Below are 69,213 nucleotides of genomic sequence, written 5' to 3'. Positions count from 1 at the left end.
TTAGGATGTGTCCTCCCTACAGTCCTGGAGCAGAGTATACAACGACATGCAATGAACATGTCTCCCCTTTCTTGCTGGGAATGGTGTCTTTGGTGACACAGGAACATGGCCTTTTAACTGTAATTTCAAAAAATTGTTGTGGAACATTTTAATACAAAGAGTGAGAACTTATAGACTCTAGATTTTGTATGTATATAAAGGATACCTTCTCTTATCGTCTTTAAATTCAGCTTAAAATTAGTGAGACCTGAAACCAAAGGGATAAAAAGGAGATAAAATCAATATAAATGATTCTGACACTGAGAAGCAAATTGTGACAAAAAACTTTCAGATTGCATAAAAAGCACTAATTAACTTAGGGGGAGGGATAAAGTTTGAATAGAAGCTATGAATAGGTGGGGGGATTGTTTGATAATCCAGTTAATGAGTCGTATGAACACACTGCCAGAGGATGTAACTTCCTTGCTAATTTTGACAAGAAACGGAGACATTGACAAAGAAAGATAAAACTCCTACGCACTCCTTCAAGGAGGCTGTCCCTAACACCTTGATTAGTGAGTCATTAATTTAAAGGGCTTCAAGATTAGCCCAGAGCAAAAAATAACTTGAAATGCACTGCAACCTTCGAACTCATACATGAAACCTGATAGAGATTTCCTCAAATGTGGAAAAAAAAAAAATCCTTAACATTTATGATAATAATCCCCAGCAATGCTTTGTAAAGACGTCTTGCTCCGGGTCCAGCCAGGAGATGGAAACCACCTAGCCATTTGAACAAGGAAGGTTTCACATAAGGAATTAATTTGAACAGGGCATAGGAGTAATAAGGGATGGGCTAGGAAGAAGTAAAGAGGATTCTTCAAGAACACGGGCTCAGAAGACCCTGCCAGCGGCCATCGCGGTTGGGGGGGGGGGGGCGGAGCATCCATGAAGAGGTCCCTCTACAGGGCTGAGATCTAGACCTGATCCGAGAGAGCGTGGCTCAGTGCATGGCAGAGAAGTCCCCAAGGTGCCAGGTCGGCCGCACTTGCTGGAAACCTGCGGCCTGGGGTGCCAGAGGACCATCCATAGGGAGGCGTCATGCTTCAGAACTTGCCCTAACGCTCTCTCGCTGGACCAGGTGCTGGAGGATCTTGCCAGAAGCAACGCGCCCCCAAACCGGGACACGGAAGCCTCCTCGTCCGGCAGCCCTCCAGCGCCCTCTGCTGGCAGCGCTGCGCACAGCGGGCGGCCGGCCGGCAGTCGGCATTTCCAGGTCCGCACGACCCCGACCCCCGACAGCGGGCAGCCGGGGGAAATGAGGAGCTGGGCCGCAGTCCCTTGGTAAGTGGCACCGAAGCTGCTGGAAACTGTTCTAAATTAATAAATCGCTAAATTTGTATCGACCGTGCTAGAGGAAAGACTATCTTCCCAATTTCTCTGATCAGATTTTGTCAGGGAACAGCTAGTCAAACGACTTACAGCCAAAAACTGTAAGAAAAAATCTCAAAGCAGAGACTTAATGAGGATATTTGATTTTTGATTTTTCGGGATTTTATGTTTTGCAGTATGTTTCAACTCTGAAAAGTCGGTAACATTATTTTTCTCGTTCTAAGCCGATATTTACTTTCAGCCCTAATATCGTATTTGTAATCATTGTATTCTTTTTCATAAAGGGACTTCCCAGATTCTATTAGTTTCAGGGTCCCCCAAAATGGATCTGCCCTTGCCCATGGGAGAGCTTCCCTTCAAGCTTCTTCTTCTTTTTAAAATTTTACTTATTTATTTGACAGACAGAGATCACAAGTAGGCAGAGAGGCAGGCAGAGAGAGAAGGGGAAGCAGGCTCCCTGCTGAGCAGAGAGCCCCCAGGACCCTGAGATCATGACCTGAGCTGAAAGCAGAGGCTTTAACCCACTGAGCCACCCAGGCGCCCTCCCACCTTCAAGCTTCTTATAAATGCTGGCCCTCCAGAAGCTCTCCGGTCTCAGCTTCTGTGTGAAACTTCTTTGAATACTTCAGGCCAGGCAAATACGTGGCCTCTTCGTAGGCTGGCTGTGGGCCAAAAGGGGAGACTACTCCACACGTGGCCCTTCTGAAGCCAGGTGTGTGGGTTTTCCTCACCAAGCAATTCTCCAGTTCTCTGTGATCCCCGCTGGGCGTCCTGCAATTCAATCCAGTCCTGGATGGAGCATCTCGACCCACCGGTGAAGGGCTGGGTCCCGCACCACTGCTCCCATCACGTTGTAGACGCTGATCACAAGTGCACGCTGTCATCTGTGCTCCTGACCCACTCGCTTTCCATCAGAGGCTCCCATCATCCCTTCCTCGGGTTGCCTAATTTGGTGGAACGAGTCAGAGAACTTGGGGAAAGAGAATATTTACTAGATTACCAGTTTATGGGATGCCTGAGTGGCTTGGTCACTTGGGCACCTGCCTTTGGCTCAGATCATGGTCCCAGAGTCCTAGGATCGAGCCTCACATCGGGCTACCCGCCCCCTCGCTCTTTCTCTCTCTCAAATAAATAAATAAATAAAATCTTTAAAAAAATTAACAGTTGGCTCAAAAGGGATACAAGTCAGAACAGCCAGATTAACAAGATGGGTGGGGCCAGCCTTAGGGAAAGGGTGCTGAGCTTCCACGCCCTCCCCACCCCCACCCACCCCCACCCAGACATCCCCACAGGGTCAGGAACCTAGAGGCTCTCTGAACCCCTTCAATTAGGGCTTGCTTATTTTTTCTTAAGATTTTATTTATTTATTAGAGAGACAGCGAGCACAAGTAGGCAGAGCAGCAGGCAGAGGGAGAGGGAGAAGCTGACTCCCCGCTGAGCGAAGAGCCCGACGTGGGACTTGATCCCAGGACCTTGAGATCATGACCTGAGCCGACACTTAATGGACTGAGCCACCCAGGCACCCTGCTGACTTTTTTTTTTAATGGAAGCCTCATGTCCTAGGCTCAATGAATGAAATTATTGGCCACTAATGATTAACCCAACTTCCAACCCTTCTCTCCTCCATCTTGGAGGGTGGCATTGGGAAGTTGGTTCCCCTGACAACCAGCCTCCATCAGGAGGTTTATCCTGGAGCCCCCAGCCATCTCCTTCACATCTACAAAGACACTTGTCACTGCAGAGATTCCAAGGTTTTGGAAGTCACATACCAGGAAGGGGGGCAGAGACCAAATATATATTGCTTATTATGTCAAAGGCATTTTTTTTTTAATCCCTGTGTTCATTGGGCACCTAGCCTATGCCACTGTCTATTTTTGTTTAACTAAAATTTCTTCCTAGCTTCACACAAATGTGTCTTCTTTTCCTGGAATTTGCAGAGAATTCTCTACCTCCTTCACAGCAATGGTCACCTCCTACTTTGGACCATTGTTTGGATTGTAAACTTCTAGAGGAAAGAGGTCGTGTTACTTAGGTAGTTGCACTTGAACACCTAGCAGCATTCAATAAATGTCAATTGCATGAATTAAGATAGATCTCCTGTCTCCTCTACTAGATTATAAGATCCTTGAGGGCAGAGCTAGGGTTAAAGTTGAGGGAGCTCAGGGAAGTCATCTAATCTGACCCCTGGGAACAGAGGGGATACGAGGCCTGTAATGGGGCATGTCCTCAAGAGCCTAAGGGGCCACACAGGTGTCACCTTCAAGTTCAGTGCTCTTTCTCCCTTTCATGTGTCCGTGTGTGTGATGGAGTAGGAGGACAGAAATGGAGTGAGAAGCAGAGCCTGAGCCCTGGGCACCGGTGGCTGAGACAGGCATCTGATCTTCTCCCCGTTCTTGGCACAGGTAAGCGTGGCGGGAACAGAACTCCAAGAGCCTGTTCTTTAAAAATGGGAGTGGGGGACTCTGGCGGGCTCAGTTGATGGTGCATGGGACACTTCATCTCAGGGTTGGGAGTTTGAGCCTCATGTTGGGTATAGATATTACTTTAAAAAAATAGAATTTTTTCCAAAATGAAAATGAAAAATAAAGATGAGAGTGTTGGGGCCATGTGATCAAAGTCTTCCACAATTCCTGACAATCTCAGCAGGCTGAGGCCTAGGTCCTAGTGATAGTCTAAAAGGGGGAATTAATGGGTCAAGAAGTATAAACTTAAAAAAAACTTCAGAGTCTTCATTTTCCCTCAAACTGTTGTCCCAGCGTATAGTCTCATTAACAAAGTAGGACAATGTGTATTTCTCTGATGCCCCTACCTACATTGTCAACCTTGGATATTTTCTTTCTTTCTTTCTTTCTTTCTTTCTTTTTTAAGATTTTATTTCTTTATTTGACAGAGAGAGAGATCACAAGTAGGCAGAGAGGCAGGCGATGGGGCAGTGGGGAGCAGGTTCCCTGCTGAGCAGAGAGCCCAATGCGGGGGCAGGATCCTGAGATCATGACCTGAGCCGAAGGCAGAGGCTTAACCCACTGAGCCACCCAGGCGCCCCAACCTTGGATATTTTCAAACCTATGCCAGTATAATAGCGACCAAATTATTTCTCCTTGTGGTTAATTTGTGTTTCTCTAACTACTGGAGGGGTTGAACATCTTAAATGTTTATGGATCAAGAAGACATACATATGGTCAACAGACACATGGAAAAATGCTGAACATCACTTGGCACCAAGGAAATACAAATTGAAAAAACTACAATGAGGGACACCTGGGTGGCTCAGTGGGTTAAAGCCTCTGCCTTCCGCTCAGGTCATGATCCCAGGGTCCTGGGATCAAGCCCCACATCGGGCTCTCTGCTCAGCAGGAAAATCTGCTTCCCTTCTTCTCTCTCTCTCTGCCTGCCTCTCTGCCTACTTGTGATGTCTGTCTGTCAAATAAATAAATAAAATCTTTAAAAAAAAAACCACTACAATGAGATACCACCTCACACCAGTCAGAATGGCTAAAATTAACAAGTCAGGAAATGACAGATGTTGGCGAGGATGTGAAGAGAAGGGAACCCTCCTACACTGTTGGTGGGAATGCAAGCTGGTGCAGCCACTCTGGAAAACAGTGTGGGGGTTCCTCAAAAAGTTGAAAATAGAGCTACCTCACGACCCAGCAATTGCACTACTGGGTATTTATCCCAAAGATATAAATGTAGTGATCTGAAGGGACACCTGCACCCCAATATTTGTAGCAGCGATGTCCACAATAGCCAAACTATGGAAGGAACCTAGATGTCCATTGGCAGATGAATGGATAAAGAAGATGTGGTACGTGTGTGACGGAATAGTACGCAGCCGTCAAAATGAATGAAATCTTGCCAATGGCGTGGGTGGAACTAGAAGGTATTACACTAAGTGAACTAAGTCAGAGAAAGCCAGTTATCAAATGATTTCACTCATATGTGGAATTTAAGAAACAAAACAGAGGATTATGGGGAAGGAGGGAAAAATAGAATAAGACGAACTCAGAGAGAGAAACAAACAGTAAAAGACTCTTAACTAGGGTGCCCCAGTGCCTCAGTCTGTTAAGCGTCAGCCTTCAGCCAAGGTCATGATCCCAGGGTCCTGGGTTCGAATCCCACGTCAGGCTGCCTGCTCAGCAGCGGGTCTGCTTCGCCCTCTTCCTCTGCCCCTCCCCGATGTTTGTGCACGGGCTCTCTCTCTCATGCTCTCTTTCAAATAAAGAAACTCTTTAAAAAATAAAAGGAGACTCTTTAAAAATTATGTATTTATTTATTTATTTGCCAGAGAAAGAGTACAAGCAAGGGGAGCGGCAGGCACCCAAAAGAAGACTCTTAACTCTATGGGACAAACCGAGGGCTGTTGGAGAGGAGGTGGATGGGGGAATGGGGTAACTGGGTGATGGGCATTAAGGAGGGCACATGATGGAATGAGCACTGGGTGTTATGTAAGACTGATGAGGGGCGCCTGGGGAGCTCCTGGGTTAAGCCTCTGCCTTCGGCTCAGGTCATGATCTCAGGGTCCTGGGATCAAGCCCGGCATCGGGCTCTCTGCTCTGCAGGGAGCCTGCTTCCCCCTCTCTCTCTGCCTGCCTCTCTGCCTACTTGTGCTCTTTCTCTGTCAAATACAGAAATAAATAAATAAATCTAAAAAATAAAAAAGACTGATGAATCACTGAACTCTACCTCTGAAACTAATAATATGCTAATTAATCAAATTTAAATAAAATTGAATTAAATTTTAAAAATAAATAAATGTGGGTTATTTTAATTTGGGGGGTAAAATCCTATGGTTGTTTGTTATTGCTAATGTTTTTGTTTGTTGGTTGGTTGGGTTTTTTTAAGATTTTATTTATTTATTTGACAGAGAGAGACACACAGAGAGGGAACACAAGCAGGGGGACTGGGGGAGGGAGAAGCAGGCTTCCCACTGAGCAGGGAGCCGGATGCGGGGCTGGATCCCAGGACCCTGAGACCATGACCTGAGCCAAAGGCAGATGCTTAACCGACTGAGCCATCCAGGCACCCCATTGCTGATGTTTAATAACAAAAATTCAATGGACTAAATTTTAAAGACCTAGTTGGTTTTATTAAGCAATTCACCAACTGGGCAGCATCCTGTCCAGCAAGTAAACAAGAGTACCAAAGGACTACATAAAAAGGCAGGTCTTCAAAGGCAGAGAGGGAGTAGAGAAAATAAAATTGTTGGCAAAGGATCCATTGTTTTAGGCAAGGTGGAGGGAGGGGGGTCTATCCTAGTGCTGACCAGGAAATTCCCATGTTGACTGGTTAAAGGTCACATTTCTGGAGGTTGAAAGTACAGCTGGGTTAGGTTTTAAGTCTTGGTTTACCACCTTGGGGCCTTAACCTACGTGACCTCATTTTGGGCCTATGGTTCTCTTCTTCTTTTTCCTTTTTAATTTATTTATTTTTAGAAGATTTCATTTATTTATTTGACAGAGAGAGAGAGCACAAGCAGGGGGAGAGGGAGAAGCAGGCTCCCTGGGAGCCTGATGTGGGACTTGATCCCAGGACCCTGGGATCATGACCTGAACTGAAGGCAGACAATTAACCGACTGAGCCACCCAGGTGCCCCTTCTTATCTTTTTAACACAGGATTCTTTTTCTGTTTAAGAGGTTTAAGAGTTTCTTCTTAAAAAATAAAAAAAGGAATTTCTTCTTCTTTTTTTAAAGATTTCTTTATTTTTATTTTAGAAGGTGGGGGGAGGCGCAAAAAGAGAGGCAGAAAGGGTCTTAAGCTGACTCTGCACTGAGGGCAGAGCCCATCTCAGGGCTCCATCTCACAACTCTGAGATCCTGACCTGAGCCGAGTCAAGAGTCGGCTGCCCGACAGACTGAGCCACCCAGGCGCCCCTCTTTAAACCTTTCCAAAGAGAGAAATAGAGGGCAGATTTTACTAGTGGATGGCAGCCTACCACTAGATCATGGAGTATCCTGCTTGCACGTAGTAGGTACTCAATAAATGTGTCAGATCAATGAACGATCATCAGGGATCGTGTGTGGTGAGGAGTGCAGGGACAATTCTGTCCTGCTCTTTCCCTCCCTGCTTTTGTGGGGAAGGGAGTCCAGGGGAAATAGGACACTATGGGTCAATACGAACAGGGGTCCTAATCCTATTCAGCTCAAGTTTTGTAGAGATGGTTCTAGAAAATACACCAGAAGGGGGTTGCTTGTAGAACCCTGCACTCTTAGATCCTTCTAGATAACTTGTCTTGAGGAAAGCAAAAAAGAGCTACTTCTCTTGAGCTCTGAGCCAATACAAATTCTGAATCTCCTCACGAGAGGGAGCCCTAAGCTAAAAATGATTCTGAAGTTCAGTCATGTGACATCTTCACCATTTCCCCTACAAATTTATAGTTTGCCACCTAAAATCTTTCCTCGCAGGTTTAAATGGCTACAAGAGATGCAACTCCCCATCTGGTGTCATTATATTTTTTAAAACAAAACTATTATGTGACTCTCGGCTCTTCATTCAGTCATATCCCAAATACCATACAATTCGATACCCACCATTTAAAGATCCATGAAGTTCTCTTTTAACGTCCTTTTTCCTCATAAACTTATCTTTCCATTCACTTCCCTCATCTAACTGTATCCTAGTTGAATACATATTATTTTTGGAAGTCTTTTAGGGATTGTCCCTATCACACTTCTCAGCAAAAAAATATGAATTAAAATTTGAGGAAATGTTGTATCCTCTGATCATGAGTCTCCAAGTACCGAAAAGTTTCTTCTGGTTAGGGTTGTCATTGCCATGATTAGTAAACATATATCTCATTAAATCAACAGAAATATGTTGCAAATTTTGGTAACTATTAAACATAAAAAGGCAATTTTCATTGAAAATGCCTCCCTTAATGAGGTGAATGAAGTTTTTTTTATTTTCCTAATCTTCTGGAGTAAGACACATTTCTGACCAAACACACTTCTGTGTCCACTGCTCAGAATGGATTTGGGGCTCTACTGCTAAGAACACCTGCATGAGAGTGATCAACGTAGAGATGCTGATTAAAGCCCAGGGGCGTCTGGGTGGCTCAGTGGGTTAAAGCCTCTGCCTTCAGCTCGGGTCATGATCCCGGGGTCCTGGGATCAAGCCCCGCATTGGGCTCTCTGCTCAGCGGGGAGCCTGCTTCCCCCCTCCACCTCTGCCTGCCTCTCTGCCTTCTTGTGATCTCTATCTGTCAAATAAATAAATAAAATCTTAAAAAAAGAAAAGAAAAAAAAAGCCCAGATAAAAGCCTCTAAGCTATGTCCCCTGAAGGCATGAATTTGATTATTGTCTATGCCTAAAAGCACATGACACCAAAATTTCCAGGTAGGTGAAACTGGCCCTGCTCCTTCCTCCCGCATCTAGGTAGTCATCAGCCACTGTAAATTACTTTCCCTTAAAAGCATTTGCATCCATTTCTTTCTCTTCATTAGCTACCATTTTTTGTTTTTTGTTTTTTTAAGAGAGAGCACGCATGCACAAGCCAAGGATGGGGGTAGGAGGTTAGAGAGGAGGGGCAGAGAGAATCTTCAAGCAGACTCCCTGTTGAGCGGGGAGCGCCATGCCGGGCTCCATCTCTCCACCCTGAGATCATGACCTGAGCCGAAAAATCAAGAGCGGGCCATGTAACTGACTGAGCCACCCAGGGGCCCCTCCGTTACCCACTTCAGCAGGGTCTGTATCTCTTTCTACCTGAACCATCGCCGTGATGTCTAGACCCCGCTACAGTTCTTCCTGCACGTGGTTATCAGGTTCTCTACCCTGATATTCTTTTGCAAACAAAACAAACTTTCTAATCTCCTAGAATCTGAAGTCGAGTCTTCTATGGCCACTACTCAGTGTTCCCTGGGATGTCCCTCCCTGTCCTCTTGAGCAGCGCTGGACCTATTCTCACCCAGCATCCTCTGGCAGTCCGGTGGGCCTCTCCCGCCTTGCTTACCTCCTGTGTTGCAGTTTCTTTGAACCAATGGGCCGTCCCTTTTGGTGAGGTCCTCTCCAGGAGAGATGGTCTCTTCTGGTCTGCCACTGTCTTCATATCATGGGAAGGGCACATGTGGTTTCTAGCAGAGACAGTACATACTTCTGCACTCACGTGATAGCCAGAAATAGATTCATCTTGAAGTTTATGGAGCAATCAGAGGATAGAAATTTCAAGTAAGCGTTCCTAGGGAATTGTTCTGTATTAATAATGTGAACTAAGCATCTGCTGTGTTCATCACCGAGCGAGGCAGTGGCAGAAGAAATAGAAATTTAAGACACTATCTTCCCTCATAGAGCTGATAATTTTCTTGGGGAGACAAGAATTCTACACATTAAGAGAGCAAATAAAATTATATAGAATCAAGGGATTCGTGGGTGTCTCAGTTGGTTGAGCATCCAACTCTTTTATTTATTTATTTGACAGAGAGAGATCACAAGTAGGCAGAGAGGCAGACAGAGAGAGAGGAAGGGAAGCAGGCCCCCGCTGAGCAGAGAGCCCGATGTGGGACTCGATCCCAGGACCCTGAGATCATGACCTGAGCCGAAGGCAGTGGCTCAACCCACTGAGCCACCCAGGCGCCCCCACAGTATTTTTAATAGAACTATCATAGGCACACCGTTCTACAACTTGCTTCTTACGATTTTGTACCTTCCCCTGTCCCACATGCATGAAAATCTACTCTGTCCTTTCCGACGGCTGCTATCGTGTTCCAAAGTAAGAACATCGTCTCATTTATTGCACCTAGCCCTCTAATGATGAACTGTTGGTTTAGTTTTAATTTTTCCTTATTAGAGTTACGCTCTACCCAAAATGGTGCAAACTCATCCATGTATTCTGCAAACAATAAAAACAAACATAGGAACAATGAAGCAATAAAAACAATGAGTAAGCATTAGTCATTAAGAATGTAAGGTCTTGGGGTGCCTGGGTGGCTCAGTGGGTTAAAGCCTCAGCCTTCGGCTCAGGTCATGAACCCAGGGTCCTGGGATTGAGTCCTGCATCCGGCTCCCTGCTCTGTAGGGAGCCTGCTTCTCCCTCTCCCACTCCCCCTGCTTGTGTTCCCTCTCTCTCTGTGTCTCTTTCTGTCAAATAAATAAATAAAATCTTTTTAAAAAGTAGTATTCCTAATTATTCAGCAAATCTTATCTCGGGATTGGTTGCCTCTTGTGCAGGTGATGTAGGCATCAACCATCAGAGTAGGGATGAAGGGGAAGTGCTCCCTTCTCCTGGCCTGGCTCCCCCCACAGGCTCCCTTGCAAGACTATCCCGGATTACAGCAATTCCATTACCAACCTGCTTTTCTTTATTAAGTTCTGTAGCTGCTACTTAATCCCCATTTGGGGTAACACACTAAGTAGCGCTAGGATGACTCCCTCAGTAGGCTGGCACAGTTAGGTCATTAGTACTTATGAGAAGTGGGCACGGGTGGGGGTGTCGGGGCTGGAGGGTGAAGAAAAGCGAAGTTGGGACCGAGAAGGAGGTATCATCCACCCGAAGCTTCGCCTAAACAACTTCTTGTGGAGCCAGCTGCTGCTGCTGGCCACTCAACGTGCGCTCCTTTCTTCCTTCCTAATAGATTACCAGTTCTTTTTTAAGGGGTAAGCGATGATTGTCCAAGGTGACACACAAATAGTGCTGGCTGTTTTTTTTTTTTTTTTTTTTTTCAATTTGTTGACTTTCTAGTGACATTTTTTTCTCCTCAGGTTGGAAGTTTAAGGGATAGGGCTTCTGGGTAAGCTCTTGTTTTCTTTTTCTTTTCTTTTCTTTAAGATTTTATTTATTTATTTGAGAGAGAGAGAGAGAGCATGAGAAGAGGGAGGGTCAGAGGGAGAAGCAGACTCCCCACTGAGCAGGGAGCCCAGTGTGGGACTCGATCCCAGGACTCCAGGATCCTAACCTGAGCTGAAAGCAGTTGCTTAACCAACTGAGCCCCCCAGGCGCCCTAAGCTCTTGTTTTCCTAATAGAAATGGACAGACTTAGCTGACCTGTGCTTTTCATTCTTTGCCCTACCCTCTTCTTCAAAGTCTTAGAACAAAAGTAAAATCATGACTCCTATTCAGATATAAAAATGGACATGTGTAGGGGTACCTGGGTGGCTCTGCTGGCTCAGGTCATGATCTCAGGGTCCTGGGTTCTATCCCTGAGTCAGGCTTTCTGCTCAGTGGGGAGCCTGCTTCTCCCGCTTCCCCTGCTTGTGTTCCCTCTCTCGCTGTCTCTCACGCTCTCTGTCAAATAAATAAATAAAATCTAAAAAAAAAAAAAAGAATGTGCGTCAAAAATTTTATTTGAACTAATGAGGGAACAAAGCATCTGTGATAACCAGCTGAAAGAGGAAAGAAGGGGCGCCTGGGTGGCTCAGTCAGTTAAGCGACCAACTCTTGATTTTGGCCCAGGTCATGATCTCAGGGTCATGGGATTGAGCCGGGATCCATGCCTGGCTCGGGGCTCAGTGGAGACTTTGCTTCAGGATTCTTTCTCTTCCCCTGCCCTCCCTGCCTCTGTGTGCTTGCTCTCTCTCAAAATAAATAAGTCTTTTTTTTTTTTTTTTAAGAAAATACAACTGTTGAATTAGACATTCTGTGAAGTTTTAGGCAATAGTTTTGTTGTTGTTGTTGTTGTTGTTGTTTTTAGAAAGCAGAGATGGGGGGCACCTGGGTGGCTCAGTGGGTTAAGCCTCTGCCTTCGGCTAAGGTCATGGTCTCAGGGTCCTGGGATGGAGCCCTCTCGAGCACTGGCTCTCTGCTCAGCCGTGAGACTGCTTCCCCCTCTCTTTCTGGCTGCTGCTCTGCCAACTTGTGATCTCTGTCAAATAAATAAATAAAATCTTTAAAAAAAAAAAAAAGCAGAGATGGTGGAAATTTCAGATTTTCCCGTTTTTTTTTTTTTTTTTTCTAAGTTTTATTTTAGAGAGGGTCAGAGTGCATAAGCAGGGGGAGGGGCAGAGGGAAAGAAAGAATCTCAAAAAGACTCTCCAATGAGTGCGGAGCCCAACGTAGAGCTCCATCTCCCCACCCTGAGATCATGACCTGAGCTGACGATTTTATGCTTTTAACTGTCATGCATACTATGTGACTTGTCATTGTTTTCTGGAATCAAGAAAAGAAACAAGGTAAAGTAGTTTAGCATTCCACAGATGGTTCTGGAACCATAAGCCTATGGCAATGCCTAGCTACTTTCTTGCCACAGTATCCACCTTAGTTTTCATTCACTCTTGGACTTAAAATCACAAAACTAATATTGTACATCAAATTCTTTTTTTAAAAGATTTTATTTATTTATATGACAGAGAGAGACACAGTGAGAGAGGGAACACTAGCAGGGGGAGTGGGAGAGGGAGAAGCAGGCTCCCCACAGAGCAGGGAGCCTGATGCAGGACTCGATCCCAGGACCCTGGGTTCATGACCTGAGCTAAAGGCAGATGTTTAACAACTGAGTTAGCAGGTGCCCCCAAATTATTTTTAACATTAAAAATAGGTGAAATGGGGTGCCTGGTGGCTCAGTGGGTTAAAGCCTTTGCCTTCAGCTCAGGTCATGATCCCAGGGTCCTGGGATCCATCCCCTCATCAGGCTCTCTGCTCAGTGGAGAACCTGCTTCCCTTCCTCTCTCTCTGCCTGCCTCTCTGCCTACTTGTGATCTCTGTCTGTCAAATAAATATATAAAATATTTTAAAAAAATAGGTCAAATGATAAAACACAGATTATTCTGAACTTAGTTTCATAGTATGGATACCATGGTTTGATTTACTTTACTACCTCTACCCTTATTTCTTTTCTTTTTAGCGTAGGAACATCACCAACACACCTCTTGGGAGACAGATGAACAGAGGTACTTGGGTTAAACATCTGGGAGCAGAACACGCTGCAGATTTGAAACCAGGACGCAAAACTTGAGGACCGCGTGCTTTCACAGGGATTCTACCTGAGTCAGGTGAGCAGCTGAGCCCTAGGGGCAGAAGGAGAGAGAAAATGCTGAAGCTTATTCCCCACTGAGCTCAAAGCCCAACTTGAATGCAGGGCTCAACCCCACAACCCAATCTCCCAGCCCATGTTTCCTGGGAATCAGAGAAACTCTCATATCTGATATTTTCAAACTTTCTTTCAACTTTCATCTTCCAGGGGGAATGAGATTAAGTATTCCCAGTCGGGGGCAACAAATCTTCCTCATCACCTGCTTGGTTACTCTGTCCTTCCATGTTTTTCTAAACCAGCAAAGATGCTAAATAAAATGACCACGTCTCCAAATAAGGTTATCAGTGATTGAAAACCTACCAGACTGAAAGTGTGAGTCATGATTCAAATTCTCTGAAAACTCCAGTTTGTGACCACTTCCCCCAAATTTCCATTTATAAATAGAAAAATCAAGAATGAGCTGGTTTTCTTTTTAAATCCACTTCCTCGTCTCTAAAAAATTAGCTTACTGCACAACTTCACCCAACACATGTTTATTGTTCTGATCGAAGCAATTCTAAATAAAGCTGAATTGCTGAAACTTCCTGTTACTTTTCCAGCAAGAGCTGATAACATTCAGCATGAAATTTCACTTTCACGTAAAGGATGTTTAAGGATTTTCTAATTCGACTCCAGCAGAAGTTGCTTGATTCCTTGTTACTATGAAACCCATAGCAACAAAAACAAAAAGACAAATCAGGAAGAATTCTTCATCTTAAGAAATTGCAGTCAAACCACTAAATGTCAGTGTTAGTGATAACAGAAAGGAGGCAGGTTAATAAAATACAGCAAGAATGATAAAAGTTGCATTACTGGGGCAAGGACAATATGCATTTTGATTTTGATAGTTACTTCCATATTGCCCTTATAGGAGACGTGCCAATTTCACCTTCCTGGATTAACTCAGGAGGGCATCTATATCCATACAGCCTTGCCTTCACTGGCTGTCACACTTTTTTCCAATCTTTTTTCCAATAGATACCACAAGGTGGTATCTCTTTGTAGTTTGTTTTTGTTTTTAGGCAGGGCGAGAGAGAGAGAGAGACAGACAGACAGACAGAGTGAAAGATTCTTAAGCAGGCTCCATGCCCAGCACGGAACCTGATGGGGGGCTCGATCTCACAACCCTGAGATCATGACTTGAGCCAAAATCGAGTGAGATGCTTAACTGTCTGAGCCACCCAGGGGCCCCATCTACAGTTTTAATTTATATGTATCCGATTTGGAGTGAGGTTAAGTAATCTGTCATATGTTTATAAACCATTTGTATTTCCTCTTCAGGGAACCATTATTTTCAGAGCCTTTGCCCAGTTTTCTATTTTGGTCCTTTTCCTATTGAATTGTAAGAGCTCTTTATATACCAAAGAGATTTGTCTTTGATGTGATTTGCCAGTATTTCCCACCCCGCCATGTTGCCATTTGTCTTTTGACTAAGCAGTTGTTTTGGCTCAACGTAAAGAACTTTACTTCTTTATTTATTTTTATAATTTGATTAAAAAACTTTTTTTAAAGATTTTATTTATCTGTTTGACAGAGATCACAAGTAGGCAGAGAGGCAGGAAGAGAGAGAGAGGAGGAAGTAGGCTCCCTGCCGAGCAGACAGCGGATGCGGATGTGGGGAGCTGAAGGCAGAGGCTTTAGCCCACTGAGCCACTCAGGTGCCCCTAAAAATTTTTTTTAAGGTTTTATTTATTTATTTGACAGAGGGGCAGAGGGTTAAAGCCTCTGCCTTCGGCTCAGGTCATGATCCCAGAGTCCTGGGATTGAGACCCTCATCAGGTTCTCTGCTCCGAGGGGAGCCTGCTTTCTCCTCTCTCTATGCCTGCCTCTCTGTCTACTTGTGATCTCTGTCTGTCAAATAAATAAATAAAATCTTTAAAAAGAGAGAGAGAGAGAGAGAGAGAGATCACAAGTAGACAGAAGCAGGCGGAGGTGGGGGCGGAAGCAGGCTCCCTGCTGAGCAGAGAGCCCAATGCCTGGTTTGATCCCAAGACCCTGAGATGATGACCTGAGACGAAGGTGGTGACTTAGGCCTCTGCATTTGGGTACTTTAATCCCAAAGATTTTCTAAGTATTTATGTGCCCCAAGGAGGCTATTGAGATAGAAGACTCCTATTTGGACAGACACAGAAAGCTGCCAGTTTGGTGTGCACTGGTGGGCCTATGGTCAATGATTCCCAGCCAAGTGATGAGAAAAAGGGGACTAAAACTGCTCTGTAGGGGTGTCTGGGTGGCTCAGTGGGTTAAAGCCTCTGCCTTCAGCTCAGGTCATGGTCTCAGGGTTCTGGGATCGAGCCCCACATCGGGCTCTCTGCTCAGCCAGGAGCCTGCTTCCTCCTCTCTCTCTCTCTGCCTGCCTCTCTGCCTCCTTGTGATCTCTCTGTCAAATAAATAAATAAAATATTAAAAATAAATAAATAAAAATAAAACTGCTCTGTATGTGCGGTGTCCTCTCCATGATGGGCAGGAACACGGGCAGACACAGCACCCTTGGGAACACATTTCTCCTCACAAATCCATCCTCAAGATGGATTTAGGCACACATTCCACCTAAGGCTTCCCATCAGAGAATGGAAGGGCTCTAGGAGGAGGAGTCCTGCCTCCCCTCTCCTGATAGGGGGTGTCCAAGGGTGTGCAGAGTCCCCTTCACATGGTCTGTGCCAGGGCCCCCTGGTGTTATTCTAGCTCCGGTACATCATTTTTGGAAATGCACAGCTGGGGCTAACCGAGTCCTGAGGGTTGGGTCAAGAAAGAATTCTTGAGATGTCTTAGGTGCATTATGTCTCTGGGACAAGACCCAAGGACAGAAAGACCTGCTGCCCCAGGATTACGAGCAAGAGATTTGATACCTTGGGGTTGGGAGAAGTAAATTTAAGGGAAGATCTTAAAGGACTTTTCGTATGTTAAAGAAGACTGTCAGGATGCTGGAGGTCTGCCTATCTCAAGTATTTGCCGATGGGCTGCAGGTTATATGGAGATTGATTCTATTCACATTCCCTCTGCCTTTGTTTCCCACATCCTGGTGAGAGGGGCAGACAGATCCTCGCACAAGATTTATTTTAGCCACGGAGGCCAGGTGGCCAGTGTTGTCATTATCCTGCGCTGATACAGAGCTTTGTAGCTGGCTCAGGCACCCCCAGGCGCTTGTTGGAGGGGGCTGTGTGCTCGCGGGACCTAAGGAAGCTTAGAAGCCTCGCCCACCCCAGTGCTAGAGCAGGTCCCAGGAGCAACGTTGCGGGATTCGGGAAGGAAGGGCCAACAGCCTCATCCGAGCCGACTTGCTGAGGTCTGGCATGGACGTCTTCCAGCTCCCATCTGCCCGTCCGCCTCATCTATCACCTCTCAGAGCTCTCCGGGCTCTGCCCAGGCTCCCAGAGCGTTGCACAAGTCGCCCGGAATTTTTGCGCGCACGCGCGTCACTTTCTCACGCAGACACACAGCCCGGGCGGAGCGCTCGGGAGCAGCAGGCTCTGCACAGACCGTGCGGCCGGCGGGGCCAGCGGGGCCGGGCGGGGAGCCGAGCCGGGCCGTTCAGGGGAAGGAACCTAATTTCACCGTGAGCGGGGGGCCCGATGGAGAGCGGGAGGAAGACCCGGGCATTCAGGGGACGACCCGCCCTGCGGGGGAAAGGGTTCTTCCTAGAACGTCCGCGGGCTTTTCTCAAAGCTTTCGGAGAAATGAAGCCGGGGAAAATTTCCTCGGAAGTCGAGCACACTGGGCCGGGTCTCAGGTTCCGCCCCGTCCCGCCCCGTCCCGCCCCGCAGGGGCGGCCGGGGAATCTCCCCCGCCGCGGCGGAATCCGGGGCTGGAGGCTTCCCGTAGGCCCTGCCACTCGCCCTCCACTTGGCTCCTCCCCTCCCCGTCATCAACCCCCGCCCCATGTTAGCCCCGCCCACAACATGTTCCTCCGACCCGCCCTCTAACCCCGCCCACTAACTGGCCGCGCGAGGGAGGTGCGGCGGCCGCAGCGGCGGGGGCGGGGCCAGCCTCACCCGGAATGAAAATAACCGGCGGCCGCTGCCGCATCCGGGCACTCGGCGGGTCGCGGCGGGCGCGGTGGTGGCGCAGGTAAGGAGGCGGCGGCGGAGCGTCCGGTCCCCGGCCCGGGCCTCACCGGCGCTGTGTGGCGCCCCCGTTCCCGGCACGACCCCGACGCCTCCCCTTCCCGGGGCGGGGCGCGGCCACGGCGGCGGGCGGTGGGCGGCGAGCGCGGAGGCTGCCTGGGGCTTGGGGACGCGCCGACGGTTCGCGCGGCCCTAGGTCTGCGCCGGGCTGGGCCCGGGGTGGGGGGCTCTGTGGAGTTGTCCTGGGGGAGGCCGAGGGACGGACGCACGCACTAAGTAAACCTCGTGAGCGAGACAAAAAGCTTGAGTGCTGACACTGCTCTTCCACATATGTCATTTGGGATTCACATTTGCAGTCAGAGCTAGATTTTCTTTGCTATTTAATGAGAGGATGTGGTTGATTCTGCGTTTCTCTGATGGTCTGGTTCCCCATTTGTCCTCTCCTTCCCTTACTCTTATTTTTTAATACGAGAATCTTTTACTTCTCCGCTTAAGAGAAATGTGTTTTGAATATGCGTGTGTATATATGTATATTTGAAAAGCTCTGGGTAAGGGTCCCCATAGATCGATTCATTACAGAAGTGAAAGCGAAAATTTTAAAGGAGTAGTTGATAACGTTTTACTTTCAGTTTGGAGCAGTAACATTAATGAATTTCCGGGCTTCCTCCCGCCTCCGGTTCCCCACCCCACCCCCGTTTTATTGAGAAATAATTGACATACATCTCTGCTTTTTTGGCTGTAATATGAAACATTGTATGGCATGCATAATGAAACTTTCAGTTCTCCAGTTAAAACTGGAAACTGGTTTATTAAACTTTCTGCTTTTGATTTGATTTCAAGTATGTATCCTCTTTTTATTTTGCTTATAACCGACATTTTTGTAAATTTCAAAACAGCAGATTAATCTTTTTATTTTTTTTAATTTTTTTAAATTTATTTGACAGACAGAGATCACAAGTAGGCAGAGAGGCAGGCAGAGAGAGAGAGAGAGAGAGAGAGAGGAGGAAGCAGGCTCCCTGCTGAGCAGAGAGCCCGATGTGGGGCTCCATCCCAGGACCCTGAGATCATGACCTGAGCCGAAGGCAGAGGCTTTAACCCACTGAACCACCCAGGCATCCCAGATTAATCTTTTTTAAACATTAAGTCTCCTGCCTTTGGACCTGCATCTGTTCAGTTGATTTGGTCAGTGGGTAGAGTGTGGGGTGCACACTGCGCTTGTGAAACCCTTTGGGCCTTTAGACTTTACAAAGAGCTTGAGTCCATGCATAAGAAGCCCATGAAATGATCATCGCTCCCCATCAGTATTTTATCCAGAATTCATGAAGATTTGTGAGTAGGGAACTATGTATAGTGGTTGTGTGAGTTATTTGTGTTTCCTGCTTTTCTACGTGAGCAGCAGTTTGTTAGTGGTTGAAGATCTAGGGTGTTTTCTCATGGCTCACCTGGGTGCACAGCAGCCTCCTCTTGACGTGTTTGTTTCTTACACCCTTTCCTCCTCCCTGCACTAATAACCCTCTTTCTCCCCCCAGACCAATATGAAATAGATTCGAACTTTCTTTCTTTTTTTTTTTTTTTAAAGATTTTATCTATTTGACAGACAGAGATCACAAGTAGGCAGAGAGGCAAGCAGAGAGAGAGAGGAGGAAGCAGGCTCCCTGCGGAGCAGAGAGCCCATGCGGGACTCCATCCCAGAACCCTGAACTTTCTTTTGAAATAGTCATTTATGGGGGTGCATGGGTGACTCAGTGGGTTAAGCTTCTGCCTTCGGCTCGGGCCATGATCTCAGGGTTCTGGGATTGAGTCCTGCATCGGGATCTCTGCTCGGCAGGAAGCCTGCTTCCTCCTCTCTCTGTCTGCTTGCCTCTCTGCCTACTTGTGATCTCTGTCTGTCAAATAAATAAAATCGCTTAAATAAAATAAAATACTCACTTATGGAATACACTGAAGTTAACAAATTTGATTTTGAAATTAGGTGAACTGGGTTTTGGGGGTGTGGAATACTGCAGGCTCTATATAGAAAAAGAGAAAGTTACTTATAAGGTTATGTTAACCCTTAGATCTATTTTTTACTCTGTAGAACTTGTCTTCATCATTTAGAAGCTAATTACCCTTTTACTTTTCTAACTCCTCTGATTTGGCTGTTTGACATCTCCAGCAGCCTTCCCTACCTCTTTGAATTGCAATGCTAGTGAGAGATGAGTAGACAACTCCTTTGCTGCCAGGGGATTCTTTGGGAGAGACTAGTTACATACACAGGGCAGACAAGCAGCAAAGGATTGTGGGACAAAATGCAAAGTCCTGTGTTGTAGGCGGGAATCCCCGCGCTAGGTATGGCACTGCCTAACTTTGTGACTTTGGCTGAGTCATTTTACAGCTCGGGGGCCTGGGTGTTTTCAGCTGTAAAGTGATGATCCAACTAGTGTTGGATTTGAATAGTACATAGATCTGCTGTTGTGTGCTTATTGCAAAATATATAAAACTTTTCTAGCAAAACCTTTTAATTTTAAAAATTCAGATGTAGAGAATATTGATAATTCATGGTTCCAGCCAGCTTTTATGTTTACTCTACCAAAGTGGTTGATCTTTGTGCTAAACTCACCAAAATACAAATATAAGAGAGTTTATGTATGTATGTTGAATTGTTTATGAAAGTAACAGCTTTAAGGACTCATCTTTCTCTCATTTGATCTTTTCTCTTAGGGCAGAGAATAATAGTTTAAGAAACAGAAAAGTATAATAAACCTTGCTACATTTTAGCAACTTTAAAAGACATATTTTATGTAACATGTAATGTGTAACTATATATAGTGTATTTTAGCATATGTATAGAATGTGTATATTTTAGAGACATTTAGAGCTAGTTAAAACCCTAATCTAAAAGTAATTCAGAGGGGTGTCTGGGTAGCTCAGTCAGTTAAGCGTCTCCCTTCAACTCAGGTCATGATTCTAGGGTCTTGGGGTCAAGCCCCACGTTGAGCTCCCTGCTCAGCAGGGATCCTGCTTCTCCCTCTCCCTCTGCCTGCTGTTCCCTTGCTTGTGCACTCTCTCTCTGTCAAATAAATAAAATATTTAAAAAGAAAAAGTGATTTAGATTAAACAGGAGAGGGAGGTGTGGAGGGGAGCTCTTCTTAACCACACTGAATGCATCAGCATGTTTGGTAAGTTATGAAATGCTTTGAAATGTAGTGTGGAGTTTTGCTTATGTACTGTTTTGCTTTCAAGAATGGCGCAAAAGAAATATCTCCAAGCAAAATTGACCCAGTTCTTAAGGGAAGACAGAATTCAACTTTGGAAACCTCCATATACAGATGAAAATAAAGAAGGCAGTTTGGCATTGAAGGTATTTTCTTTCAAGACATAAATAAATAGCAGTGTTGTAAATCTCCTTGGTAAATAAGATTCTGAAGTCCCCGGAAATTTCCAGGTTTAACTGTGTAAATTTTTGGCATAACCAAAAGTATGAGTGATAACCAGGTACCCACTTTACAATTGACAGACTTAATTTTTTGTTTAGTAAGATTCTATTCATATGAGAATGGTCTCTAATTCTATTCATATGAGAATGGTCTCTAATGGCACATACTATTTTTAATACCTTCACAGTGTTACATGAAATTAATAACTTGGGAACTGATTTTACCCTACTGGTGCACAGTACTAATGGACTAAGGGCATGTATTTTGTGTTCATGGGGAAGAGCTGGCTGGTTCTCTGTTCTCCTTGCTATTGTGGTTTGCTCTAAAACAATGGCTCCCATCCCCCAGCTTTTTTAATACTATGGCTATCTGTTCATTTGTCCAAAATACACTTTTCTAATACTTCCATCTCAATTTTTTTTTAAAGATTTTATTTATTTATTTGAGAGAGAGAGAATGAGAGAGAGAGAGCATGAGAGGAGAGAGGTCAGCGAGAGAAGCAGACACCCCATGGAGCTGGAAGCCTGATGTGGGACTCGATCCCAGGACTCCAGGATCATGACCTGAGCCGAAGACAGTTGCTTAAACAACTGAGCCACCCACGCGCCCTTCCATCTCAATTTTTTATGGCAACATCAGAAATGGCGTTGTTTTACATGGAGTGAGGTTTCTAGAAATTGAAGTTTGCCTGCTTTTTCAGGCAAAAACGTTAATCATTTTTTTTTTTTAAGATTTTTTTTTTAAATTTATTTATTGACAGAGAGAAATCACAAGTAGATGGAGAGGCAGGCAGAGAGAGAGAGAGGGAAGCAGGCTCCCTGCTGAGCAGAGTGCCCGATGCGGGACTCGATCCCAGGACCCCGAGATCATGACCTGAGCCGAAGGCAGCGGCTTAACCCACTGAGCCACCCAGGCGCCCAAAAAAACGTTAATCATTTTTGACAGAAATCTTTTATATTGGAGTATAGCATGTACTTCTTTGCTTTCTCTGTCCAAGTATCCTGAGATAAATGATGGATTGTTTATCAGGAACTAAAGATTGTCACAAGGGCATCACATTATCCAGTGCAGTGACACAGTGATGTGCTTGGGAGGGAAGAGGTTTCCTTCCTGTCTTTCCCATTCCTGACAGGCCTCACTTTTTATTTTTTGCAACCCATCTTGTGACCTTTTTTCTGAATTTACTTGTAGTAGTCCCTTGGCTCCGAAGCTACCTATGGCACAATAAGAGAGTTATTTGGTCTTCGTCCCCAGTACCTGACATGGAGCTCCTAAAACCCTTGGAATATTCCCAGTGGTAAAGGGGATAGGAGCATCTTTTGTTCTAATGAGGCAACTCTTGGTAGTGCCTTCAGGATGGGGCTGGTGGCCAAAGAGACCAAACTTCAATTAGAAGATGAGAATTTTAGGGGGCCTGGGTGGCTCAATTGGTTAAGCGTCCGCCTTCAGCTCAGGTCATGACCTTAGGGTCCTAGGATGGAGCCTTGCCTTGAGCTCCCTGCTCAGTGCAGAGTCTGCCTCTCCCTCTGCCCCTCCTCCATTCATGCTCTGCACACTCTCTCTCAAATAAGTAAATAGAATCTTGGAAAAAAGGGAGAAAAAAGATTAGATTCTCAGCCTACTTTTCAACCTTGGGGAGAGGAGAGGCTAGCAATTGAGTTAATCACCGGAGGCCATTGATGTAATCAATCATGCCCACTGTAATGGAGCTCTTAAAAGCCCTTAAATTATGGGTTTCAGGGAGCTTCCAGACTGGCAGACAAACCCATGTGCTGAGAGGGTGGCACGCCCTGACCCTCAGGAATAGAAGCTCCTGCACTCAGGACCCTCCCAGACCCACCTGTGTGCCTCTTCACCTAGATTTTCATCTGTGTCCTGGGATCATCGGGCTGCCTGCTCAGCAGGAAGCCTGCTTCTTCCTCTCCCACTCGCCCTGCTTATGTTCACTCTCTTGCTGTGTCTTTCCCTGTCAAAGAAAGAAAGAAAGTTATTTAAGTCTAATTTGACTTGTTCTCACAAGTTAGAAAAATGAGAATGTCTTCTTTGTGTTGTTTTTTTTCCTTTTGGTCTCCTCCCATGGAGTTGATCACTCCATGGTTCCTTAAAGTAATTTATAATGCATTACAGTGACATAAGTCATGGCCCACTTTTCCTTTACCCCTAGAACAATCCTAGGGGTATTTTCACATCTTCTGTTTTGTCTGTTTTCCTATTCTTTGTTTTTATTTTTCCCTGGATCCTTTCTAGCCTCTGTATCTCTCTAGATGCCAAGCCCATCTGGATTTCCCTCCGATGGGCTGACCACCAGTCAGCAGTTTCTTTTCTTTTCTTTTTGAAGATTTTATTTATTTATTTAACAGAGAGAGAGATCACAAGTAGGCAGAGAGGCAGACAGAGAGGGGGAAGCATGCTCCCCGCTGAGCAGGGAGCCCGATGTGGGGCTCGATCCCAGGACCCTGAGATCATGACCTGAGCCGAAGGCAGAGTCTTTAACCCACTGAGCCACCCAGGCACCCCATTTCCTTAGAGTCCTTCGTAAGCTGTTCTGTACTGTGCCCCTTTTTTGAGTTGGCACTACATTGATCTCAGAATTCTGATTTTGCTTCACAGGACCTTGCTAAGAAGTACTCTGACAGGCTAGAATGTTGTGAAAATGAAGTAGAAAAGATAATCGAAGAAATACGTTGCAAAGCAATCGATCGTGGCACAGGAAATGAAAATTATAAAACAACAGGAATTGCTACAATTGAAGTCTTTTTACCTCCACGGCTAAGAAAAGTGAGTGTTTTTCCAAAGGAGTACATGTAGCAATGCTTTGTTGACTTAGTGATAAATTATGATTTTTTTTTTAAAGCTACAGTCCAAAGTGAAAAGTTCTTTTAAGTAACTTCGCATGCTGAATGTTTATCAGCTTCCGAGTTAATTTTGGGATTTTTAAACTGGAACATTTACAGGGTAGTTTTGTCCCTCTTAGGCCTCCCAAACTTCACAAAGCTACACATCAAATGCTTACCTTTTCTAGAGTTTGAATGAGCGTTTAGAATATTGGGAATAAAGAGTACTTCGGGTTTTCCCAGACCGTGCACAGTAGGACACATCAGCAAGGATGTCTCCCTTTTTTCTCTGCTGGTGGAGGCTACAGGGTAGTCAGCTGAGTGCTCAAGCAGGGGCACCTCCTGTCAGGGCCATGTCCTCAGTAGTTCAAGTCCAGAAGTGGCATTGGGGCAGGGTACCCAAAGATTGCTGGCCTCTGAGCACTATTCAGTGTTAATCATTTTCAGAAGATGTGAAAATATATAAATATGTGTGTCAGAGCTCCCACAGGACCCAGCAGTTTCACTCTAAGAGAAATGAAAACTGTGTCTGTGCAGATGCTTTGCTCATGAATTCTTAGAGCAGCTCTGTTCACAAAAGAGCTCTGTCTAGCTCTTCCTAATCAGAAGGTGGACACAGCTCAAGTGTCCGTCAGTGGTTGAGCAGATAAATGCACTGTGGCCACACGCTGGAACATCCTTCAGCCATGAAGAGGAGTGGAGTGCAGACGCAGCGTCGATGTGGCGGAACCGCAGAAACGTTATGAAGGAAGCCAGACACCAGCGCCACGTGCTGTATAGTTCCATTCATACGAAACGTCTAGAATGAGTAAATCCATGGAGACCGAGATGAGATTAATGGTTGCCTGGGGCTTGGGGGATAAAGGGAGAGACTAGGGGGCATAAAATATGGTATTTCTTGGAGAGTTGTTTCAAGTTCAGAACTTGAAAAAATTCTGAAATTTGATCATGGTTGTGTAACTTTATAATAATGGAAACCACTGACTCATATTTTAAACAGGTGAGCTTTATGAAATGTAAATTTTATCTCCTTAAAACTTGAAACGATGTCTAAGAAAAATATAGACCTGTATGAGAAAGAGAAAATTACATATGTGTCTACCTCAGGATGCCCATTCATGAATTCAAAGGGTAATATACAAATAAAGGCCTCTTTGCTGGTATGCAGCACCTGGGAAGCCAGACCACCAGTCAGAAAGCTGGCTGGCGAGTGTGGAATCTGAGCAGGTTTGCATGGTCTCCTGGGCTTTCGTAGTGGTGCCGCTTTTTCCTCCCGAGCACAGCCAGCGGGGAATGAAGAGGTTCCAAGGTGGCGTCTCTGTCCACTCCCTGCTCAGTGGGCACGGCTGGGTTCCCTGAGGGTGGCTGTGGTGCCGAGGTGGTGGGCTGGGCCCTTGTGTCATGTAGGCCAGCTGTCCGTGAGTGAAGGCACATCACAAACCCCTCTGAGCATCTTGCTTCCCCCCAGAGGCTGATGCCCTTCCTGGGGTGCACACTTCTACCCCCCTGAGGGCTGCTAGGTCACAGGGTCAGCACGTGCCAGGTCGTGTGCGGTAGCTTTTCCGCCCCACGTGCCTCATTTCAGTCCCTAACATTGATACCAACTTTCCTGATTTTCTAAATGGAGTAATAGCACCACAAAGTGTCATGCCGAAGTACATTTTCTTTCTTCTTAAAAAATATTTAATTTAAATTCAGTTTAGTTAACATATAGTGTATTATTAGTTTCAGGGGTAGAATTTCGTGGTTCATCACTTGCATGTAACACCCCGTGCTCATCACATCACGTGCCCCCTTCGTGCCCATCCCCCAGTAGTTACCCCATCCCCCGACCCACCTCCCCTCCAGCAGCCCTGTTTTTTCCTGGAGTTAAGAGTCTCTTAGGGTTCGCCCCCCTCTCTGTTTTTATCATGTTATATTTTCCCTTCCCTTCCCCTAAGATCTTCTGTTTTGTTTCTTAAATTCCACATATGAGCAAAATCATCCTGTATTTGTCTTTCCCTGACTGGCGTAGTTTGCACAGGAAACAGTTTCTTCCATAGAGTTCCTTCTGTACAGTTTCTTTTATTTGCCTTTTTAAAAATAGGATAGGAAAAACCTGCTGGAGACCCGGCTGCACATCACTGGCAGAGAACTGAGGTCGAAGTAAGTATCTGGCTGCCCGGAGCCGAGAGCAGCTGCGGCTGCTCGTGGGGTCCTTTGACAGTCCTGTTAGACAGCTGGGCGGGGACCATTCTCCTCACTTAGTGGAAAGGAAAATTGAGGCGTGGCCACTGCAGAACGCGATCAGGCTCACACTGGCAGTTTAGGCCAGAGCAGGAACTCCAGACTGGCACCATTTGCCTTCCTTTCCTGACATAACTTGAGACCGGCGGGAGCTCTGCCTCCCACCTAACAGGTACAGATAATGTGCTTGAATAGTGAGTGAATGATAGAAATAGAGATAATCATCAGATCATTAGTTTTGATTTCATTTCTTAGCGCGTTCATCACTTGCTGTGACATTCAGCAAAGTGTTTTAGCCACATTCAGGCTGTTGGCCCATCTGTAAAAGAAAACATACCTGTCACATACTGGTGACAGTCTTACTCTTGAGACCCGTTTGGTTATGTCATCCACGTCTGTATTTTTAAACGGCAAGTGTTTTGAGTACCTCCAGTGCCAGCCGGCTCTGGTTCTGAAGCTCTGGTTCTGAAGCTGATTTTCTTGTTTTCTTTGGTCTACCTGAGGGTTGTTAAGGGACAGATTCAGGAATCCTCATTCATTCAGCGCACAGGAGCAGATTGTCTGGAACAAGTCTCTGTTACGGGCTTCTCCTAGGAGGCTGCAGGAGCCTAGAGAATGGATTTTCTCCGGACACGCGGCGAGGGCCGTCCTCTTGAGATGCACATTCCCCGCGCGTGATTTCCACTTGATGAGGAAACAAGTAGTAAAGCAGATAGTTGAAGAAAGAACATTGTTTCTTACACAGTTTCAAGTAACAGTCTAGAAAGCTGGCTTTATCGTGAAGTGGTGTTTGGGAGACGGTACATCGAAATACTGGGCGTTCCTAAGGGAAATGTATAAAATAGTGGTCATGATTAAACTCCATTTCTCAGATAATAATAAATTGATTACCTGTAGCCTGTACTGGTTTATTTTACAGAATTGCTGAAACCTTTGGATTTCAAGAAAATTACATCAAAATTGTCATAAACAAGAAACAGCTTCAACTCGGTATGTCATGGCAAAGTGCAGATTGTCTGTCGTGTTAGTACAATGACTGCATCTTTTTTCTCACTGTTTATCTATTCACAAATTTCTGGTGGCTTTACTGCATGTATACTCTAAAACAGGTTACTGTAGAGCTGATTAAAATAGAAACATAAAGCTGAAAACAACCCTTCTAATCGGTATTTACCGTGTGTTCTGTGCTAGTGGAGAAAAGATGCTCGTTGCATTTCTGAGGAAATTTACAGAACGGGAGTGTACGTGTGCTCAGAGTGAAATGGGGGTTCCAGTAAGTTCTCTCCAAGGCAGACGGGCTGAAGCTGAGTGAAGGCAGTGGGGCGTGTTCCGATTGAGAGAGCCTCATATCTGGGGCCCCCTGATGTGAATTTGAGCAGTTGAAAAAGATTTGGTAAGGCTGAGTGTAGGAAGTTGGGGGGAGGGCGTACTCTTTCAGGATGGAGGGCCACACACAGGCCACAGTGAAAAAGTTACGGCAGTGGTTCTCAACCAGGGGCAGTTTTGCCACCGGGGACCTTTGGAAAGATGTGGAGACCTTTTCGGTTATCATGACTGGGCTGTGGGGTGGGGATGGAGGCTTATGCTCTTGTCACTCAGGGAGGCAAGACCAGGGATGCTGCTGGACCATCACACAGCACAGGACAGCTCCCACGACAGAGACTTACTTGGCCCACGATGGCCGTAGTGCTGTTGTGTAGAAAACCTGGGCTCTGTGAACTCGTGCAGTATTAGAAGGTTCCTCCCAAGAGAGGCTGGAAGCCACAGATGCTGGGGGGGTGATCTGAAACATTTTGGTTTTAAACATTCCTGTGGGTGCAGGAGGGGAATGGACTTGCAGGAGGCATGAACGGACTTGGGAGACCAGCTAGCTGTTGCAGCCACTCAGGCAGGCATTACAGCCGGTTTCCAGGAGGCTCGTAGGGCTTAGAGAGTCAGGCTCACATCCTAGCTTGGTGGAACGCAGCCTGCACACGGCCCTAGCCTGCCTTCTCTGCCAGCCATTCCCCATTGTCTGTTTCCAACGTCATGGATAGCTTTTCACTGTCCACTCATCTCTGTGACACTTCTGTTCCTGGTATTTCTTCACTGGGTGGAAACCCTTGATTTCATTTTTATCAGAGCTGTCAATTTCCACCTTATATCGTTTGTGTTTAAGTAAGGGCTTTCCCCAAGCCCAGGGCCTCACGGTCTTCTACGTTTTCGTGTATTAATTAGCCTAACCTGCCTGAGGTCTGCAGTCTGTCCACAGCCCCCTTTATATAGGAGTAAAGGTGAAGGATGCAGCTTCTCTAACATCCCCTGCTAGACTTGCCTTTGCCACACTGACCTGTGGTGCCTCCTTTGTTAGAAGTCTTTTTCTGCACTTCCCATCCTTTCCATTTACCTGTAGGTTTATTCCTAGACCAGAACCCTAAAGGGTTTTTTTATTGGGGTATCATGGACAGATAACATTATATTAATTTGAGATGCACAACATAATGATTCAGTGTTTGTATATATTGTGGAGGGCGCACAATAATGTCAGCTCATATAGTGAAACATTTTTTTTCTTGTGATGAGAACTTTTAAGATTTTACTTCCTAGCTATGTTAAAATATACAATACAGTATTATTAACTGCAGTCACGTGCTGTGTGTTACATTCCAGGACGGACTTACTTTGTAACTGGAAGTTTCTGTTTTTTGACCACCTTTACCTACAGAGTTTTTTTTTATGATTGTGGTTTTGTTGTAGTTTTAAAATCTAGTAAGATAAGTCCTGTTCTTGGCCCTTCTTTATTGAGGTGACTTGGCCATTGGTGTATCTTTATTTTTCTTCATAAATGTTAGAATGTTTGTCAAGTTTCTCAAGGAAAAAAAATTTAATGAAGTTTTCCAGAAAAATATTCCAATTTATATACTTATAGTTTATAGTATCTCATTTTTAAAAAAGATATTTATTTATTTATTTGACAGACAGAGATCGCAAGTAGGCAGAGAGGCAGGCAGAGAGAGAGGGAGAAGCAGGCTCCCCACTGAGCAGAGAGCCCGATGTGGGACTCGATCCCAGGACCCTGAGGCCATGACCTGAGCCAAAGGCAGAGGCTTAACCCACTGAGCCCCCCAAGCACCCCTATTTCATTATTTTAAAATCTATATGCATCTGTGTTTATTCTTCATTTTAGTGGTTTATTTGCATCTTTGACTTAATTTTTGTTGGGTTTGTGTATTCTATTAATTTTTCACAGAACCAACTTTTGATTTGGTGAATATACTTTCATTCTGTTTCATCACTGTCTGACACAGTCTTTATTCCCATTTTATGTGTAAGGCCCTGGGTGTTAAGTGCTTTACCCAGGACCACAACGTTCAGAAGAACCAAAGAGGTTTGCTTTTAGCTACCACAGTGCGCTCCCCCTCACAGTTCCCCACTGCACTGTGCCTTCTCCCCTGTTGCTGGGAACGGGGGGTATTATTTCTCCAGTTGGAGGATATGGATATTAGCCTCCGCTTACCAGTGACAGAATTCTGCAGCCAGACATTGGTGTGTGCTCACCGAGCCTGGGGCGTGGTGGCTCGCGAGTACTCGCGCGGCTTTAAGAGTTCCATTGAACAGAACGGACCGTCACCAGTACACAGTGTATTTTTGGCTCTTTTCGTGAGAGGCATTTCTGACTTTTACAGGGAAAACCCTTGAGGAACAAGGCGTGACGCACAACGTGAAAGCCATGGTGCTTGAACTCAAACAGTCTGAAGAGGATGTGAGGAAACACTTCCAGGTTGAGGAGGAAGAGCAAAATGAAGCCGAGCTCAAGGAAAAAAGGATCCAGAGGACCAAGAGAGGCCTGGAGATACTGGCGGAGAGAGGTGCGCAGAGCGCTGGCTGCCCTCTTTCCCTCTGGGCTGGAAGGGGCTGGGGGGCGGGGAGGCGGGGGGGCGCCGTGGTCACAGGTCGCAGGGACTTTCCTTCCCCGCAGTCTCATACTCGTCATGTCCCGTCACTGCGTTCTGGTGTGGGGTTAACAGACTCCCTTTCGGTTCGGTTGCAGCTGAGACGGTGGTGGATCCCGAAACCACACCGTACTTAGACATAGCCAACCAGACAGGCAGATCGATCAGAATTCCTCCGTCAGAAAGAAAGGTAAGTACTTCAGAAGTTTACGGCTGAAGCTTTGATTTGCTGTCAGAACAGAAGTGGTTTTCTAGCTGTTTTGTCTTGGACTGTCATAAAGGACTAGAAACCGTTTTCTACGGGAGCTTCTAATCAGGATGGAAGCCTGTGACATGCACCTGCATCCCCCAACTCAGCCTGCGACGTTCAGTGCCGTAGAACAGAATAGCTTGGTGGCATGTCCCGCAGCAGGGGTGACCTTCCCAGCAGACGTGATCCACTGCCTTCCGCATAGGAAGCTCCCCGTGGCAGTGCTGGTTTGGGTGTTTTTTTGTTTTTGTTTTTGTTTTTTACCAGAGGGCATGTCCTCTAAGGGATAGATTAGAATAGGGAGCTGGGGGCAGGAGGAGGGGCGTGTAATTTGGGGAAAAGCCGGACAGGTGATCCTGCCATCTCTCCCCTGCCTTTCCAGTAATTTGGAATAGGTAGGAGGTGGTTTTATCTTTGAACACATCGCAGGGGGTCTTTGCAGGAGCATTCTACAGCTGGGACCCAGAGATCAGTCTCTGAGCTGGTCCAGTAGCTTCCGATAATAAAGAGCTATAATGACTGTGGGTCAAGTCCATTTTAATTGTTCTGTCTTTTTTTTTTTTTAAAGATTTTATTTATTAATTTGACAGAGAGAAATCACAAGTAGACGGAGAGGCAGCCAGAGAGAGAGAGAGGGAAGCAGGCTCTCCGCTGAGCAGAGAGCCCGATGCGGGACTCGATCCCAGGACTCTGAGATCATGACCTGAGCCGAAGGCAGCGGCCTAACCCACTGAGCCACCCAGGCGCCCCAATTGTTCTGTCTTTAAAGGACAAGTTAGAGTAGGCTTCACTCCATGACTTATATGGTTGAAAATGAAGGATTAAAGTTAAGTTTTAATAAGAACTTGGTAGCTATCAGTGGACTGATGCTATTTTATTTTTAAAATGTTGGTAGTTACTTGCCCACAACTCTCTTATATTAAGTGATGATATCCAGGGGCACCGGGCTGTGGAGTGTGTGACTCGATCTCGCGGTTGTAAGTTTGAGCCCCATGTTGGGTGTGATTTAATTTTTAAAAATCTTAAAAAAAAAAAACAACAAAAAATGATATCCAGACTTCTTGGAAAACCTTTACAAAACTGAATTATATGAAAATTCAAATTTAAATATTAATGAACTTAAAAACATTTTTGGATTGCCCTTTCTTTTTTTCAAGTAAGCTCTGTGCCCAATGTGGGGCTTGAACTCAGAGCCACAAAATGGAGAACAGCACCCGCTACTGACTGAGCCAGCCAGGCACCTGTGGATTGCCTTTTAAGAAAAATTGTTCTAGGAATACTGGAGTTGACAGAAAAAAACTTGATTAAAATTAGGAAGCGAGGGGCGTCTGGGTGCCTCTGTCGGTTAAACATCTCCCTTTGGTTCAGGTCATGATCCCAGGGTCCTAGGATTGAGCCATGTTTGTGTGTGTGTGTGTGTGTGTGTGTGTGTGTTCGTTCATGTCCCCCGCCTCAGTGAGGAGCCTGATTCTCCCTCTCCTCTGACCTTCCCCTGCTGGTGTGCGCATGCGCGCTCTTTCTCTCTCCCTCTCTCTCAAATCTTTATTTAAAACCCAAAAACTAGAAAGTGAAATGAATGCTTTTTTTTTTTTTTTTTTTAAGAGCGCATGAGGGGCGCCTGGGTGGCTCAGTGGGTTAAAGCCTCTGCCTTTGGCTCAGGTCATGATCTCAGGGTCCTGGGATCGAGCCCCGCATTGGGCTCTCTGCTCGGCAGGGAGCCTGCTTCCTCCTCTCTCTCTGCCTGCTTCTCTGCCTACTTGTGATCTCTGTCTGTCAAATAAATAAATAAATAATCTTTTTAAAAAATAAAAAGAAATTAAGAGCGCATGAGCAGGGGAAAGGGCAGAGCGAGCGAGCGAGCGAGAGAGAGAATCCCAAGCAGACTCCATTGTGGAGTTCAGTGCTCGGTTTTATGATCCTGAGATCAAGACCTGAGCTGAAACCAGGAGTTAGGTGCTTAACTGACTGAGCCTCCCAGGTGCCTCATGAATGCTTTTTTTCAAAGGGATACAAGCATTACTGGCTGCTTGTTTATTTGTTCAGTCTTACTGAATACTAGAAATAGATCTAAATCAGCAGATACTGGAATAAACTGATGGAAACAGACAGACAGGTGCGGGTTATGACCCTGTCAGCCACGTTAAATTGAGTGCTTGATCTCAGGATTGAAATGAAATGAAGCTTTGATTATGTTTTTCTTAATTTTGGATTGAGTTGTGATCTTGGGTTTTTAAAAAATCTTTATTTGACTTCTCTAGACTTGATATGCTTTTCATATAATCTGTTTTATTACAGTTTGAAGTAATGTTTTTTTTTTTAATTTATTTTTTTCTAGGCCCTTATGTTAGCTATGGGATATCATGAGAAGGGCAGAGCTTTCCTGAAAAGAAAAGAATATGGAATAGCCTTGCCGTGTCTGTTGGATGCTGACAAATATTTCTGGTAGGCACTTTTGTACTTGGTGGTACCCGCCTTAAGGAAGATAGTCCAGGTTATAGCGCTGTCCTCTGCCCGTGCGCGTCAGGCTTCAGCTTTCCGCCCAAGACAGTCGTGTATGTAAAGAGAGTAGTTGCAGTGTAGACCAGTTTGTGAATTATTTTATCTCTTCAGATTGCTCATCTCTTCCCTGTAAGGAATTTCATAAACACACACTTGTTCTGTTTGGATAGCCTGCCCGTAGCAGCTCTGTCTGTGCCGAGTTGGCAGCTTGTGCGGTCCGTCCTGCAGTCTCCACCAGCTGGTTCCCCGGGCGGCTTCGATGTGGGTGTTCAGGATCATTCCCAAGTCCATTGCTTCATTAGGGGCTGCAAACAGTGACACCTTATTTTTCCTTCTGCATTTATTGCTGGGATTCTTCTGAAAGGAAGTATTTTTCCTCACTGGTCTTTGGTTACAATGAGGTACAGTTTGTAAAGGAGGAATAAAATGCTTGGTTCTTTCTTCTTATTTTCCCGTTTTCAGAATAAATGAGGTGCTTCCCTTGAATTCCCTGAAGAGGATATCACCAGTGAGGTTTTTCTTTCCTTCTTTTTTTTTCTTTTCTTTTTTTAAATTATCAATATGAACTCAGATTTTAACACACTTGACATTTTTCAGACCTCCGTACTTAAATTGACCATTTGTGCCCAACACGTGGGTCCTGTGCTGCATCTTTTGGACCCGATCCCAGTGGTGGCTGGTGTCCAAAGGTGTTCCAGACTCATCCTGCACATTTCTTGCCCCAGACCAGGAGTCAGCAGTTCCCAGAGGCTCCTGATTCCTCTTGAGAGAAATGGTGCCGAGAGACTATAATCTGGCAGAGGAACTTGAAAAGTAGCCTTGTATTTAAAAATGGTCAAAAGTTAACAACTTTAGGATTATTTTCTTTTCCATTTTGATGAAACCCCAAGATCTACTGTACACCTGAAGCGGATAAATATAAATGTTTATAGTTTGCCAAGCATATTAGCAGCAAGCACCCTTGGGTTTTAAGTGAACAAACCCCAATTTAAACTAACTTAAGCAAAAAAAAAAAAAAAAAAAAGGATATTTGGCAAGGAGGCGGCAAATCTGAAATGAGAACAGGGCTGGTTCCTCTCGGGTTTCTCACTCCACTTCTTTGTTCCTGCCTCTGGGCTGCCTTCATTCTGTTCAGCTGAACACGGTGCAGGCTCAAAGTTCGGTCCGTCAAATGCAGATGCATTTTTCATTTCCTTCCATAATTGTAATTTTTTATTATGGAAAATTTCAAACATATATAAAAATAAAGACAGGTATAGTGAATGCCTATGCATTTTTTAAAGATTTTATTTATTTGACACAGAGAGTGAGCACACAAGCAGGGGTGCAGCAGAGAGTAGGGAGCCCGATGCTGGGCTCGATCCTGGGACCCTGAGATCATGCCCTGAGCACTGACCTGACTGAGCCGTTGAGGTGTCCCTCCTTCAGCAGTTCCTGAGACATGGTTGGTTTTGATATGTCTCTGTGAGCCTTTGTCAACCTTCTTATCCCAGACAAATCCTCAAAATAATTTTCAGGTCTCCAGGAAGCCCTGAATAAAAATAACTATATCTTCCGTTCACAGTACGTTACCATGTTCAGTAAGTCGTAGATACTATAACCCAGTCACGGTTGTCAGTGCCTCCGTAGAGAATGACACTTTTCCCCTGTAGCTCTCGTTAGTCAGGCTGACTTATTAGCATCAATTTAGTGAGAGCGCGTCCTCTCCGTGGAGGCAGTCGGCGCGGGCGCAGGTCAGGGACGAGGGTGGAGGAGACTGCGGTTCTCTTTCCTTTCCCATCTCCAGGCAAGCTGGCAGGTCTCACAGGACTTCGTTCCGCATCGTGGGAATGGTGTGTAGGATATGAGCAAGCGCCCTTTCTTCCCCTGTTCACAGTGTCAAGTGGGAGTTCTGCTTTGGCCAAGAGGGATCAAGAGGGACCACATATCCTCTCGCCTCAGACAACGGAAAATTTGGGCAAAGTGTGCAAACACCTCAGTTTTCTGGCAGTATAGGACAGCGATCCCTAAGGCGGGGGAATAAGCGAGGGGAGCCCTGGGACTGTTTCCTGGGGCTGCCTCGGGAGCGGTCGACTGCAGTGCAGGGACAAGAAAGCCAGGTGGGGCCTCCTGCTCTCCCTGGAGTTGCAGAAATGGAGCTGGGGATCCAGGGAGGCCGCAGCGGGAGAGGGGAGAGCAGCCTGGGGCAGCAGGTCCCAGAGCTTCAACAGGTCTCCTTGGAGTATTCTGTTGAGTAACGATCCACACTAGCGTGTGAGGAAACCACCCCAGGCAGGGGAGGTCAGCACCCGAGAGGTGCAGAGAGCAATCTTTAGCGCTCAGAAGGCCAAGAATAATGGCGACGATCAGAGCCAGAACCACAGTGACAAACTTTTTGATTGATCCGGGGACATCACCGGGAGATTTCAGAAGGGTCTTGCCTCCACAGTAGGGCAGGATTCTCTCTGAAGGCTGCTGTGGTCCCACCCGACAAAGCTTAAAAACAAGCCTTAAAAGGATCATCTGCATCCCAAAGTAGTATTTATCACAACACAGAAGCAGGCTCCGGTGAGAAGTTAATGGTCAGGCAAAGGTGCAGGGAATACAACCCGTAGTCAAGAATGGAAACAGACCGGAAGTGACACGGACGATGGAAGATAGAATCCGTCCGCTGGGGCATTGAAACGGTTGCTGTAACCGAATTCCGTACGTTCTGGAAGGTAGAGGAAGGACGGGGCATGTTAGACGTGCAACGCCCACCAGAGAACTGCGCGGGCACTGTGGGCACACGAAGCGCAGCCCACTGGGTGGGCTTTGGTGCGGACTGGACGGCACTGAAGAAAAGATGGGTCCGTGCGAAGACAGGGCAGTAGAAGTGCTCCAGCAGGAAACTGAGCAAAGACAGACGGACACAACGTCCTGAGGTGGTAGGGCGGTTTCAGGTGACCCGATATGTGGATCACTGTAGTCCCTGAAAAAGGAAGCAGCTGGGCTCCCCCGCAGAATCTTAAGAAATAATAGCCAGAATTTTCCCCAGTTGGTTAAAAACTGTAAACCCCCAGATAAAAGAACCGCAGTGAGCCCCCAGGACCAGAAATAGGAAAAGCATCACCGAGGTGGACTGTGATCCAACTCCTTCAAGCCAGTGATTGAAAATGACTTTAGTCAACCTTTCCTGAAAAAAGAATGGAGATATATAAGCTTACTTGGCCCTTCCTGAAACTGGTACCTTTATTTTACATAAAAATTTTAAAATCATAAGGCAAATAGGATACATTTTGTTAATTGACTTCAGCTCAAGTGGGATTTAATTTTTCTAAAGCTAGATTCAGTAGGCTTTACTTAAATTAATGTTGCTTATTTATTTTAATTAATTTTTTTTAAAGATTTCATTTATTTATTTGACAGAGAGAGATGACAAGCAGGCAGAGAGGCAGGCAGAGAGAGAGGAGGAAGCAGGCTCCCTGCGGAGCAGAGAGCCCAGTACGGGGTTTGATCCCAGGACCCTGAGATCATGACCTGAGCCGAAGGCAGCGGCTTAACCCACTGAGCCACCCAGGCGCCCCTTAGTTAACGTTTTTAACATGAAAACTTACTGATCCTTGAGTGTGAAAGCTATTAAAACCATAGGCCAAGGTAGTAGTAATAGAATTATTCTCTAAGGTACAGTTTTATACATGGCTTTAACATTTTTATCTGAGTGACATGATCAGGTTCAAATACAGCCCTAATAATTTCTGAAGTGTTGATTTCATGATCCCTTTTATATAGGGCTCTACCTGAAGAGAAAGTGTTTTTGAAACGAAAAGAACGACATGTCCTTCGCTAGTCTGAGACCTGTGCGTGTTGTTCATGCTGCCTGGTAGTCCCTTCTGAGCTGAGCTTGCACACGTGGTTCTATTTTTACCTGAAATGAGGCAGTTTCTGCCTTGCTCAGCATGCATATTAAACGTGAATGAGCCCACATGCACAGGTAGGGCTTGAAAACTGTGACAAAATGTCCCCTGCTTTCTTAGGGACGGCAGGATTGTCTTCTCTCCTAGAAAATGAGTCTAGAATGTGAGATCACACCACAGTCCACAGAGTTTTTCCTCGTCCTCAAAGGCAAGTTCTCAGGCTGAGCAGGTGTTTCAGAGACTGTGTCCCCTGCCCAGGCAGGGGCTTGTGTGCGCACGTGTATAAAACACAGTGGGCCCCTTACATGACCTTCGCAGAGAGCAGACACTATGACTGAAGGATGCGACAGATGACCGAAAAGCCCGCTCTGGTGTATTTCTCCTGCACTCAGGAGACTCCCACTTCACGGTGTCCACGACTCCATCACATTTCTTTGGTTTTCCCTTGTTTCTTCCATGTGGATTTTCATAGACAAGGTGGGAAGCTGGAAGGCGCGTGGATTCTGCAGTTTGTACAAGAGCCATCTTCCCTTTAAGAGAAAACCCACGAAAACACAGGCGAGGCCTTTCAAGTTTGTACCGAAGGTTTTCCTTTTTTGTTGACAAAGTTCCAACTTGAGGTCTAGGGATGCATTATGAATTTCTAAAAAGCATCTTTTTCAAAAGCAGAATAAATAAGCTTGCTGTCCATCTTTGCCAACATTCCTTTGTCTTGTCGTCCCCTTTCTCTGGGGCTGGGGACAGCCACGGAGTAGCATCCAGTCTGTACCCAGCCCCCAGCTCAGCTAAGCATTTAGAGCCTGGCATCTTCTCAGTCGTGTTTCCTCCCCGCTTGACTGTGGTTGCACATGAATGTCTTGTTTTCATCAGGGGAGGCATTCACAGCAAGTGGTGATTTGGGGGGGGTCTTTAAAGCACTGGTTCCCCACTTTGGCTGTACCTTAGAGTCACCTGGGGAGATTTCCAGAACAAAACATCCAGGCGCTGTCTCCAGAGGCTTCTGTTACAGTTTGATGTAGATGGGGTCCCAGCACCAGTGGGGACCAAAGAAAGAAGAAAATTCCTCACTCGCAGCTCATTCTGATTCACAGTCAGGGCTGGAAACCTTTGCTTTAAGCCATGGCCGCCTCAAGTTTGCTGACCTCGTGTTTGCTGATGCAGTGACGTCAGTTTTCCACTCCCTGCTGAACTCGCTCCCAGCGTAGCAAGGGGGTGGGTGTGTGTTAAACCATTATTCCTGAGCCCTAACTGCCTTTTACCCATTGGGAGAATTCCGATGATGAATACGGCTCCCTTCGTAGACACTGGGGTCTGTGCTCTGGAGCAGTCGGTCTTTGGGAATAACAGCAGAACCTGGGGAAGACTTGCAGCGATCCACAAAAAGGTTTTTAACGCTCCTCCTCTGTGACGTCCTTTCCTCTCGCGCCCGCAGCGAGTGTTGCAGGGAGCTGCTGGACACCGTGGACAACTACGCCGTGCTGCAGCTGGACATCGTGTGGTGCTACTTCCGCCTGGAGCAGCTGGAATGCCTTGACGACGCAGAAAAGAAATTAAACTTGGCTCAGAAATGCTTTAAGAATTGTTACGGAGAAAACCACCAGAGACTGGTCCACATAAAAGTATGTTACTCTGATTTCTTTTGTGTATTATTGAGCCCGTTTCTACCATTTGAGTTTATTCCTGATAACAAATGCTGACTGCTGCCAATGGTGATTCGACAGTAGCGTGCGTGGCGCTCGTCCAGCTGTCCTCTCACGGGATTGCGGAACGTGTTGCAAGTTGGGCTGTAACTTCGGTCTGGGCGGGGTGGAGCTGGAAGCCCAAGTTGTCCAGCCCTAGAACCCCGTCGATGATCACCCCGGCCGAGAGAGCTGGTGACTGTGTTCAGTAGAGTTTCATGGAAGATTTAAATGCAGAAAAAGACATTTTGAATGGTAGCCGTGGACACGAGTGAGTCAGAGCTCAAGAGCTGTGATTCGAATAAGGATTTTTCTAAGAGGATTTCCACAAGTCATCAGAATTCGGCTTGGAAATCTCAGAGCAGTGTAAAGCATCCCCGGTTTGGGCTTTGGTCTACTTCCTTACTGACCGGAAGGACCAGGCACCCAGGAGTCCTGGCACCATTTCTTCCCTGATGGGACGGGGGATGTCCTCGTCCTCTGGGATCTTTTACTTTTGCCCTTAGTGGTATGTGAAGATAGAAACGTTTTAGGCGTGCAGTTTTGCCCCTGTAAAGATGAAGGGATTTACAAGTGTGAATGTTACAGATCTGTACTTAGAAATAAGACAGTTTTATCCTTTTTCCCCCCAATAATTTTAGGGGAACTGTGGGAAAGAGAAGGTATTGTTTTTAAGACTTTACTTGCTTCAAGGTATCCGAAATTATCACAGTGGAAATGGCGAAGAGGCTCGTGACTATCTCAACAAGGTAAGAAAATGAACACTCCAGAGTTGTAGCCATTGTCACCTGCGTTTTTTTCCTTCCCCAAATATCCAGTATTTCATCAACTCAGTAGTTCGTGACTAGTGAGAACACACATCTGGCCCCCGTGCCCTCTGCCTCACACACGCCGGCACCATACTTGCATCTGTTAGGGTGCGGGTGAGGTGCTGTCATGAGGAAACCTCAGAAAGAGGGGGCTTTAACTGGCTGCCGGTGTCCGTGCCTCACCTGGTGGTGAGACGGGGAGCCGGGGCTCCGCCAGCCTGTGTGCAGCCACCCCCGCCCCTCCTGTCAGTTCTCTTCCAGCCAGCAGAGGGGGCAAGAGAGCGAGTGCTGGCCCCCCTCTGGAAGGACCGGAAGTTGGGGCTGTCACTCCTGCTACAGGCCGCTGGCCTAGACTTAACCACCTAGCTACACCCATTTGCAGGAGACAGCGAGAAATGCCCCGTGAACAGCTCCCATTCAGGGGATTTTGTTACAAAAACAGAAAAGATCGCAGCTACTTAGCCTGTTTCCTTCTGTTACGTTACCATATACCACATGGGCAGAGTGATGTCTGTATTCTTTTTTAGCTAGTTGATAATAAGCAGAGTTCAGAGTGTTTACCTAAAATCTGACACACCGGGGGCGCCTGGGTGTTTTTTAAGCGTCTGCCTTGGATTCAGGTCATGATCCTGGGGTCCTGGGGTCGAGCCCCGCTCAGTGGGGCTCCCTGGGATCGGGCTCCCTGCTCAGTGGGGAACCTGCTTCTCCCTCTCCCTCTACTTGTGTTCCTTGCTCTCCCTCTCTCTGTGTCAAATTAAAAAATAAAATAAAATCTGACATACCTTAATTCATATCAGGTACAAGCTTATTCTTTCCGGGTTTTAGCTTTGTGTTAAGCTCTAATGTTGTTAAAGTTACAGGGTTCTTGTGTTTTTCTCTTGTCTGTAGGCACGCCAGCTCTTTAAAGAGCTATATATCGATCCATCGAAAGTTCACAATCTGTTGCAGTTGGGGTTTACTGCCCAGGAAGCCCGGCTTGGCCTCAGGGCCTGTGACGGGAACGTGGACCACGCGGCCGCCCACATCAGCAGCCGCAGAGAGGTATCTCAGTGCGTTCTCGGCGACCCTGGGTCCCAGCCTTGGCATAGGTGTGAAACTTGAGGCGGTAGTAAGCCTATTTGCAAAATGCTATAGCTCTTGGGTATGAAGGAAGAGAAAGAGATTGTTCTGTGGTAGTTCTAATCACAGGGAGCGCTTTATACTTCTCTATTCAGACTGGGAAGAAGCAGGAGAAACTTGTCCTTTTTAATTGCATTACTTTCCAGGCAGTGCAGTTTCCTTAGTTTTATTCGCTGTGGTGGTGGCCGTAGCTCCCATGTACATGATCCAGGCGGCCTGTCTATGCCTCTCCTCTCTCTCCCCTCACCATGGTAGATTTCTGGAGGTCATGTTCGAGGGGGCTTCGTTTGCCCGTGGAGCCACGGTTACAGTGTGGGATGGCATCCTTAGCCAGAAACGTGAGTCAGGTCCAGGAACGATTAACAGTACGAAAGCAAAGGTACAAAACCACAATCCTACGAAACAAGTACAGATGAGTAGATTAAAAACACTTGAGATTGTGGAGTGGGAGGGCATGGTACCATATCTAATATTGCTAATTTTACAGTAGAAGAGCTGATTTCCAGACAGAGCGAATGATGGGGTATGGCGAAGTGGGGCCACTGTTGTTCTCTGAGGAGTCGGGGCGGATTTTCTCCCACGTCCCTTCTAGCTGTAAACGCCAGTCATGGAGGTGGCCGCCGCCGCCGTGGCTGCATACCCAGTGTGCCACCCCCGGCCTCTGCCCCGTCTGGTTCTTTCGCCCAGTTTCTAGCGTAAAGGGAAACATCACAAAAATGTTCCTCCCTTGTCTCTACGTGATTACAAGGAGGACGAGCTAGGCATCTGCACTTGAAGGCACAGGGCTCTGAGGCTCCAACTTCATGTCAGATCTGGGTGAGATGAAGCCGGAGTCCCGTGGCTGCTGGCCGGCAGCACCTTTCTGCGTGTGTGAATGTTCTGCACGATTCTTCCAGACTATAAGTGGAAGAACTGAAATCGGAAGCAGAGGGTGGGGCAGGGGAAAGGCAGCTTACGCGGCAGTGGGTGCGACTCCCAAGTCAAAATGCAGGCGCTGTGGAGTCACCTCGCTGGCCTGTGTGGCTGTGGAGTGTGCACGGCAGTGGCAGGGTGGGGACGTGGGGCCGCGGCATTGGGACCCTGAGACCATGACCCGAGTCACTTAAGTGACTGAGCCACCAGGCACCCCCAAAATCTGTTTTTTTAAATGAGATTTGTTCTTAAATTCTGCACTCTCCTGATTGGGGTTGGGATGGGAGAGAAGCGGCTAGACTCTCTGTAGCCCTTCTCAGGCTCTTGCAGCAACAGAAGGCACTTCTGAACTCAGGGTCAAGAACTGTGGACTTCGATGACCTTTGTTTCCTGACACTGAGCATTCTGGAGGTTTTAAATGGTCTCACAGGGCCTCGGAAGTACGAGGAGTGGCGTGGGTAGATCTCCGTGTTTGGTATCACCCAGGACGCTGCCCCCCCATCGCCCAACCCCCATCCGGACTCCACATGTTAACAAGATCCCTGGGAATTAACCAGGGGCCAAGAAGCCCTCCCAGCCATGCAGGAAGCTCTTCTGCGCCCCCCTGGAAGAGGGCCCGGCAGCGATGAGCTCCCTGTTCTCAGCGGCCTGCTGTGGTGCTGGGTGGTGGCAACCGGGAGGCGCTCCCCTCCAGCCGGGATGGCGGTCTCCGGCTCGCACTGGCCTGCCCCGAGAGCAGTGCCGGGCCCCCTGCCCTCGCAGCCCTCTTGCTGGTGATTCGGAGAGCCGTGTGGAGGGAAGTTCAGCCCCTTCTTTTGTTTTCCACTTTGCCTGGCAACCCCCAGAATCCTACTGAGTGTGGATCGAGCAGGCTTCTTACAAAGTCTCAGTTTCCAGTTCCGTGACTTTGCTGTTTTCCTAAAGGAATTGGCCCAAATAAGGAAAGAGGAAAAAGAGAAGAAAAGACGCCGGCTGGAGAGTATCAACTCTTTGAAAGGAATGGGCTACTCCACGCACGCGGCCAAGCAGGCCCTGTATCAGGCCGCCGGGAACCTGGATGAAGCCCTGAAGGTAGGCCCCCAGCCCTGGCCTGCCCTGAGCGCCCCTGCTTGCGGGTCGGGGGGCCCCTCCTCCGCTTACACTCCTCTCCAGTGTCCTTCTGTGGTGCGTGCAGTCCCGCTTCCCGGGCCATTCTGCTCTGTCCCAGTTTGGATCTAAGGGTCAGGCTCCCGTTCTCGAACCCAGGGACAGAGCCAGAGTGGCGGAGGCCAGGGGGCAGAACTGTGTGTAAGGTTTCCGTTTGCAACACCGAGAGTTTAGCAGTGATGTGGAGAATAGTGAGGAAAGTTGTAGGATGGTTTTCTTTTAATTAATGTTCTGTTTGAATATCGCTTTATTTATTGGTTCATTCTGCACATGCTGGCCTCCGGGAGCACACACAGTACTGGGAGACAGAATGCAGAGCAGGACAGACCACCGTGGGGTCGGCACGTCGGGGGCAGAGGGGACGCGGAGCTGTGGAGGAGGACCCGCGCGGGCCGGGCCAACGGGGTGCCTCTCCGGGCAGTGTGGGGGGCGGTTGGCGCACGGAAGCTGGGAGCTGGGGGGAGCCGCCGGGGCTGTGGCTGCTAGGGCTGGGGCCAGGCGGGCAGGGGTGCCCTTGTCTGCCCTGCTGAGGAGTTTGCTGTGGACCCTGCCTGCAGCGAGGAGCCTGCCCTGCCTTGGCCTTTTATTCCAAGACCGCCGGTCCATTCCTCAGAACTTTCCACAAGTAAATATGTTTATGTTTATGTATTTGTGTGTATATAAGCACACACATTACATATAAATGTATAATTTATAATTAGATTTGAGTATCTAGTGTGGCCTCCTGTGTTGGAACAATATAAAGGCAGGAAGTTCTGACTGGGGGTGGGGCTGATGCGGCTGTGCCCTAGGCTTGACTACACGAGTCGCACTGTGACACATGCCACCAGTCTAGAAGTATTTAAAGGGACGTTCTCCAGAGGGCTTGTAAGGTTGAGAGTAGGTGTTGTGTGATATGAAAATCCGCGGTCAAAAAGCTCTGCTGTCCTCGACATTTTAAATCTAGCTCGTGACCCTCTCCAAAGAGAAACGACACGGGTCAGCCCTGCAGGGTCCGAGAAACCTTCATCGCCCTGCGTGACCTGTCGACCCAGGGGCTGAGCTCTGACACAAGGGCTGTTTTCTTGGTGGCCTTCCCCCATCGCCCCCCACCGGCTCTGGTCCCTTCCTGCCTCCTCAGAAGGGACGTTTATCCTGGTCGTCTTGTTCCTCCCCAGACCTCAACTCAGATACTCTCTTCGCAGGAAGCCTTCTTCGAACGCCGGCAGCCCCCTGCCGCCTGGGCTCGGGGGTCCCTTTTCTCTGCTTCCTTTGCGCCCTTGGGCCCTTTGCCCGGTGCCCCACAGTGTCCTGCCCTCGACTTGCTGGTGTGTCTGTGGCCGTGTCCACCCAGCACGGAGTCGGTGAACAGGTGGGAGCGATGAGTAAATTCCTGTGTGTTTCTAGATTCTTCTCAGTAATCCTCAGATGTGGTGGTTAAATGATTCAGATCCTGAAACCAGCAGCCATCAAGAAAGTCCTTCCCAGGAAAACATCGAGCAGGTAAGCGAGGATGTACCTGCGGCCTCCACCGCAGCTTGCGCCGGGGTGGCCAGGGTGACAAGGCTGGCGGCAGGACGGGGCTCCAGGAGCGACTCAGGCCCTCCTACAGGCCAGCCAGGCTCGCAGCCGTGGTGATGGACGGGAGGAGAGCGGGCGGGCTCCCCTTCGAGAGCAGGAGATAGAGCCGCTGGAAGTTCTCTGTAGACTTGCCTCCTCTCGTGTGCCCCGGGACGTGACACGACTGCTGCTGCCTTCAGCACGCGTCCCTGCCAGTGACCTCAAAGGATGTCACTGTGGCGCTCTGTCCCCACTTCCTTCCCTGACCAGCGCACCAAGTGTGTAGGGACCACCTCTCTGAAGGCCCCGGTCACCGGGAGGAGCACGTCCCGCCGGCCCACAAGCCCGCTGCCTTTCTGCGAGGACCAGGCTCGGGCGTTTTGGGCACAGGCTTCCTCGATACCTCCCGGGCGGCGCGGGCACACACTGTGCTGCAGGGCGGTGAGGCAGGAGGCCGGTGCCGTGCGCACGCCGGGGGTTAGACGCATATTCCCTGGAAGGCTGTTCTCCGTGGCCAGGGATTGGGCAGGAGCGCTGGACGGGGGTCGGCGCGGTGTAGCCCAGCCCGTGTTCTCCCCTAGCTGGTGTACATGGGCTTCGATGCGGTGGCGGCTAACGCCGCCCTGAGAGTGTTCAGGGGGAACGTGCAGCTGGCGGCCCAGACCCTGGCCCACAACGGGGGGAGTCTTCCTCCAGACCTGCAGCTCGCGGCCGAAGACGCTTCCTCCACGCCGTCCACGTCCCCTTCCGACTCCGCAGGTAGGTCTGGCTCTCAGAGCTGGGAGATTGGCAGGCCGCATGCTAAGCGGGGGGGCGGCCACAGGTGTGGCCAGGGCCCTGGGGACGGGGGTCAGCTCCGTTGTTCTGTGGCATGTCCTCCCTCTGTTCTCCCCCGTCAGCTGTGACCACACTACTGCGTTGCAGGTACCTCTAGTGCCTCAACAGATGAAGATATGGAGACAGAAGCCGTCAATGAAATATTGGAAGATATTCCGGAACACGAAGAAGATTACCTTGACTCAACTCTGGAAGACGAAGAAATAATTATTGCAGAGTACTTATCCTATGTAGAAAACATAAAGTCGGCAACAAGGAAAAACTGAATAATGAGCAGAAATACGTACTGAGTTTCTGCTTATAAAGTCTATCATTGTGAAAAGTCGAACGCAGGTCTTTTTTTCCTTCTTGTATCTGATTTTGCTGCAGGGATGCTTCCTCCCTGGGTGTAGGAGGGGCAGCGGGGAGCAGGGGCTGCTGTGAGGGTGAGGCGGGCCGGGGAGGGACAGGTGCGCATTCCTAATGCTGAGCCTGGGGAAGTCGCTGCCTCTGGCCTGGTCCTCCTCCTCCCGGCAGCCTTCTGGCCTTCAGATGCTGCAGCCCTAACCGGGTTTTCTCTGCTTGGTCTTCTCTGGTTTCTTTTGACCAAGGAATGGGAAGGGCAGTTACTTCTGGAGTGTAGGTGGCCCCTGGGGAGGGTCTCCGGGAGGAGCTAATGGGGGGGAGCACCCATCCATCTCTTCACTTTGCCAGCGCTCCTGCCCCACCGAGCTCACTGCTGGCTTCCCTGCCTCCTGCGCTGCAGCTCTGCCTGCCTGCTTTGGCCTCGCCGGCCCCTCCCTGACATGTCCTTTCAATCTTCAACCATTCCAAGCTCTCTGGGGGCCGAGGATGAGGGATCAGCTACAGTAGCTGTACCAGACAGTGGCAGGCTGGATGTCCATGTTCTACACGCTTAGTTTAGTAACGTGTATTTGAAATTCAAGGTTGAAGTGAAGAATTTATATCTTTTCAAAATTCTTTACAAAAATAAAATCTTTCATTAAATGGGGAAATCTTAAATGCTAACCAAAGCAATTAATTTTTAATCAGCATTTCCAGACGCTGTACTGTCATATGAAGCTCACTGCTCACTGAGATAGCTATCTGAGATTAAGATCTATTTTCTCCAGGTTTGTGGGGGGTTTTGGGTATACCTGTGTCACATTACTAATTTCTGAAGACGTAGTTAGCCTCTTTTTTTTTTTAAAGATTTTATTTATTTATTTGTCATAGAGAGAGAAGCGAGAGCAAGCACAGGCAGACAGAGTGGCAGGCAGAGGCAGAGGGAGAAGCAGGCTCCCCGCCAAGCAAGGAGCCCGATGTGGGACTCGATCCCAGGACGCTGGGATCATGACCTGAGCCGAAGGCAGCTGCTTAACCAACTGAGCCACCCAGGCGTCCCCGTAGTTAGCCTCTTAATGGCCCAAGTAAGCACTCCAACTGCGCCAAACGTCACTCTGGAGATGGGAGTGACATGAGAGCCGGGTCCAGTCCCAGGACACAGCTGGCAGCAGCAGTGTGCTGGATCAGGTGCCAGATATGTCCCTGATCCTCCTCCTGTCCTCCAGAGGTCGCGGAAAGCTCCTGCGATGGAGGGTAGGTGGCCCCGTTGCCAGGGCCGAGGGCCGGCTGAAATGCTGTGACTTTTCCACTATTCCTTTTCATAAAGCCTTAACAGGCAGCCCAGTTTCAATGGGTGAGAATCTTTTCTGTTGACGTTTACAATGAACGATCCACGTGGAAATGAAAGGTGGAAAACATACTAAAAAATCATCAGCCTGACTTTGCAGTAAGTTGCTCACACTCCTCAAGTGTTCTAAGTAGGGAGCGCACCGGGGCCATCTCGAGCCTTGTTGAGATCCAAGGTGTTTGCTGCACGGGGTTCTGCGAAGAAATCACAGCTGGCTCTCATGAAAGATGAACGTGGAAAGCAGAGCTGGAGCTGGTGGTGGGGAAGGAGCCCGCGCAGGAGGGGACGGGGTTTTGCGCCCTTGGTGTTGAAGTGGCTGACGATTGAGGTGATGAGGGGGTCTCTCCCGGACCGTGTCATCCTCGGATTTCAGGCCTGAATCGCAGCTTCTGGCTAAGCAGTTACTGTCCTGGCCTTGGGCCAGGCATGGCTTCGAGCTCCCAGATGCGTTCTTAGTGATCCTGGAAAGGCTAGAATGCAGAAGCTCCCCAGCAGGGCTCTGACCTCGCTTCGTGGGCGCCTGAAGAAACACCGAGAGGCCAGCTCTCACGTAAGGAGGGCTGCCCGTCCCACGTCGGGAGGCAGGTTCTGGTCCTGGCTTTGCCTCCAGCTGCTGTGTGAAAGTGGGCAGTGACGGAGTGCCATTCCCGGCTCCGGAGGGCAGGAGAAGCAGCAGAGGGTATTCGTGATGAAAATGTCCCCATGTAAACGGGACTGTGCTGAGGCTGGAGGAGTCCCAGAGGACATGGGCCTTGGAGGGGCTCTCCTTGGAGAGTCCGAGAAGAAAGGAGAACATTCCAGACCTGGGACCAATGAGGATGTAATAGTTGGTATAGGACAGGCCGAGTGTGCTGTATCCATGAGGTCAGGGCTGTTCTAGGCCCACCAGACGGTGGGGTGGGGCAGAGGATGAGGCAGGAAGGACCGCCAGTCCAACTGCAGAGCGCCCTGAAAGGCAGGCAGGGGTCTGGACTGCAGTGGCCGGACACGCAGGCCCTCACAGGACTCCGAGCAGGAGTGAGACGCTGGCGTCTCTTCACATCCGATGTTGATCCCTCTCATGAAATTCCGGGAGCTCTGGGCTTTGGTGACCCTCTGCTGCCTGTCCCTGCCCATATGTCCTCCCTCCCCACCCCACCTCAATCCGGCCCTATTTATCAAAGGCAAAGAATACCTGGTCATCTGGTCTTAACATCATCAACATCTAACAGAGCCTTGTGTGCTGGAGAAATAAATATTACCCAAATGCACTCTGCTATATAACTACCCAAAAGACAAACAAAAAACCCAACCCCAACCCCCAGGGGCGCCTGGGTGGCTCAATAGGTTAAAGCCTCTGCCTTCCGCTCAGGTCATGATCCCAGGGTCCTGGGATCCAGTCCCCCATCAGGCTCTCTGCTCAGCGGGGAGCCTGCTTCTTCCCCTCTCTCTCTGCCTGCCTCTCTGCCTACTTGTGATCTCTGTCAAATAAATAAAATCTTTAAAAAACAAAAACAAAATCCCACCAGGTTTCCATTTCCTACTCTGTCCAGGGGAGGCAGGCGGGAGAACAGATTATCTAGCAGCTCCTGTGTCCCGATCCACCCCGGGGCTCTTTCCCGGGTGTGTCCGAGCCCCTGTGTCTGTCTCTGGTACGCTTGGAGGGGACGGGGTATCAGAGGTGGCGGAGGGTGACAGGAGAGGCAGGAAAGCTCAGCGCCTGCGCGCGTCCGGGAGCGGCTGGTTACTCCAGCCGCCCCTCTGCGGGCTCAGCGCAAATCCGGGCACCAGTACTCGAGGTGGTCCCGGTGCCGGCGCTCCCTGGGCTGCCCTCGGCTCCCGGGCAGCCCCGCCGGTGGCCATGGCCCTGCAGCCGCAGCTGTGGGCGCCGCAGACCCGCGCGAGGCCCAGCCCCAGGACGCTGCCGCGCCTGCTTCTCCCCCGCCGGCCTCCCTTCCTGGCGAGGCCCCCGCGTTCCCGGGGTGTGGCCTAGCGCGCAGTCACGAAGGTAGGCGTCCCTTCCTACCGCCCCAGGTGCCCATCGCGTACCTATTCGGGCTTGAGGGGGAGGGCCCCACCCGTCAGGCCTGGACCTGCACCCCCCACCCCCAGAGCGCGACGCGGACGCACTAGCTCTCGGTGAGCGCAGTGCACGGTCCGCTCCTCCGCACCAGAGGCTCCCGGCCTCGGCCAGATGCCGAGCCCTCGACCGCAGACACCGCCCCGCGGCTTCTCCTCCCGCCCCAGCCGAGGGCTGGCAGCGCGCCCCCTTCAGGTGACGAGGGGGCAGCTGGGGGCGGCTCCCCTCGGGGCCTCTCCGGAGCCCCGGCCCCACCTCCCCCAGGAAGCCCCTCCAGCTTCTCCGCCGAGGGATGGCCCACCCCTTCCCCGCGTCCCGCGTCGGGCGCCCGCGCTGCGCACGCGACCGGCAGGCGACTGCCGGGGCCTTTGAACTCCAGACCCAGACGGGGCGGCGGGAAGCCCTCCTCGGTTCCGGCCGACTTGGGGGCTTCAGAGCAGGGGTGACGGCTCCCCGATGTCACTGTCACAGGACGAAGCGCCTCTCCCATGGCCACTCCCCATACGAGTGACACCAAGGGTCATCGGGCCGCAGCCCCTCAGTGCCCCCTCGAGGAGAGGCAGGCCCGGGCGGGTGTGCGAAGCCCCGGTTCCGGGAACCCCTCCTCCCTCCGACGGGCCGCTGAGTTTGCAGAACAAAAGACATATTCCAGAGCGCGTGGAAGGACGTGTATTTCGGTTCTTCACCAGCGTCCTCAGGACAATCTGCCAAACTTAATGACAGCTGCTGCTGGGCTCTTTGAAGAAGTCCCGTTTCCCCCCAGGATGGGTTTAGCTTCTGGGGACCTCAGGCCCTGGGGGCTGTGGGGCCGCAGACCCTGGGTCGGGAGGGTCCCGCTGGGCCAGGTGCAGACCCGAGAGCGGGGCCGCTCTGCTGGGGGTGGCGGGGACGGAGGCGTGGTCCCCGAGGGCGAGCACGGTCGCCGTCCACGGGACGGGACGGGGCTTCAGAATCCACGGACACCGAGGCGGGGCACAGTCGGGGCGCTCAGGCGGGCTGCAGGGGCGCGGCGGCGCAGCCCACCTTGTTGCTGAAGAGGCGGGAGCGGCTGCGCGCGGGGGCGGCGGGGCGCGGCGGCGGCGCGCACGGGAGGCCGCGCACATCCCAGAGGCGCAGCGCGCCGTCGTGCGACGCCGTGTACAGCACCTGTTCGTGCACCTGCGGGCGCGGGGCGGCGCGTGGGGCGGCGCTGCGGGGGCGCCCGGGCCGCCCTCCCCTCCGCAGGGCCCGCAGCTTCGCTCGCGGGCGCGAACGGCACCTACCTAAGCCGAGGGCCGGCGGCCTCTCCGCCGGGGGCCTCGGGGTGCGGCGGGCGGCCTTCCCTCCCCGCCGAGGCAGAGCCCGGGGGCGGCGCGAGCGCCTACCTGGATGCAGTTGATGACGAAGGCGTGGCCGCGGAACACCCTCTGCAGCGCTCCGGACTGGGCGTCGAAGGCGCGCGCGCGGGCGTCCCCGCTGCCCGTGAACACTGTGAACACAGGGCGCCGCTGGGCCTGGGCAGGGGTGCGGCGGGGCGGGCCCGGGCCCCTCCGCCCGCCTCACCGGGAGGTCATAAGGTTCAAACGGGAACTAGCGGGAGCCCCTTGCAAGGAAGGAGGCGGCACCTTCATTCTGCTGCTACCGGCCTGGGAACTCAGGGGATCACCCACCTCCCCGTGCTCTGCAGGACCGCGGCTGCCCTCTCCCGCCCGGGCTCCTGTCCCTCCTGAGTACCACCTCCGCCCAGGTGCCCTCGCTCAGACTGTTTGGTGGAAGCCTTTGGTGAGGCCTGCTTCCCTGCTCTAAAGCCACTGCCTTGGGGTGGGGTCGGGGTGGGGGGGGAGTCATCTACCCCCCCCCCAACATCTGAGTTGCCTACTGGGACAAGGACCAACTAGAAATTTGTTCCTTCCTCTCCTCAGTAATGAACTTGGCCCTCCAAACAGAGCCTAGACCCTCTGGCGTTCGCTAGAGCGCCCCTGCCCAACCTCTCCACGGCAAGGGCCAGGATTTGGCCTTCCTTGCGCCTTTTCCTACGTTAGAGCTTAGTTCAAGAGTTCTCAGACTCCGTAAGCACCTGAGTCACCTGGATGGCGGTTAAGGCAGATTGCTGAGCCCACCTGAGTTTCCGTCCTAGGAGGTCTGGGGCGGGGCCTGCGAGCCTCCTTGCCTAACCAGTTCCAGCTGCCGCTGATTCTGCGGGTCAGGGACCACACTGAGTGCTGACCACAAGAACTCCGGTGTCTACTTATGGTCCCAGCCTGCGCTCTCCCAGAAATGACCCTGACGCTAGGATTGGAGTTCAAGTACTTCATCTGGCCTAGCATTCCACCAAGTGGGGAGAGAAACAGGAAGGATGTCCATACAGGCGAATTAGTGAGCAGGTGACTGCAGGGGGACCCCTCGGAGAAAGTGCAGACCACGTCTCAGAGCCGGAGCCCTGGGAGAGGGGGGCAGGTCATTGGTTGAGGGCCTCTCTTTGGGGTGTCAGCTCCTCCAACCTGCTCCTCACAGGAAAACACTCTAGGGCAGAGAACCTGAGGGGCGGCAGAGAGAAGCGCCCCTGGTGTGGTCCCCACAGCAACTACCGCACCCACCCAGCAGCCTGAGCAAGCTATGGGGGATCCCTAGCCTCAGGGATGTCTTCTTTACCCGGATTACTGCTTCACCTGCCTATTCCCAGCCTTGCTGCTGAAGCTACTGGTGAATATGTCTCTAGAGGGGGAGTTTCCTTCCTGGGTCTCTTCTGTTCCTTTCCTGCTTCCCCTACCCCAACCCAGTGTGGCTTCTGGGTGTCCAGTGGAGGGGAAGAGGGTCAGGAATTAAGTCCTATCACTCCCACAGCCCGTTGGCAATGGCCAGGACCAGTTTCCTTTATAGTGGGCAGCAGGTGGGGTCTATCCCAGCTGCTGCCAAGGGGTGGCGCTCTGGGCGACTTTAATCTTTTTAAACCAGAGGTCCTGACTTGGGAGCAGAGCCAGAATCACACTTAACATTAACAGGCTTGGACCCAGGAAGAAGGAAAAAATAATTTTCCCGTGTCAGACACCTAAATCCCGAGGGTATCTCAAGCTCTATTTTCAGAGATCCACATTCTATCTTCATTTAACACCCGTGCTGTGAAGTCAACTTGAATTTTGTGCTGCATCTCCCCCACACCCATCTGCTCCTTCAGTGTGAGTGAGTGTGTGTGTGTGTGTGAGAGAGAGAGAGAGAGAGAGAGAGAACAGAGCAGGGACGGGGGGCAATAGCAAAACGTAATGCTGGGCATTGTTTTGGGAAAGAGATGTTCAGGAACCTAGAAGCCCCACTCTCATGTAGGTATGGTGAGGTGTGTGGGGGTGGGGGGAGTGCTTTCTGGAGCAGTGTCTGTCTTCTGGGTGTGTCTAGGGTGTGCACATGAGCCAGGCCTCAGGGAAGAGCCAGCAAAGCTTAGGTGTGTCAGTTTGAGAACTGTGGGACAAAAAGCTTGTTGCCTATCCAATATGCCATTCTGCCCTTCTTTCTTTCCAAAATAACCTGATTAAAGTTGGCAGCAATATCCCCAGATAAGAGATTTTATTATTCAGTCTCTCTTTCAGGCAGCAAAGAGATGTATGCCAAGTCTTTGGGTAGAGCTTCCAAGAAAGATCTTTAAAGAGACCCACTCAACTAAGAGACACATCGTTTTACCTTTCCTTCTTCTTCCTGTCTGCCTAAAACGTGATATGATGGCTGGAGCTTCAGCAGCTACATTAAACTATGAGGCCCCCTAAAAGATAGAAGACGTATACTAAGAGCTATAAAGCAAAGTGATCAAAGGAAACTGGGTGCCTGGTAACTTTGTGGAACCATCCATTCCTGCCTGCACCGCCAGCCTCAGAAATTCTATCTGAGAAAAATAAACCACTGTTTCATTCAAGGCACTGTTACCTGGGCTTTCTGCTATCTGTAGCCAAATGTAATGCCAGGTGAAGCCAAACCCACGTGGCTCTTCAGTCTGGCGGGAGTTAGGTAACCTCAGGGTCTCATTTGAATAACGAGAATGTGTCCCTGAGATGCGCTTATCCCTGGGGCTCCTAAGCATTTGGGCTGTAATTTGTTAATAACCCTGGGGCGGGGGTGCCTGGATGACTCGGTCGGTTAAGCGTCTGTCCTTGACTCAGGTCAGGATCCCAGGGTCCTCTCTGCTCAGGGGCGCCTGCTTCTCCCTCTCCCCCTGCTGCTTCCCCTGCTTGTGCTCTCTCGATGCTGACCACCCCAAAGGGCCGCTGAGGCTCAGGAGGGAAGAAGTAAGAAGTAGGGCGCAGAAGCCCCGAGGGGCCCCGAGGGCGGGAGGATCTGGTGGGGGCGAGGCGTGAAGGGCGGAGGCAGCGCAGGCGGGTGGGAGCAGCTGGGGCCGGGCGGGAGTCACTTACAGGTGCCCGCGTGGTATCTGAGGGCGCTCACGCTGTGCCGGTGCGCCGCAAACGTGCGCACGCACTCCCCGGTGTCTGCCAGCCAGCACTTGACCGTCCTGTCGGCGCTGCCCGAGTACACGTGCCGGTTCACCAGCTGGGGGAGGAGGAGGGAGGGCGGCGCTGGGCCCGGGCTGCTGCCGCAGCAGGTGACTCGGATCCCCCAGACCACTCCGTGTGGTGGGCGAGGGGCGCGTGCCCGTCACTGGGAACCGTGGACGAGCGGGGAAGACCCTGCCGGGGGAACCCACCCAACGGCCCACCCGAGAATCCTGCCGCTTTGCCCCCGGCCACGGCCCCGACGGCTCCCCCGCACCGAGAGAGAAGCATCGTGTCAGAGCCTTCTCGTGGCGGGCGGGAGAAGGCCTGGGGGCGCTCGGCGCGCTAGGAGCAAGCGCCACAGAATGTTCCTGCGTGTCGTTACTGTCGGCAGCGTCTCTTGTCCGCAGCTGCTGGGGAAGAACCGTCCGTGCCTGAAAGTTTCCTGGGAATCCGCCTGTAGCTATGGCCCCGCTGCACCAGCGGTTCCCTCCATCATCCCTGCGGAGGACAGGGCTGCCGGGGCTGCCCTGGTGGGGAGGGAAGAGCCCTGGAGACAGGCTCCCCCACCTCCTGCCTGCCCCAGCTGACCAGAGTGGCTTTCACACCCCTGCTGGGTGTCACAGGAGAGAAGGCAACGGTCTCGGAGAGAAGGGATGTGGTGTCGGAGGCCCTTTGCAGGAGCTCCCCTGGCCGAGGCAGACCAGTCCGAGCCCAAGGGAAGGGCAAAGACTACTAAAATAATTCTGCAGGTTCATCTAGACCAAATCCCGGCAGCCAAGAGAGTCCCCACCCAGCCCCTCTGGTTAGCAGCGAAGCAGAGGAGAACTGGAAGCCGGGCACGGAGGGCGGCTGGGAGCCCTGGAGAGCCATTTGTGCCGGTGCTGGGGCCCAGTGACCCCTGAAGCCTTAGGAAAGAGGAGGCCCTTCAGCTGGGGCACCAGGCGGCAGGCCTGGAGGCAGCACAGACTGGCCCCCGGCATCCTTACCATGGCCCCCGCCTTCCTACCTTGAGCACACACCCGCCCAACGACAGCCACACTCTGGGCCCCTTTGCACTCCAGGGCCCGCGGCTGCCCCAGTTTTCCCCTATGAGTTCCTGGAGGACAGGGCTCTGACCAGTCCAGATTATATTTCCACCCCAGCCACAGCCCAGGTCAGACTTGGCTTTAGGCCATTCACTCCTGGCCCCGTGTGTCCTGACCGTCCCCAACAACCATCACTTTAGAGGCAGCCTCAAAGCCTCCAGGGACCACGCTTCCCCAACTTCCCACTGAGACTCACAGACCTGAAATTAAGGGAACTGGTGAGTGTGGCCTGTGGGCTGGAGGTCCCCGTGGGCCCCTGGGCCTCTCTGTGCCACTGAGTCCCCGTAAGGGGGGCCCTAAGCTTCCATGGCGGCTGTGGCAACGGGACGATGCCTCCTGCTCACCACACAGTGCGTCCCAAGAACGCGGGGCCTGTCGCACTGTGTTTACAAGTGACCAAGAAGCTCCATTTCAAAGTACAAATCACGAGTCCAGAGGCCCAGGATAAGCTCCAAGCATGTTGTCCTTGGCTGCCTCAGACCTCACTGTTCACTTTGGCTGCTTTCCTATGAGGACGTCCACGGGGAACAGCCGGGCAGCTTGGGGAGGCCAGAGGAGGCCCGAGGCACATGAGAAAGCACACAGACCCTGACGGGGGCATGTCACAGAAGACAGGACCTGCAAGACTTCCTCAGCCAAGACAGCTCTGGGGGGCCGGGGCTCAGGGGCCATCTCCCTGCTGTGCAATCCATCCAAGCAGGCCTGGGCCTCTGCTGTGGAGGCCCCTGGGGCGCGGGCCTCTCCCTGCTCAGCTCCCGGCCACAGATGCTCTCGGGGCAGGGGATGAAGCTGCCAGGCCAGGCTGCCGAGCACAGGTGGGCTCCAGACATCCCGCCTCAGGGGAGAGACTGCGGGAGGGGGTTCCCCCAGCCCAGCAGGGTGCAGGCCCCATCACACCTTTCTATGCTGCCCCTCAGCAGCTGTGAGGCCGTGGACAAGTTGCTCACCCCCTCTGAGCCTCTCACGTGTACAATGAGCACCTATAAGCACAGGCAGCCACGGCTGGATGGCCAACCACAGCGCAAGCTACCAGGCACCCGAGGGGCTCACGTCTGGGTCACACCCACTGCTAGTCCGTGGAGCCCTCACAACCACCAGGGGTGGGCCCGATTTCACGCTCAGAATCCCTGATCCAAAACCCTGGAGCCAGATGTATTTCAGGAGTTTTGGGATTTGAGCAACACCCTCGTGTTTCTACAGCAAAGGAATGCCTAGTCCCAGGAAATGGGACCAAGTGAGCTCCAGCGAGCTTCCTATCTGTGCGGGCCAGGCTTCGCCGCCAAGGACATTTTTGTGCCAAGCCTTTAAAAAAAAACCCAATTTCATGTTGTAGAACTTTTGGATGGAGGAATGAGGGACCAGCGTTTCTGGGTAGACATAACCTTCCCTTAACATGTAAAAAAACCAGAATTCCTATGTTGACAATAGCTGTGACCCTCGTATCCGTGAGGGCGGGTGTGTTTGGAGACAGGGTCTTTAAGGACGTAGTTAAGTTAAAATGAGGTCACGGGGGTGGGACCTAATCCATAGGACTGGAGTCCTTATAGGAAGAGGACACCTGGATGCGGAGGGTGGACAGGGACAATGCCATGAGAAGACGCCCAGCTACACGCCGACCCCCGGGTCTCAGGCTTGCAGCCCCAGAGCGGTGAGACCATCTGTCTCTGTCATGTCCACTGTCCCTGACTGCAGTACTCTGTTCCTCGGCCCAAGCTAACTAGGACTCGGGGGAGGGTGGTGGCTCAGAAGGCCCCCCGGGGGCCTCCCTCATAAGACAGGCGAGGGCCAGGCAGATCTCACCTCCAGACAGATGACAGAGCCCTGGTGCTCCCTGAACACCCTCAGCTGCTCCCCGCTCAGGATGTCCCAGGCGCGGATTGTGGCGTCGGTGCTGCCGGTGAAGGCGGTGTGACTGGGCGTGTCCAGCACAAGGCAGAGCACGGCTCCCGTGTGGCCCCGCAGCGTCTGGTGGCAGCAGCCGCTGGCCACCTGCCACACCTTGGCCGTGCCATCCGTGCTGCCCGTCACCAGGAGCCCCCCAACCTCCTCGGCACAGGGAGCCCCGGGCAGGTCCCAGGGCGCGGAGTAGGCTAGGGTCAGCACGCAGTTGCGGTGGCCTCGGAACTCCTGAGCCACCTGTCCCTTGTCCACGCTCCAGGCTCGAGCTGTGCGGTCGTAGGAGCTGCTGAAGAGCTGGTTGTTGGCGACCAGGATCCTGGTGGGAAGAGGGAGAGGGCAGAGGTCAGAGCATGCGGGGCTAAGGGGCAGGGGTCAGAGCATGCAGGGCTAAGGGGCAGGGGTCAAACTTCGTAGGGCTTAGGGCAGGGGTCAGACCACACAGGGGTGCCTAACAGGCCGTCAGGAGGGCCCTTTGTCTGGTGTCCTCTGTGTTCAGTGAGCCGGGAGAACCTCATGTGGGTGGAGCGGAGCTCTGTTCGCACCCATGGGGAGAGGAGAGGCTCCCGGGGCAGCAAATACTCAGGACTTTCAGTCTCACTTCGGTGAACACTAAGAACTTCTTCCCAGGAAATACACGTTTGTCTTCACTATAGAACTTTGCTTAACATCAAAGACTCTGTTCACACACCCGTGTTAAGAAGCCCTGAGCCCCCCCCCTCCGCACCCCCTGGAGCCCACAAAGGGGCGGGACAGCTGCACTGGGCATGTGTCACAAGTGTGGGGACAGAGCAGTTGATTCCCTGGGCACAGGCTACTCAGTAACACAATCCAGTGGCTAAGCAAGACTTAGTGTCTACCCAGCATGGTCCATTTGGGACCCCGACCCCTCAGACATGGGGCGCGTGGATGTGTGTGTATGGGGTGTGTGTGCCCAGGAGAGTCGCAACCCCGCGGAGCATAATTTCTGGCCTCAATTACCCAGGTTTGCTTTTGAGGAGCAGCTGAGAGTTTCCGGTTACAAGCTGGACGCACGCCTGTCCCCTGAGATGTGGCCTCTCCCTGCCGCCCTGTCTCATGGCACGAGACTCCCACATACCCACACCTTCCCCCAGTCCCACGCTTTCTCAAGGAAGGGTGTCGGGAAGCGACCAGCAGGAGGTGGGACGTCCTGCACCACCTCGCGGGCTCGCCCCTGGTGGCAGGTGGGACCCTGCGGGCTCCAGCTAAGGAGGCCGGGGAAATCTCGGCTGTGGGAAGGTGACTTGTCCCCTCACAGGCGTCCCGAGCCAGCACAACACTTGCGTCTCTGCGGAGGGTCGGTACCTCGCTCCTGCCCTGTGGGTGCACAGCTCTGACTGCAGGTGGGCAGGCGCCCAGACCCCTGGTCATACCGGACACTCCCTCGGGAGTCTAAGACGGCCACCGCAAGTTACATAAATGGTGTCAAATTGATCTGATTAGCAAAGGAATTTTCATGGCTCAGCTCAGACCCAAATTCAATAAGGAAAGGAAAAATTCAAACGTTTTTGAGAAGGAGGGGGTGGGAAATTTCAATGACAACATGGAAAGGGGAGGTTTAAAAATACCCTGCACTCCGTCTTCACAACCCCCTCTGGTTGACCGTCAGGTACTAATTAGGCCACTTCCTCTGGAATCTGTTCCCATCAGCAGAAGCTGTGGCCTCCGTCGCTTTTCCCTGGGCCTCGCAGTGGGCAGTGCGCTGCCCGGGTGCCCAAGGGGGGCGTCCAGGCACAATCAATGTGTTGGTGGGGCCTCCGACCCCCCACATGCAGCCCATGTCATGCCTGAAACACAAGCGTCCGGGGACCCCCATCCTCTGTGCTCCTGATGACCTCAGACGCGTCTGCACGTAGGGAACCTCAGTTCCTCCAGCGGCAGGGGCCACACGGCCTCCCTCTCTGTCCCCGGAGCACCTCCCCCCACCACACTGACCTGTTCACGATGGACGTGTGTCCTCGGAAGACCTGCAGACACTGCCCGGTGCGCACGTCCCACTTTCTGATGGTGCGGTCAGCGCTGCATGTGAAGGCGGCCTCGTCCTCCAGCTGGCAGAAGGTCACGTAGCTCTCGTGCCCTGTGGACGGGGTCGGGGGGGGGACACGTGAGCGCAGGGCATGGCAGCTTTTGTCTCCCTTCTGTGAAGAAAGCAGGGCTGGGGCGTGTTTGAGACGAGCTCAGGATCACCAGCCCTTTGGAGGGGCGACTTGGTCTGGGAGGCTCAGGAGCTGCGGGCTGCCGGGAGAAATTCAGGGGGCCCCTCTCTCTGCCCCCCCAGATCCTTTTGTTCTCTCTTTTCCTACTCTCTCTCCTTCCTCTTCCTCCTCTGCCTTCTTCAGCAGTCTGTCTCCAGACTCCCGCTGTTTGTATGCACTCAGTGGCTGAACAAAGCCACTGTCACTGTCACCGAGGCAAGAAGTATAGAGGCCCAGGGCCTTGGCCTTCGGGGCCAGAGGCCCGGCCTAGGTCTTGGTGCTGCCACTGAGTCACCTCTGCACACCCCCATCTCCTGGTCCCCGCCTCGTGGGGCCGGCGCGCAGATTGGGTGAATGCCGGACGGTGGCTGTTTGCGGCCCGGTGATGCAGGGTCCAAGCGGGGCCTGTGAGGGGAGGGGAGAAAAGCCAGGGGGAGAAGACGGCCCACGCCAAAGCAGGAGAGGGCCCCGCAGGCCGGAATTCAGGTGTTTGGCGGAAACGGTGGAGAAGGCTCAGGCAGAGGGAGGTCTAGGGACAGACTGAGGGCCACACGGAGCCGCGGCTCGGCCAAAGGCACCTGCTCGCCCACCTTGTCGGGGCGATGATGGGTGGTTTGACTTCCGGCCTGGCTTATAAAGCAGCCCCGGAAGGACTCAGCTCCCAGTCAGAGCAGGGCCTGTCCTCGGGCGCCTGGCTCTGTCTCAGGGCCGGCCGGCTGGCCCGCTCAGCGGAGCCTGTGACTTTGATCTTGGGGTTGTGAGCTGGAGCCCCATGTTGGCTATAGAGTCTACTTAAAAAACAACAACAAAATCCCTTAAAGTCCTGCATGATAAAATCTCAATCTGTTTAGAATATAAAATCAGCATTTATGGGTCAGACAGGCCCATATATGCAAAGATTCTCTCTATGCCTGGACTAGTTCTATACCTGCACGAACGCCTATGTATGTTTAAAAAAACATGTTTCCACCTCAGATAACTTTTTTTTTTAAAGATTTTATTTATTTATTTGACAGACAGAGATCACAAGTAGGCAGAGAGGCGGGCAGAGAGAGAGGAGGAAGCAGGCTCCCTGCTGAGCAGAGCCCAATGCGAGGCTTGATCCCAGAACCCTGGGATCATGACCTGAGCCGAAGGCAGAGGCTTTAACCCACTGAGCCACCCAGGCGCCCCAACTCTTTTTTTTTTTTTTTAAATTTTATTTATCCATTTGACAGAGAGAGATAGAGAGAGCACAAGCAGAGAGGCAGGCAGAGAGACGGGGAAAGTAAGCTTCCACTGAGCAGGGAGCCTACTGCAGGACTCGATCCTGGGACCTTAGGATAATGACCTGAGCTGAAGGCAGACGGTTAACTGACTGAGCCACCCAGACACCCCGATAACAACCTTTTATTCCCCCTGATAACGAGTCCTGATAGCAAACTGAAGCTGAGTATATTTGAAAAGAATCCAGAAACCAGGGGTGCCTAGGAGGCTCAGTCGGTTAAGCAACTGCCTTCGGCTCTGGTCATGGTGCTGGAGTCCCAGGATCCCAGGGAGTCCTGCATCGGGCTCCCAGCTCCACAGCAGGTCTGCTTCTCCCTCTGACATTCTCTCCTCTCATGCTCTCTCTCTCAAATAAATAAAACCTTTAAAAAAAAAAAAAGAAAAGGATCCAGCAACCAGAAAATCAATAGAATCAAAGGAATGTTATACGTAAGATCCATTTCACAGATGAAGAAATTGATTAATTCAAATATCTACATGTGTGGGATATATTAATTACGTTAAAGATTGCGACTGAATTTTAAAATTCTGTCTAGATGTCTGGTATCAGACAAGGATTTTTTTTTTTTTGAAAGCTTTTATTTATTTATTTAACAGAGGGAAAGAGTGCATAAGCAGAGTAGGCAGCAGAGGGAGAGGGGGAAGCAGGGTCCCCACCAAGCAGGGAGCCCGATGTGGGGCTCGATCCAAGGACCCCAGGATCATGAAGAGCTGAAAGCAGACACTTAACTGGCTGAGCCACCCAGGCACCCCCAGACAGGGATTTAGAATTTTCTGGGCAGTTTCCGGCTGATGGGCACTTTTTGGCCCTGGGGTTTTAGCTCAGTTACTCTTGGAAGAACCCAACTCCCTGTGTTCTAAGAAAGAGAATTTTTTTTAAAAAGGAAGGAAGGAAGACATGTTTTCCAGTCTTCTTGGAGAGCATGTACCAGGCCTCTAAGAAAACAAAGTTTGTGCGAAGTAAGTAAACACTGGGAGATGATGCAGATCAGGTTTCCTTAAAATACACGTCAGTTGAAAAGTCGAGGGCAAAATGTTTGGCAAAACACAGCCCAGCTTTTTGCCAATTCCCAAATGTTTATGAAATATTTTAAGATTGTCAACAAACTACCCTGAAACCAGAGCTGCCATGGGGGTGCCCAGCGGCGTCTGAGGAGGCCCCTGGCTTCCAGGGTTGGAAGGTGGCCCAGCACCCCGAGGGCAGTGGGGTGCAGCAGAGCCGGCCCTGCCCACAGACCCCCCCACCACCCTGCAGTCATCCTCCGGGGGCGGGGCTGCACCGTCAGGGGTCAGCCAAGCCAGGAGAGGCACCCGCAAGGGCATGGGCCGCCTCCTGGCTGATTCTGTCCCGTCTTGACAGTCCGACAGCAGGAAGGCGACCTGCCGTGTGCGTATATAAGGCCAAGAAAAGTGCTGGAAAGCCGAGTGGCCAGTAAGCCGTGGCACCCGTCCTCAGCGAAGCCACAGCCACTAGCCCAGGGATGTGGACCAACTGCATGACCCATGCAAGTAGGGGGAACGATGTATACGATACAAATATAAATACCTGTAGGGGCACCGGGGGAGCGCAGTGGGTTAAGGGGTGACTCGGTTTCAGCTCACGTTGTGATTTCAGGGTCGAGGGATCGAGCCTCACGTCAGGCTCGGTGCTGAGCATGGAGTCTGCTTGGGATTCTCTCTCCCCCGCCCCTCCCCCACCCCTCTCTAAAATAAATAAAACTTTAAATATATATACATACAGAGAGACGTGTATATAAATACCTATAAACAAAGACGTGAAGAGTCAATAATGAAAAGAATTTTTTAAATGTAAAAAAAAAAATCCCATCTCTGAAGCTGGGCCAGGCTGACCCTCTGCCCCTCAGGGGCCAGCTCGGAGCTCGTTGAGATTCTGTGCAGCGGTCAAGGGCCTCCCAGGGACAGGCCCCTTCCTCTGCATGCCGGGCAGCGACTCCGCGTCTGAAAACCCACGCTGAACGAGCCCCAGCTCAGAGCCCAGCCGGCAGAGGCTGCAGAGCGTGTCCCTGACCGCAGTCCGCAGACCGTGCGACAGGGTCCACTGCACACAGCCGACAGGGTCCCCTGGGGAGGGACGGATGAGGGAGGCTGGGGACAAGGGGGGGGGCCTATCCCGTCTCCAGGGACCACAGCACCACCACCATGAGCTGTTGGAATTGGGTAGAATAAGCAAAAAAGCCCAACTAAAAATAAACATTTTTAAAGGGAGAAAGAATGCAGATAAGATGCAGTTACTATGTTCAAAAGGACATGCTGAGGCTCAAGGTTTTCTGCCAAGTCGGCCCTCCCCGCCTCCCCGGCCGCACACCCTGGGACTCGCTAGAAGCTGGGGGTCGAAGTGCCCCTCCACGTGCCGGAGGAGCCACTGGGCCACGGGCCTCCTGGGGTCTGCGGCCGCAGAGGGGGGCTGCCGTGGGCACCGGCCACGCTGGAACACTCGTTCCACTACCTTGGCATGAAGAGCGGGGCCTCCCCTCCCTCTGCCGCCTCTCTCCTCTCCTCCGGCCTGCTCCCTGCGGCGCCCCCACTCCCTGGGGGCTCCCTGACACCCCCCCCACCCCGCCTGCAGGGTTCAGACAGCTGGGAGCCCCACAGGAGACCTGGGTCAGGATCTGCTGGCCCACAGCCATTAAAACCTCAAACCTCGGTCACACTTCCCTGGAGGGAGGCCTCTCCACAGCCATTTCCGGGCTGCCGGGAAGGCTCCAGACCCGGCTCCTCCAGGTCTGGGAGCCCTGAGAGCCCTGTGGGTACCAGCCACGGATCCGGGGGATCCCCTACAGCGTGCCCACCTTTGGAAAGGGTCTTTTTTTTTTTTTTTTTTTTTGTATCAAACTGGCCTTTAGCTACTGTGTTGAGGTGCCATTTTTGTTTCCTGCCTGATGGAAGTACATCTGGGTGTGTGACGTCAGCAAGCCACAGCAGCGAAGGCTACATGTCCCTGGCGTGGAAGGTGTGGCTGAAATTGTGTCTGACAAAGCCATGGGAGACTCAGCCAGGACAGGCTGGTGCTCCTGTGGCTGGTGCCACCGCAGGGCCTGTCTTTCCAGTCCCGCTCCTCTCAGCCCACACCCTCCACCAGGCAGCTCTCCGGCCTCCTTCTGTGACCTCCTCAGTGGGCACCCACGGGGAGCTCACTACCTGCGGATGCTGGCCGCTGGAGAGCTGAAGAATGAATTACTGACCTGTGCTTCCGTCAGCCACATCCATGCTTACAACAAACTGCATTTTGGAGTGCCTAGGTGGCTTAGTCGGTTAAGCGATTGCCTTTGGCTCAGGTCATGATTCCAGGATCCTGGGATCGAGTCCCATGTCAGGCTCCCTGTTAATCAGGAAATCTGCTTGCCCCTTTCTTTCCCTGTCTCTTCCCTGGCTTATGTGCATTTTCTCTCTCTCTCAAATAAATAAATAAAATCTTTGAAAAAAAAAAAAAACAAAAAACGTAGGAGATGACTCAGCAAGCCCACCTCTGTGTCTCTACAAAAGAAACGGAAAACAGGGCTTGGAAGAGGTATTTGCACACCCAAGCTCATGGCGGCACTTCTCAGCACATCATGTGGAAGAAACCCAAGTATCTGCGGACAGATGAATGGGCAAAAAGAGGCAGACAGCAGACCAGTAAGCGGCCTTCCCAAGGAAGGAAATCCTGACAGCCACGACAGCTGGGATGAACCTTGAGGACATCCTGCTAAGTGACGTGAGCCTGTACGAGGTCCTCAGAGCGGTCAGATTCAGAGGCAGAACGCAGGATGGTGGGCGCCAAGGCCTGGGGTGGGAGAAAGCGGGTTATTGTTCGAAGTGGACACCGCCTCAGTTTTCCGGGATGGACAAGTTCTAGAGATGGGTCCTGGTAATGGCAGAAGGTCATCAATGTTTACTGTCTTCAAACGGTACACTTAAAACTGGTTAAGATGGCCAGTTGGATGCTACATGTTTTCTATTAGAGTTTGTCGTCCTGGAGCAAGAGGGAGGAGCGCAGAGCCTCCCGAGCCTCTCTGCCTGCGGAAACACGGGAGCACTCGCTAGCCCTTCCCAGCCTTGAATGGTGGAATCGGGCCTCAGGAGCAAAGGATGGAGAGTTTGGGGCTGGCCGGGCGCCGCGTCAAGGAGATGCTCTGGCTCAGGCTGGGCTTGTGGATGTGAGCCTGGAGGACAAGGTCACTCACAGGAGCCAGGAGCTCTTTACTGACCGGTTTTCCCACCCCCTCATAACCTCGTAAGACCGGATGACTATTTTATCATCCCAATTCACAGATAAAGAAACTAAGGCGTGAGAACTTAAGTAATGAGATTTGAGCCCAAGCCGCCCAGCTCCAGAGCCCGGGCTCACGACTAGTAACGGCCTGTCCTGCCTCCCTGCCCCCTCCCTGTGGCGGGTAGGGGTCAGGGGTCATCGGGACCGACAGGCACCAGCAGGCTTCCAGCAAACAGGAGGTGCCGGTTGTTCACACGGAACTGAAAACAAACAGCTCCCCACCATGCCGGGAGACGCCGCTAGAAGACAAGGACGCTTGTGGCACAGCCGCGGTGGGCTGGAACCTTCAGGCCGGTGCCTTACGACATGGGAACAGCTCAGGATGGGGACGGTCATCTTGGGACATGCTGCTTATCTCACTGAGCCGGCGGAGTGCGCTGAATGACTGGTACCCAAGGAATAAGGAAAAAAGGGGGAGGGGTTAACTCCATTAAATGCGACTCTTCCCTTTACAGAGTAATTGGGCCGTAAGCCTACACATGAAAGCCAGTCCCACGGACTGAAAAAAGAAAGCCCCCGAGGGAGGGAAGCTGGGGGGCCCTGGTGACTCAGCCTGCTCCCCAGGACCAAGGGTGACAACTTGGCCACCGAGACACCACCCACAAGGGCTGTTCTTCCTTTACTGCACATCAACTTTCAAAATGCTGCAAGATTCACAGAAAAGCCTTGGGTCCCCCTAACTGCCTCTGGCCCCCTGGGGGAGCTGAGCAGAGCAAGAAGCTCCAGGGCAGAAGGAGAATGCCCGGCAGGAGCTGCGCACACCGGCCACGCTGCCCCAGAAATCCAGGCTTGGCCCCCTGCCAACAGGCTCTTCTCCAGAACCTTCTTAGGGGCCCAGAGCTGCAGCAGGCGCTGGCACTCACCCCAATCTGGCAGTTTCCACAACAGGAGTAGAAAGAGCCTGGAGTGGGGGGTCAGGAGAGCCCCACAGATCTGTAGGTTGTCCTGATGCAAGCCGGAGCCACACAGAGGGGGCAAAGCTGTCCATGCAATCCCTCAGTGTGACCTCAGCCAAGTCCCATAACAGCTCCCGTCTCAGGGCGTGCAGACAACAGAACCTACCTCACAGGCCAGGTTATCTAGAAAACACTTCGTACACTCCGTGTGCCAGTAAAGAGATCTGTGCCTGCCTAGTCCCGTCTATAGACCCGTGTCGGCTCTACCCACATCACAGTTTTGAGCATTAATTATAATGGATAAAGAAGTAAGTGTATTGAGGGATATTAATAAAATACAGGATATTAAACAAATGCTAAGACACTGGTTATTATTTCACTAATACAAACAAATCTTATTGGGGGCAGAGCTGGCAAGACCTTGCTTTCCTTGGGGGCCACGCAAGGAGTATCTCATGCCCCAAAAGACTCTTTTTCAAGTTGAGTGTAATAGTGCGATTTCCGGATAAGGAAAGGTAACTCCTGTCAACCCTTACAGCCGCAGAAGCAATTCTGACAGACACAAGCAGCAAGGATTCATCTGATAGTTTTCCTTGGAGCGGGACGGCTCTCAAGCAGGCCACCAGAGGGGCAGGCACCGCCTCACCAGGACATGGGGGTTGGTGTCCTGAGGGGACAAGCCACTGTGAGGGCCACCAAAATGGGTGGGAGGGGGAGTTGCCAGGCATGAGCTGGGAGGTGATGGCGGAGCAGGGCTGGACAGGAGGGTGGGCTCTGGAGAGACCCTGGGTACAGAGTCCCATGCCCACCTGGAACCACCCTGGAAGAGCGGGGAGCTTGACTGGGGGGGTCACCCACCTTCGAACTAGGCTCCCACACTGGACACCAGGCCCGGGAGCTCCCTGGGGTCAGGGTGCATCAGATCCAGCCAAAAGCTTGTTAGAAACGCGAATTCTGGAGTCGTACACCAGGGCCCTCACTGGAACTGGGACCTGGGAATTCATGTTTCTGAAAGCCCGCCAGATGAGTCTTATGTTTGGAAAAGCACTACAACTGGATTATAAATTTTGGGCAGATCTTAGATCTCCCAGCCTCACTTCAGTGCCTGTCAATCTGTGTGACATTGGGGGTGACTTTGGGGGTAGCCAGAGGAATATGTGTTAGTTTGTAACTGACTCTGCTTTATCACCCCCGGCCTCAAGTAACGGCCAATCCAAATGCATCTCTGGGCTGTGAGATATCCACCATAACTGCTTTTATTTAAAAGCAATAGGGTCGGGGTGCCTGGTGGCTCCAGTGTCTGCCTTGGCCCAGGTCATAATCCCAGACTCCCTGCTCAGTGGGGAGCCTGCTTCTCTTCTCCTCCCCTTGCTTGTGCTCTCTTTCTGTCAAATAAGTAAATAAAATATTTTTAAAAAATAAAAAACAAAACCAATCGAGTCCGTATCAGCCAATAGTGAAGCTGATTTGTACTTGTACTCCCTGTGCCTACAGGACTTGGAAGGCCTGGGGAGGCCACCCAGGATTTGCTGATTGTGGTGGAAAAAAACCAGGCGGTGATAAATAACCATGTGCAGAACCTTGTGCTCCAAGGGGCTGTACCCGCTGCTCAGGGGACACCAGGGGTTGAGCTGGAGCAGGGACTCACAGCCCTGGCCTGCAGACATGTGACAGGGGCCCAGGGTATGAAAGCCATCCACCTCCAGTGACAATACACAAATATAAACCCGTATGTAGGCACTTGTGAAACTTTCATAAAACGGTATGTATGTCAGATGGCCTGGGTGGTTCAGCCTGCCTTTAGCTCAGGTCATGATCCCAGAGTCCTGGGATGGAGCCCCACATCCGGCTCCCTGCTCGGCTGGGAAGCCTGCTTCTCCCTCTCCCGCTCCCCCTGCTTGTGTTCCCTCTCTGGCTGTCTATCAAATAAATAAATAAAATCTAAAACAAACAAACAAACAAACCCCAAACAGTATGTACTCCTACTGTGTGTGCCTCCTGCCATGCATTGTTTCCAGATAAACTAAATTGGTTTAACAACCCCTTTTTGAGAAACTTTGATCCACCCCCCCCCCCCCCAGCCCCTTCATTTTCCAGCAGAAGAAACAGGCAGGCACAAGAGAGCAGAGCAGAAAGGCTCTGCTTTTTAATGGGGAAGGGGGCGTTCAGATTTCAACTCAACCCCCCACAGGCTGTGTGACAACTTACTTCCTGCCTCAGTTTCCCTGTCTGCACGACTGGGCTAACAGCAGTGTGAAGACCGGGCACGGCCGGCCGTGCTCGGTGCCGCCCGCACCTCGCAAGCGCCGGTGGTGACAATGGCTCCTGGAGGAAATGTCCGGCCGAAGGCCACTCGGGCAGCGAGAGACGGGGGAAGGCGCTGCCTAGCGCGGGGAGTGCGCGGAGGTGCGGTTCCGGGGGAGTCTTAAGGCCGCTGTGACTGCAGTGATTTCCTGCACCGGGCGGACAGGTGAGGGGAGACCCCTGCAGCCGGGGCACCCCGGCCCCGCGGGCTCCGCACCCCACCCCGCGCGCGCTCGGCCGCTCGCACGCTGGGTCCCCACGAGCGCTCCCCCACGAGGGCCCCGCCGTGGGCGGGGTTGGGCTCTAGGGCAGGGGCCGGCGGGCCGCAGGGCTGAGGTGTGCGGCGGCCGAGCGTACCGCGGGGACGGCGGGAGGGTGTACCTTGCAGGAGCGCGCAGCACTGGCCGTCCGCGGTGCTCCAGAGCCGGGCCGTGCCGTCCTCGCTGCCCGTCAGCAGGCGCTGCCCGTCCGGGCTCAGGCTGAGCCAGTTGATGCCCCCGCGGTGGTCGGCGCAGACCCTCAGGGCCGACCCTCCGCCCCCCATGCGGCCGGCCGGGCGGGAGACGAGGAGGCTGCGCCCCGCTACGGAGGGGCGCCCCGGCATCCGCGCGGCGGCTCTCGGCGGCGGCGTCCCGCGGCCATGACCCTGCGGGGCACGGGGTGCGGCGGAGGTGAGGCGGGGGCCCTCGCTCCCGCGCCGCCCGCGCCGCCTCCGGACCCGCGGACCGAGCGGGAGGTACGGGGAGGCGCTGCGGGGGGCGGCCCGCGGGGACCTCCCGCTCCCGCAGTGGAGGAGACCCGGCCCGTCGCCGCCGGCTTCCTCCCTTCCCCACGCCCCACCTGAGCGGGCCCGTGCTCGGAGCCGGGACCCCCGGGCAGAGGCGTCTCCCCGCGCGCTGGAAGGCTCGGGCCTCGTCGCGGGGTCCGGCGGCGGGGGGACCCCGGCAAGCAGAGCGCCCCGCGGCCGGGCGCCGCGCGCTGGGGGCGGCGAGTGTGGAACAATACAGCCAGCCTGGCTCCTCCTCAGAGACCACCCCCCAACCTGTCCCCTCCCACTTCTCCGGCCGGCGCCCCAGCCCCCACCCCGCTGCCCCACCCCGGCACCCGGCGCTCCGGACCCTCCTCGGCGCGCGGGCACAGCGCCCTCCCCGGGGACGCCGGGAACCCGCGCACGTGCGGCTGTCCCCGCTGCCCCGTGCGGCGACCGAAGGCCGGGACGAGGCGGGGGAGGTGGACGCAGGGTCCGGTGGGGCGAGACGCGCGCGCCCCGGAGCTGACTCGGGCTGGCGGCTGCGCGCCTCGACCCGGCGAGTCTGTGCCGCTCCAGGCTCCCAGCCCTAAGGACGCTGGCAGAGAGGTTCTCGGGGGACTTTGGGGCGGCCCCCTTGTTGCAGAGCGCTCCTAGTCCGCTCTCGCTGGGAAATTACACATACGCCCCGATTCGCAAGTGGGGTGGCGGCGGGCGAGCGAGGGAAGAGCGGCGCGATGGGGCTTCCCGGAGAGGTCAGGCTCAGGGTTGTGAGCGGCCGCGGGGTCCTAGGCGACCCGCTCCCGCTTCCTCGTGCTGGGGGTTTGGGGCCCCCACCCACTGATCCGTCTTTCGACAACCTCCCCCACCCCCATCGCATCCCAGCGCCTCTCACGGTCCACTGAGGTCTCTACAGGAATCCCACACCCCGGGTTGTGAGCCCTCCCGGAATGTCTGCTGGTTCCCATTAGAGCCGTTCCGGTGCCTGCTTCGCGGGGGGCGGGGAGGGGTAACACCCCCCACGCTGGTTCCTCCAGGTCCTAAAGGGAGCAGGGTTTCCCGAGGGGCGGGGTGGAGGGGAGGCCAGGGAACAAGGTCGCTTTGGAAAGCCAGACCCTCTCCCAGTGGCTATGTCCAGACTCGCAAAGAAAACCCCATAATGGGGTCCCAAAGTACGTGGGACAATTTATTCTCCCAGGGTCTAAACCAGAGAAATGCACCCTTTCCCTAATCCTGGGAATCAGCTTGCAGTTAAGTTGAAGAAGGCACCCGGTGAAGGGTGGAAGGAAGGGGGCCCTGACGCAGTGGGATTTGGATTGTGGAGGTGGCCTGATAGGAGGCGGGAGGCGGGTGTGATCATGCCGGAGAGAGGAAGTCGGAAACTGGTGAAGTATTCTAGAGGCGTTCTCTTCGGAAACTGGGAGCCTGCGGGCAGGAATGGAGTCTGGGAGTCTGCACTATGCTAAGACAGAGCAGAGGGAGGCTGGTGACATGTGTCCAGAGATGCACCTACAGGCTGATCCCGAGTTCTTTTTAGGACCTGCGAACTTGAAGGTGCCATGGCAACATCTAGGTATGAGACCCATGGGCAGTTGGGCCATACAGGTGCTCAGAAGAAAATCCAAAGGAGACAGAAGACCCTTGCTCCAGGGATGTCTGGTGGCTCCTACCCTCGGGGTCCTGGTCTGATCCCTTTTACCCTCTCCGCCCCCAGGACGGGGTCCATCCAGACCTGAAACAGGAAGTCCACGCAATTCATGAAGGGGAATTTCTGAGCTACCATTTGCTGTTGAAAAAAAGAAAGGGAAACGTGTTTTCCCTCCATTCCAGGTTTCAGCCTTTACAAGGCATACGGAGGACTGTTTGGAACCAAGAAACCTTCCCAAGCCTCCGGCC

At 51.4% G+C, this 69,213-nt stretch overlaps 2 protein-coding genes across 9 annotated transcripts; one reads left to right on the top strand and one right to left on the bottom strand.

The window, feature by feature from the left end:
* Positions 1 to 17,265: 17,265 nt before the first annotated feature.
* NUB1 (negative regulator of ubiquitin like proteins 1) lies at positions 17,266 to 44,773 on the top strand. Of its 2 annotated transcripts, none has more exons than XM_059396075.1 (15): positions 17,266 to 17,376; positions 20,595 to 20,712; positions 23,399 to 23,566; positions 25,709 to 25,767; positions 26,768 to 26,838; positions 29,514 to 29,696; positions 29,879 to 29,970; positions 32,366 to 32,472; positions 37,837 to 38,023; positions 38,725 to 38,832; positions 39,781 to 39,933; positions 41,848 to 41,994; positions 43,456 to 43,551; positions 44,190 to 44,367; positions 44,533 to 44,773. In XM_059396075.1, the coding sequence occupies exons 1-15, from the start codon at positions 17,306 to 17,308 to the stop codon at positions 44,709 to 44,711; spliced, it is 1,917 nt and encodes a 638-aa protein (XP_059252058.1). In that variant the 5' UTR covers positions 17,266 to 17,305; the 3' UTR covers positions 44,712 to 44,773. The 2 variants fall into 2 exon arrangements, with proteins under 2 accessions (XP_059252058.1, XP_059252059.1); XM_059396076.1 differs by lacking the exon at positions 17,266 to 17,376 and adding an exon at positions 17,493 to 17,568.
* On the bottom strand, positions 39,981 to 68,298 carry WDR86 (WD repeat domain 86). Of its 7 annotated transcripts, none has more exons than XM_059396081.1 (7): positions 67,410 to 67,588; positions 66,951 to 67,215; positions 57,571 to 57,712; positions 55,519 to 55,933; positions 52,553 to 52,688; positions 49,541 to 49,644; positions 39,981 to 40,406 (listed from the first exon to the last, which is right to left on the bottom strand). In XM_059396081.1, exons 2-7 carry the CDS (start codon positions 67,171 to 67,173, stop codon positions 40,371 to 40,373), a joined length of 1,056 nt encoding a protein of 351 aa, XP_059252064.1. In that variant the 5' UTR covers positions 67,174 to 67,215; positions 67,410 to 67,588; the 3' UTR covers positions 39,981 to 40,370. The 7 variants fall into 7 exon arrangements, with proteins under 7 accessions (XP_059252064.1, XP_059252066.1, XP_059252061.1 ...); XM_059396083.1 differs by lacking the exon at positions 39,981 to 40,406 and adding an exon at positions 44,548 to 44,633 and having other exon boundaries at positions 67,410 to 67,586; XM_059396078.1 differs by lacking the exons at positions 39,981 to 40,406; positions 67,410 to 67,588 and adding exons at positions 45,609 to 46,920; positions 68,213 to 68,298.
* Between the last annotated feature and the right edge of the window lie 915 nt (positions 68,299 to 69,213).

This window comes from Mustela nigripes, chromosome 4, assembly GCF_022355385.1.
Source record: "Mustela nigripes isolate SB6536 chromosome 4, MUSNIG.SB6536, whole genome shotgun sequence".
NCBI lineage: Eukaryota > Metazoa > Chordata > Mammalia > Carnivora > Mustelidae > Mustela > Mustela nigripes.
This window is presented reverse-complemented; position numbering and strand designations above follow the sequence as displayed.

Bases quoted from the DNA above. Each gene is read 5' to 3' on its own strand.
- NUB1 (XM_059396075.1), top strand. From the start codon at position 17,306: ATGAAAATAACCGGCGGCCGCTGCCGCATCCGGGCACTCGGCGGGTCG. The intron at 26,839-29,513 runs GTATGTCATGGC...TGACTTTTACAG, and splicing joins CAAGAAACAGCTTCAACTCG to GGAAAACCCTTGAGGAACAA. The intron at 32,473-37,836 runs GTAGGCACTTTT...TCGCGCCCGCAG, and splicing joins GATGCTGACAAATATTTCTG to CGAGTGTTGCAGGGAGCTGC.
- WDR86 (XM_059396078.1), bottom strand. From the start codon at position 67,173: ATGCCGGGGCGCCCCTCCGTAGCGGGGCGCAGCCTCCTCGTCTCCCGC. The intron at 52,689-55,518 runs GTGAGATCTGCC...CTCCTCCCCCAG, and splicing joins GCTCTGTCATCTGTCTGGAG to CTGGTGAACCGGCACGTGTA. The intron at 49,645-52,552 runs GTAAGTGACTCC...CTGTGTTCACAG, and splicing joins CAGATACCACGCGGGCACCT to TGTTCACGGGCAGCGGGGAC.